The sequence below is a fragment of the Lucilia sericata genome, unplaced genomic scaffold (assembly GCF_015586225.1).
Source record: "Lucilia sericata isolate MDLA Ls3-8-SP2 unplaced genomic scaffold, ASM1558622v1 Contig001770F_arrow, whole genome shotgun sequence".
Taxonomy (NCBI): domain Eukaryota; kingdom Metazoa; phylum Arthropoda; class Insecta; order Diptera; family Calliphoridae; genus Lucilia; species Lucilia sericata.
The window spans coordinates 18,548-90,636 of record NW_023995670.1 but is presented as its reverse complement, the minus strand read 5'-3'; the positions used below and the strand labels follow the sequence as shown (position 1 = coordinate 90,636).

Sequence of the window (72,089 nt, the reverse complement as noted above, 5' to 3'; positions counted from 1 at the left end):
GGATATGAAAACTAGATTCAAAACTATTAAAATTTTACTTAGCTCAACTACTTTTCCAAAAATATATAGAGAATAGATCACATGGGTGACCATGTTGGCGTAGATTGTAAGGTTAATGGTAAAACATTTTAGGTATCTAGCTGTTATAGTTTTCCAGATATTTAGTAATTAATGGGGTGTGTTCTGTCCACTATTGCTGCCCCCCCGGGCATGTTTCCTTGATGTTCAGACCGCATCTTGGTGTATTGCAATCCGGGGGTAGATAGGTGCTACCAATACCTGTAGTCTTCCGGGACTATAAATTGGTGTTGACGATTTACTGCCTGGCCTAGTCCTTGCATAAATCGAAAAGAGGTCTAACCAGAGCACCACATAATCTGGTACTACGGGTGGCCAGTTGCCCGCAGGACTATGTCCTGGCTGGTCAGTTGGTTGAGGTTCCTTCGGGATCCACGTAGTGGCTGTGGTTTAAACCTAAATCGCAGGAAGGGGGTGCTTGGTTAAAAGACTGATACACGGTGAAATATAAATTTTCAAGATACATTTCTGTTATCGTTCCTAGATGCAAGGAGCGGTACAAATTGCAGAGCATGACTGTGGATTAATAAAATGTTGGAATTGAGCTGATAATGCGAAGAATTGGTAAACGAAGATGAACGATGTTTCTGATGTCTACTTTGAATTCTATAAAGAGAATGGAGTGATTGATGGATTTGACGGATGTGTGATAAATGGGTACAGATGTAAGATGAACGATGAATGATGAATGAGAGTTAGACTACGGTCTATCTAGCCAATGGAGTGCGAAGTCGTCACTGCCCTTTCTTTAATTTTGGAGCGATTTTCCAACATGGTTGAGTGTATGCTCAACTTATCACAGTGGGTGTCTGTGACCACTGAAATAAAGTCTTGTCAATTAATATAATCTGTGTTTTTCGGACTACCAATTACGTCCCCTAGGTGCTGTTGCCGAATCAACAGAGCCTTAGTAGTGTGGTTGGGCGACATTATGTCGGGGTAGATTGAGCTTGCTCATGATACCTGTATTTCCTCAACGTGACTACTTTGGCAAGAGATTAGATAGCTCGAGTACTTGAGCAAAGTGCTTGTACATGGACCGGCATATCCATGTACAAAAATTGCGACCTGCGTGTAACAAACACAAAGGGGCAGTGGTGAGTTGTTTATTTGATACTCACCCAGTGGTTGAAAAAGTACCACCGTGGGGTAGGGCTACATAGCCAGGTACTCACGTAAAGCACTTCGACATCTTGTCCACTATTGCTAGTCTACTTTTGTTCTTAATATTTATACTAAAAACCTTCTTACTCCTTAAAAAACTAAGATTATAGCTGTTCTAGTTACCCAGATATTTTAATTTTAATATTTACTTCATATGGGAGGTGCCATGCCCACTGACACTAGTCTTCCAATATTTTCCCTCAATGAATATTAGTTATTTAATTTGATTTCAGTTCATATGGTAGGTGCTACGCCCATTTTTACTTGTAGGTAATTTTATCGCTAAATATTTATATTGATATTAAATATTCTCGTACAAAATTTGTTGACTATAGTTAGTTTTTATAGTTAGATGCCACGCCCATTTTTATCAATTCGTCAATGTGTAATCGGATGCCACAATTATAATTATTAAATTTTTGGGATCATAGCTGTTAAATTTCCTCATATATGTATATGACTTTTAATACTTATTTTATAAGTGGGTGAGTCACATCGCCACGTCCTTCAGATATATAGGAGACTTCAATAAATATACAAACAAAACCACCCATTTATAACAATTTGTATACCCTACACCACTAAAGTGGGAAGTTTAAAACACCCAAAAATATTGGTCCTAAACCCACACTAAAGTATACCAATCAGCTCAGAACCACTTTCTCAGTTAGCAATGTCCATCCACGTAAAGCTTGTGCATACGCAACAGGTCGCATTATGCTTTTGTTTGTGCTTGTTTGTCCTAAACCCACATTATAGTATAGCAATCGGCTCAGAATCACTGTGCGTCAATGTAAATATATTACAGGTGGCAATTATCAAGATAATTTAATGAAATTTGGCACATACCATTCTTTCGACCCAAGGACGCCATTATTTTGCCTAGCCCCTTACCGTACCCCCTGAATAGGACTTTTGAGCTCATAATTATGTTAAATGTTCCAGTATGTCAACAAAATGGACAAAATTTTGTTTTATAGAAGTTTAAATGACTTTGCCGATTTCTGTAATAATCCGGTTTCATTTGACCCTAGGCCCCATACAAACTCCCCTTCGGAAAATGACTTGAAGGTTAAAATTACTTATAAACACTAATAACACCATGAAATATAAATAACTTTGATGTTGACGTAAATTCCTCTACTAAAATGTATAAGGATAGGCACATATTTACCCTCACCCCCATATAAGACCTCTTGTAGAATATTGCTTTTTTTTGTCAACAATAATTAAAAATATTCAAAAATTAAGGTAAAAATCAAATAAAATTTATTATTATTTAAAAAATAAACCAAATTTTTAACATACTCACTGGTGTAGGGTTTCATATGGTCGACCATGCCCGACATTCATACACAGAGGGAAAAGGAAATATAAACGCCTGGTACCAAATTGACACCAAAGAGTTTATAATTTTACGTACGACAACACTATGAAATCTAAATTTTATAACTTTGAAAGCTAATGTACGAGTAATTAGTTAATTCATTCCTTGAAGTTTTCTAAATAAAAATTTTCATAAAAACATCCACTTATGTGCATTTTGTAAAAAAGTCTTCCCATGTCTATTAAATAAATGTTTTAAGTTTTAAAACTTTATCCCTTGTCTCCCTATTAACATATTGCAATTTTCTTTTTTATACTTTAACCAATATAAATATTTCTATAATTTACCACTGTGTTAACCATATAGAAATTTATAGACAAAATTAATCCCAGTTGTAAGATTTTTATATAACCGCCTTCACTAGTCATAAAGTACTTGCATTTATATACATATGTATATATGTACATAAATATAGTATGTATATACATAAGTAAGTATGTTTCAAGTAGTCATCAATCATACAATGTTTTCGGTATAAAATTCAAGTTTTAACTTCAGTTTTTTACAACTTTTCTCAAACAAAATTTGCTTTTAAAAAAGAAGTTTGTAAAATCTTGCGGAATAAAATGTTTATCTAGTTTTTTTATGGACAAAATTTAGTGGAGATATTAAAAAAATAAGTAAAAGTTTTGTGTTAAAATACAGTTTAAGAATATTTGTAGATTTATATAGAAAGTGCAATAAAATATATTGGTTTTTGGGAGTTAAAGTAATAACTAAAATGTAAAGAAATAAGAAAGTAATTGGGATTTAGTTATCAATACTCTCCCAGAGCGACCAAACAAATAAGTCCTTTGTATTGAAGTAGACGTTTGACGGTAACAGAATCCTTATAACTTCGACTGATAAACCAGTACACCAACAACTAATCCATCGGCGCTATAGCTTAGATATTTAACAAAATCTTTTAAACGATTTTTATGTTTTAGTAAAATTTTCTTTTTTTAATTTCCTTCACTGTTAATTAAATATCAGCAAGTGTTTAAATTTTTAACTGTCGCATTCTTTCACTATTTCTATTCAAATACATGTAAATTGTTTCACTTCCATTTTCATTCTTTAATCTAAAAAGAAATAACATTTCATATATTTTTATTCAAGATTCATTCACTCGGTTTCCTTCAACCGAGTTTCTAGGTTTGAGTGCACATTCGTATATTGTCCATATAGTAAACGTAATCTGATATACAATGTTTTTTTCTGTTGGTGTACTTGGAATAAAAGGACATTTCCCTGCACAAATGAACAGCCTGTATATGGAGAAAAAAAAAAATAAACATACAGATACACATGAATACCCCCGCATATGACATTGTATGAATATTAGAAAAAACTACACACAAATAATAGAAAAATGAATATAAAAAGAAAAAACTAAAAAAAAAAAAATATATATATAGAGAAAATTTTGTCGTCATGACCCTGCAGTTCGAGCAGACTGAGCCGAAATTTTCGACCTTCATTTCAGTGACAATCTACAGAATCTGAAATAGGTTATTTTTAAGCTATATGCATGTGATCAGTAAAATAAACTGTATAGATTATTAAGTGAAAATAAAATGACAATAAAACAAATTCAAGTCAAGCTTGATAGATATTTTGGATCCAATATTAACTCCCTGTTAAACTGCTGAAACAAACTAGTGGCCATTGTTAAAGTTGATATTTTTTTTTCTGAATGAATGCAAACAATTTCATTTTTTAAATATTTTTTTTTTCTTTCCTTCTCATGCATAAATGCATGTGTGTGCATTTAAGTATGAAAACATTTGTTGAGCCAAACAATTTGGCGAGGGAGCGGAGGAGGAAGAAACAAATTTATTTGCATTATTTCATCATACCCTAAAGGCTGGGGCGCGGCGAAGCGAACAAGACAATTTAAGACTGGTGGTTTTAAATTTTATGTTCTAAAATATTTTGCCAAAACTTTGTGGAATTTTGTTTAACTTCAAGGATTAATACAAGGCAATTTGTCTTTGCTATTCAGAATTCGAATATAACAATAAATATTTTAAATATTCAAATATTAAATTTTGTGAAAAATTTAAATTATAATTATTAAAATTTTAAAAGCCTTTTTATGATGACATGGTTTATGTAAGATACTGTTGAAAGCTACGTTTCGGAAAAGTTTGGACAAACAGTATAGAAGAGACAAACAATGGAACGACCAAGGCGAACAATTCGGAGTTACAAATATAAAACTACAGGCTCCAGTTGGAAAAAAATATCTTTAAACTATATCAATCTAGTTAGGTAGTTAGTTAGATAGATAGATAGATAGATAGATAGATAGATAGATAGATAGATAGATAGACAGACAGACAGACAGATAGATAGATAGATAGATAGATAGATAGATAGACAGACAGACAGACAGATAATAGATAGATAGATAGATAGATAGATAGATAGATAGATAGATAGATAGATAGATAGATAGATAGATAGATAGATAGATAGATAGATAGATAGATAGATAGATAGATAGATAGCTAGATAGATAGATAGATAGATAGATAGATAGATAGATAGATAGATAGATAGATAGATAGATAGATAGATAGATAGATAGATAGATAGATAGATAGATAGATAGATAGATAGATAGATAGATAGATAGATAGATAGATAGATAGATAGATAGATAGATAGATAGATAGATAGATAGATAGATAGATAGATAGATAGATAGATAGATAGATAGATAGATAGATAGATAGATAGATAGATAGATAGATAGATAGATAGATAGATAGATAGATAGATAGATAGATAGTAGATAGATAGATAGATAGATAGATAGATAGATAGATAGATAGATAGATAGATAGATAGATAGATAGATAGATAGATAGATAGATAGATAGATAGATAGATAGATAGATAGATAGATAGATAGATAGATAGATAGAAGATAGAATAGATAGATAGATAGATAGATAGATAGATAGATAGATAGATAGATAGATAGATAGATAGATCGATAGATAGATAGATAGAATAGATAGATAGAATAGATAGAAGCTAGATAAGATAGATAGATAAGATAGATAGATAGATAGATAGATAGATAGATAGATAGATAGATGATAGATAGCTAGATAGATAGATAGATTAGATAGATAGATAGATAGATAGATAGATAGATAGATAGATAGATAGATAGATAGAACTAGATAGATAGATAGATAGATAGATAAGATAGATAGATAGATAGATAGACTAGATAGGATAGATAGATAGATAGATAGATAGATAGATAGCCGGACAGACGGACAGGACAGACAGACAGACAGACAGACAGACAGACAGGACAGACAGACAGCCAGACAGAAAGACAGACCGGCAGGCAGGCAGGCAGGCAAGGCCAGGCAGGCAGGCAGACAGAATATAAGACAAACAACCAGACAGACAGATAAATACACAAGACAAGAGTGATTTGTAAACTTTCCTTAAGCAGGCCACATACCACAATTGTTAGAAAGCAAAAAATTAAAATAAAATAATTTTAAAATTTTATTTTTTCTACGAATTTTTAGTTTTTTTCTTAAATTAACCTACAACCCACCTCTCACATAAACGCAATAATATTTCAACAATATTTATGAATTTATTTTTATCAACATCATCAACAACAACATGATTGTCATGACAATAGTCATCGTTACTTTTTATTGTCTTTTTGTGTGTGTTTCTGTGTATGCGCGATAGTGTGTGTGTATGTATATTTTCAATTGTATTTTTAATTAAACATCACGGTCGGTGTGATTGTATCTATACCATTGTTGATTTTACAAATTGCATTTAAATTTATTATTTATATAATAAATTATTTAAATAACAACAAAAATTATTTTAATTTTGTAGCATGTTTTTTTCTTGTCTACTACGCAATTTTAGTTATTTAAATTTACACAGTTTGTTTTTGTTAAATTTTGTATTTTATAAATAAATACACATTTATATTTAAGTTTTTTTTTCAGCATATAATATTTCTCTATTTATATTTCATGGAAAAAAATTGTATGAAATTGGTCATTAAGTTGGAAAAAAAATAAATTGCCAGTTTCAATTTTATGATTAACAATATATATTTATTGATAAATATATAAAATTAAAATTTAATTTGAAAGAAATATAAATTTATTCTTCAATAATATATTTAAATTGAAATAAACACTTAAACACAATAAAAAAGAAAAACTGTAATGATACCGAGAGTCAAGTGTGTCCTTTAGAATAATTTTTTTTAATCAAAATAATCCTTAATGAAATATATTGTTTTGGTTATTTATTTTGAATTGTTTCTATTAATATTTTATTAAGTTTAAATAAATTATGAAGCACAAAATTCTGTATTTCATAAACTGTAAACCAGATTTATGTTATATGCTTACAACGAGGTGTAAAACAAATACCTCCAGCCTAAAACTAAAAATTATGACAAATATTTCGTATGAAAGGTGGTGGGGATTAGTTTTCTAAATATGTACGTGAGGGAAAATTATAATAAACAAAAATTATTACCATATTTATTGAATTAAATATATGTTTGACTGTGTGTGTGTTGTTTTTTTCTGTGTGCGGGTGTAAGTGTTTATACATTTTAACTACAATATTTTACATTTTATTGAATTTATTTAATATTGATTTGCATATTTAATTGATGAGAATTGAATTTGATTGCAAAATTGATTTCGTATGATTACTCGTATGCTATTTCTATGTGGAAAAGAGAAAATATACAAAATTAAAAAGAAGATTACAACTAAATTATTCATTTAAATTCGAATTGCTTGAATAAGCAACATTTTGGAAAATATGATAAAGAGGATGAGAATAGAAAGTAATATTAAAATTGTAAAATGGTTTGAGGGAAAAAGTGACATTTTTGGCTTATTTTGTATTTTTGAAAGGCGTATGATTAATTTTTATCAAGTTATTATTTTGTAATACTTATACGTAACGTAAAATTTTTACTATGTGGTTTAAAAGAAAATAACTAACTAACTAACTAACTAACTAACTAACTAACTAACTAACTAACTAACTAACTAACTAACTAACTAACTAACTAACTAACTAACTAACTAACTAACTAACTAACTAACTAACTAACTAACTAACTAACTAACTAACTAACTAACTAACTAACTAACTAACTAACTAACTAACTAACTAACTAACTAACTAACTAACTAACTAACTAACTAACTAACTAACTACTAACTAACTAACTAACTAACTAACTAACTAACTAACTAACTAACTAACTAACTAACTAACTAACTAACTAACTAACTAACTAACTAACTAACTAACTAACTAACTAACTAACTAACTAACTAACTAACTAACTAACTAACTAACTAACTAACTAACTAAATAACTGACTAACTAACTAACTGACTGACTCGCTGATTGACACTCTGACTAATAGCCTGACTGCCTTTCTGAATTTAAATGTACAATATTTCCATTTTTTCATTAAGCTCCAAATAAACCATTAAACAACAAGAGAATCATTAACGTCTCATACCCCCTGCCATATATATTTTTAAACACATTACAAAATTTCATGTTAATCTCAATGTAATTACCTCCTTTAATTATTACAATTGTTTTTTGTTGGCAAACAATTTCATTTAAAAAGTTACTTAAGTTTGTTGCAAGTAAAATTCATCATTAATTTTCATCAAAATCAAAAACAATTAACATAATTTTACAAATAAAATTTGTCAAATGAAATAAACAAAAGTTTGTTACTTAAAAGAAACAAATTCCCTTAGCTAACTTTTGTAAAAGTAAAGCTAATTAATTTTGACTTTTAAAATAATTTTTAAGCAATAAATACTTTTTTAACTAAAAAAGAAAATTCCAGAAATATTTAAGTTTTTAAATTTAAAGAACTTAAATTTAAATTGAAATTATAAATTAATTAACTAATATAAATTCACAAAAAATGGTTTAAAAACATAAAAAGAACTTATTAAATTATTTAATTTAATAACATAAGTATTTATGTAGTTGTATATAATTATTTGTTTTAAACATTATTAATTGTGCAAATACCATTAAAACTAAATAACAAAGTCATTATTTAAATAAAAAAATTTTAATACTTCCACATAATCATACATATATGAAAGCCAATACTTTTATAAAATTTTTTAATAATATGTATTTAAAATGAACAGTTATTTGGAGTTGTTTTTTTTATAAAGTATTAATTATAATATTAAATTTCACTAAAAATATGTATTAATTAATAATTAGAATAAATAGTAAATGCAGCCTAATAACTATATATTTAAATGTTTAGAATTTTTGCAAAAACCTTAAATAATTATAAACAATAAACCACTACGACTACATACATACATACATAAATATTATGTATGTATTTTTACTGCTGCTAATAACTACTTTAAAACATATTTAATGAGTTTGTGTATATGTATTTAATATGTCAACATATGTGTGATTATTTCCTGTTAGTGTTCCAACTATACATTTAGACTTAATTGTAAAGTGTGTTTCACAATTTACGCAATATTTGAAATTGTAGACATTTGAATGTATAAAGTGTTGTTAGCAAAAAGTTGGTTAAATCTAACTATTTAAATATTCCTTAAATTTTGTAACACCCTTTAGTTATGTGTATACCATACATTTTTTTCGGTTAATGCTTCATTTATGCTCTTTTTTATGGCGACCAGAAAAGTAGAGTAAACATTAAAGGCAACGATTAGAAATTTAATGAAGCATACATTTCTTCGGTTTCTTTTAATAGGGTGTGTGTCTTGATATGAACACGTAGGTTAGTTGCTAAATCTTTGTTCTAATATTTAAGGAATACTATTTGAAGTTTGCTGTAAACGATATTTTTAAAGAAGATTTTTTTAGAATTTTCTTTCTAGAAGTTTTCTCGAGAATATTGTTCACAGAAGATTTAACTAAAACTTTTTAAAAAAAAGAGTTAAGTTAAAGAAATATTAATAATTTTTTTGTTTAACTTAAAAATCTGTTAAATTTATTTGGAAGAAATAAACACTATTGAAAGTTTTCTCACTAAAATGTTTCTTTAAACATAGTTTTAAGAAAAAGGACTTGAACTGCTTTTTATTCAAAGAGTTTTGATTGGATTTTTTTAGTGGGGAGGGTATATTGGGTTTGTGCTGATGTTTATAAAGCACAATACTATTGGTCCTATACCCACCTTAAAATACACCAATCTGCTTAAAATCATTTTCTGAGTAGATTTAGCTATGTCCGTACATCCGTCTGTCCATCCGTCCATCAAACTACAGGTCGCAATTTTGAAGATAATTCAATGAAATTTGGTACATGATCTATTGTCCGAGGGACGAAGTCTATTGAAAATGGTTAACATCGGTCCATTATTTCACCTAGACCCCATACAACTGAACACGACGAATAGGGCTTTCAAGTTCATAATTATGTTTAATATAATCGTATTTCGACAAAATCTGCAAAACCAAGTTCTATATTAGCCTTGATGACTATCATGAATTTTATAATTATACAGTCTCATTTGACCATAGCCCTTATACAAAGCCCTCTTCTTAAATGTCCACAATTTTATTTAACAATAAATGGCTTAAGTATATCTGAGACAAGGTACAATTCAACTTAAATGCTTTATTATGAAAACTAAATCATATGGTCGGCCTCGCCCGACCATAATGTCTTACTTGTTATACAAAAAAAAAAAAAAAAAATAGTGTAAATAGTAAAAAACAGTGAAAGTCTTTTTAAATGCTTCTTTTAAAGCTTTGAAAGGCTTTGTAAGCAAACGTTTTGAAAAGCTTTTTTAATCAAAATCTTTTTTATGCAAAAAGCTCTTTAAGCCAATAGCTTTGAAAGACCTTTAATACACTTTATGTCAAAAGCTTTTAAAGGTATTTTATGTAGAAAGCCTTAATAGGTCTTTTTATGTCAAAGGCTTCTTGTGTATGCCAAAAGCTCCTAAAAAATTTATTATGTCAAAAGCTGTGAAACTCTTTTTATGTCAAAAGCGCTTAAAAGCTTGTTATTATAATAAATGGAAAGTCTGTTTTAAGTGAAAGCTTTCTTCTGCAGAAGGCTTTAAAAAATCGTTTATGCGAAGAACATTGGGCAGTTTTTATGCAAGAACGTTTTTAAAAGCTTTAAAATGCTTTTTAAGTTTAGATCATCATTTTCATCATTTTCTCCAAATTGCTTTGAAAGTTATGTTACGCCAATAGCTTTTAAAAGGCTTTTTATGCAACAATCCTAAAAAAATATTTGTGTTGTAAAATCTGACCTGCAACATTATATTTGCTTGTTTAATGAAAAAAGCTTTCTTATACATTACAAACAACCTTCGTGTATTTTAATGTTTTAGTAAGAGTTTTGGGGCTTTTCAATGAAAATCTTTCTTGTCTATTATTAAATTTTAAAAAATAAAAATAAGTTTTGCAAAGAATTTTTGCAAATGTTGCGTGGCTTTCAAAAAAACTTGAAGACGATAAAAAAATAAGTCACATTACTATTTGTTTAGAAAATTAAAATTTTTTTGTGGAAAATTTTCCTAATGAACACCCTAATGTACACATTTACGTACATGTGTGTTTTATATGTGTATATGTATGTTTTTAATCATATTACGTTTGTATTTATGAACATAATGCTATTAAAGAATGATTTCATTATATTTTCATGTACTAGCCAACTTTCCCTCTCTCTCTCTCTCTCTCTTATATACTTTTTTTGCTTATAGGGTCCCAAAACATAGAAACTTGGTGTATGTGTATAACTACATGTATGCAATATATTAATGTTGGTACTAAAACCCAGCAAACATCAAGACAAATATTTAAAAATTTACGTTATTTTAAAGCAAACTTCTTTTACAAAATTTCAAGAAAATGAATTCAATTTTCTATTATTTTTGATTACACATTTGACTTTCATGATGGCTGGGTTATTTGTATGCTAGATATATTTACATTATACATTATGTTTATATACATATTTCATTTTTACCTTGTGATTTCAGTTCATTACATTAAAATTTTGTAATTTACAGTTTTGTCATTTTCATTAGACGTAATGAGCATTAAAGGGAAACAAATTGTATGTTTCCATATGTTTTTCCTACATTTTTGATTTACTAAAGTTAATTTCTATAAATTTATAAATAAATAAACACAACTGAACATGCACATGCATACATAATCAATAAAATTGAAAATAAATTATGATTATTTTTACTTTTTACTTCAAACACACACACAAGAACAAAAAATCCTTGATGACAGACATTTCTTGTATCTATTTTGACAAAAGAAGGTGTTGTCAAGATCAAGATACAATACACATAATTTTCTATTGTTTTTATTTTATTTCAATGCAAGTTAATAAATAATAATTATAAATACTTACATTCATAAATTTTAGTTTTTGATTAAATTTTATTGTAATTTTCTTTTCATTACAATTAATAATAAATTAAGATATTTTATTAGCTGTAATTGAAAAAAAAAAATAGATTTCACAAAAAAAATAACAATCTAAGTAACTTAAATCGGTTAAAAATGTATTTTAGTTACATAAATTATTTAAATCAATTGTGTCAGACTTTCCTTGTTAACCTTATTTTCTTTTAAAAAGGGTTAAAACCACAAAAAAACTTTGTTATAATGCTAATTTTAAATCACAAATAGCATAGAGCCCAAGTAGTTTTGGAAAACTTGATAATAATTATCCTTCTTATTCTCCTACTCTAGCCAAAACTAAAGAATTTAAACTATGACTTCTTTGTCTTCTTGCTAATTATGCGCACAAAATCTGCTTAAAAACTTTAAACTTTGTTAATATCACGCAAAAAAAAAGAACCAAAACTGAGAAACTAAAAGCAACTATTAATCCTGCCACAAATTAGTATGAGTAAGTGTGTGTGAGTTTGTGCTGCTTAAACCTGAAGGAGCTGGATTGTGTTTTTGTTTCACACAACAATCGAAATTTTTATGCCAACAGTTAGCATTAAAAGTCTCTGAAACTGAAACTGTATGATAAGACTAGATAAACTGAATAAACCTTTATGTAAGATTTGCTAGAAACGTTAATTTGTTTGCAAAAATATTTGAAAGGAATTAAATCAAATTTAAAATAATAAAGAGTTTTGAAGATTTGATGGTTTATTTTATGTTATTTTTAATTAGAAAACTAAATTGAAAAGCTTGCTGAAATTGTTTAAATATTAAGGGTCTTATTCATAAACTTTAATCAAAAGTTTATATAACAAATGTTCATATAAAATTTGTTCTATAAACCTTTGATATATGTTCATAAATAAGGCAGTAAATATATACATAAACTAGCAAATGAAAAGCGCCAAATATTGTACTTGTCTCCATAGAGCTTGATTTTGATTTCAAATGATATTAAAAGCTAAACTGCTAAAAGCTTTTCCAACAAAATGCTACAAAATAAAACAAATTATCTAATATGTATTTAAAAATGACTAAATTAACTGTGACAAACATTGTATTTGCTTTTAAAAGCTTTTTTTGAAAAAAACTGTCAAAAGCTTTCTTAACGAAAAGTTAAAAAATAGCCCAAATTCTCTAAATTTGTTTGTTATTTTATCAATATTAAAAAAAAATCGAAAAAAATAACTTCTTTAAAAATATTATAAAAAGCTTTTTTTATAAAACTATATAAGAACTTTTACAAAAAGCTTTCTGGGATTTTTTATAAAAAAGCTTTTTATTTTCTTAAAAAAAAAACAAAAATCTCAATAAAGCCTTTATAGCTGAAAGATATACCAAGCTTTTATAATTAAAGCTTTAAAAAACTTTTATAATTAAAAGCTCAAAAAAAGGTTTTTTAACAAAAAGCTCAAAAGACATTTTAAATATGTTCCCAAAACAATTTTATAAAAGCTTAACCAAGTTTTTTTGTTTTAAAAATTTATACAGAGCTTTTAAAAAGCATTAATTCAACTAAAATCTCCTAAAACATTTCTTTATCATAAAGCTCAAGTAAAGTTTTGTTTTATGTAGAAGCTCTTTAAATATGTTTTAATAAAAACTATAACAAGTTAACAAAAAGCTCTTAAGCCAAAGCTTTTAAAGCTTTTTATAGCAAAAAGTCTTTAAACATTTTTTACAAAATCCAATAACATTTCATATCTTATATCTCTGAAAGTTGTCCTTACAAAAAGCTCTTGAGATCTTTATTAACAAAAGCTGAAATAATTCTTACGAAGTCGAAGCTCTACAAAGTTTTATAAATTCCCTTATTGGCTCCCAAATACTTTTTTAATATAAATCTATACAGATTTTTTTACTCAAATCGATAGAAAGCTTTTTATAAAGCACGTAATTGTTTCTTAAGAAAACTACAGCTCCCATAACTGAAAGCAATACCAAAGACTAGAATCTATACAAATTTTTTACTGAAATCGATAAAAAAGCTTTTTATAAAGCACGCAGTTGTTTCTTAAGAAGACTATAACTCCCATAACTGAAAGCAATACCAAAGACTAGAAATAGTGTTTTATCTAAAAATCTACTTTTCAGTACAATTTTTTATTATTATTCACTGTTTCACCATTATTTAAAACCAAAGTTAATAATCTCACATTTCAGACATTTACAAGCATAATTAATGTCTGCAGCTTTGAAAAAATCTCATGATTAAAAGTTTTAAGTACATAAGTTGTCTCTAATTCACGCATACAAAATAAATTGCATCATTAATGTCAAAGTGAATCAAGTAGTTTAAAATGTTTGTAGGAGAAAAGTTTTCCAAATTTAATAAATGTTATAATAAAACCGCCTATTTTAGATTTTAGCTTTAGACAGCTTAATGTTCGCTAATAAGCTATTAAAATAAATTAAAACTGCACTTATGGGAAAGATAACAACAACAACAAAAATAACTGAATATAAAACTTTTAGGATTTTTATCTAATTAGTCAATTTACTTTTAAAACTTTCTCTAGCTCTTTCTACGGCTTTTCCATTACGCCATAAGATCCTGATATAATATTTCATTTCATTTTGTTAATGCACTCATTGGTGGTATTATAAAAAGTAAAAAAAAAAAAGTTTATTTAAAGTATTTAATACTCATATATGAAAAGTTCAAAGTTTTAAGAACTTTTTTTAAGCAGCTTAGTGCAGCGACCTTTATAATGATTTCAACGTTTGTTTGTCTCTCATTGTCTGCTGAACAAAGATAATGGTGAGAGAGTCTCACGTTTAATAAAAATAACTTATATTGTATTAAAGTATGTATTTATATACAATATATATATATAAACTTATACAAACATGTGTATGTAAGAAAAATACTTGTATATTTTTTGTAGTTCTCCTAGAAAAAGTGTTCTGCATGTATTTAAACATTCATAAAGAGACAGTTAGTGCAGTATCACGCACATATTCAGATTCATATTCATACATTATTAACATTGCAATACAATGTTTCAGCTGCAGCAGTGTCAGCAAGTATTGTTGTCTTTAAACAAAAGATTTAAAAACATAAAAATGAAATACACTTGCTTTGGAAAATCGTCTTTTGTAATAAAGATACAAACAATTGAAACAACTGATGAATGCGTATTTATAACACAAACGTTCTCAAAGACTTGCAAGTTGCAACTTTAATACTATTTTACAAACTATTTACTTTAGCTGCATGTAGAAAAGAAAAACTGAGATATTCTATTGTTTTGTATAGCAATGTAGACAATTGAAGAGTTGAATGTATAAAGAGACCTTTGTCTATAAAACTTTAGATGAAAGCGAAATATTAATTATTTCAAAGACTTTTAACTAAATTATTTATGAAGAGAAAGGTGACAGCATTTGAAAAATTTTATAACAAAAAGTGATAACATTGATTTACATACTCATATCTTTTGTATATTTACATATAAGTAGAGCAAGTACATGCAAAAAGGACCTGTTGTCCTTCGATATTCTTCAAAATCAAAAAATTTATTAATTTCTCCGTCCATAGATATTTGATGGTTTCTAAAAACGTTACATAAATTCGTTTACCCCAAGCTACTTACACTAAACTTATCTTGGCTTAAACAGTGCAGAAAAATAGCTACTTATACTAAAAATTTCAGCTTTTACAAATCTTCATTGCCTCCAATAACTATTGCACTAAAGAGCTTTCAGTTTTTCACTACGAAAACTTACAAGTGTATTGTATTTACAACATGGATTTATTTCCATTGATTTTCCTGTTTATAATGTTAAAAAGTACAAGACATATTTATGGAAAAAATACTGGAAATATGAAATTTAATACTTATTAATAATTACTTGTCTCGTTTATTTACTACCAAGATTTTGTAAGAACATAAAATAGACATAAATCTATAAGTTAATTAACAGTATAATGAACTTTAAAGAAAAATGTTTTTTTCTTTCAAAAACAACAATAACAATGTTGAGATTTAATATTTAGTATAAGGTAATAACAATGTACTATGTAAACCATTCACCTTACGAGTTCTTATAGATATCGGAGACGATTAAAATATGTCTGTCCGTCTGTCTGTCTGTCTGTCTGTCTGTCTGTTTGTCCGTCTGATGTTTGTTGAAATCAATTTTCTGAAGACCCTAAATTTCTTCGGGATCCAAATCTTCAATAATTCTGTCAGACATGCATTCGAGAAGTTTCCTATTTAAAATCAGCATAAAAAGGAGATGTGACCGAGACACAAAATTTAGGTTTTTGGTGCATGCATAAATAATGGAGATGTCTGCAAAAATCCAAGACGAAAATTGAGATTTTTAGTGCATGCTTAGACAAAAATAATAAACAACAACAACACGGTAAATTTTATTCTTGCACTTGATTGCTTAGAAGAAGAACAACACGTTCGAATGAAGCTGTGTGTTGTTATTTGCTAGAAATATGATTTTAGATATTTTTTGGTACTTTTTATACCCTACACCACTATAGTGAGGAGGGTACTATGCGTTTGTTCTGATGTTTTTAACACCCAAAACTATTTGTCCTGCACCAGCCTTATAGTATACCAATCAGCTCAGAATCACTTTCTGATCGATTTAGTCCATGTAAACCTTGTGCGCACTCTACAGGATAATTTGATGAAATTTGGCACATACCCTTCTTTTGACTCAATGATTAAACCTATTGAAAATGGTTATAATCGGTCCATTATTTCGTATAGCCCCCATACAACTGTATCCTCGAATAGGGCTTTTGAGCTCATAAATATGTTAAATGTTCTTGTATCATTTAAAAATTCGGCAAAACTTAGTTTTATATAAGTCTTAATGATACTGCTGATTTTCGTAATGATAGGGCCTCATTTTACCCTATCCCCCATACAAAGTCCCCTTCAGAAAATGACTTGATGGTCAAAATTCATTTACAAACACTAGTATCACGATGATATTCTGCATAAATAACTAATGTAGACGTAAATTCCTTTACCAAAATTTATAAGAATAGGACCAAATTAACCCCCTGCCCCCATTTAACTGCCTCTTTTAGAAAATCCCTCTTTTGTCAACAAATTGTTAAAATATTTCTCAATTAAGGTAAAAATTGTATTAAATATTATTAAAAATAATCAACATTTTTAATATAATCTCATATGGTCGGCTATATTCGACTATAAATTCTTACTTGTTCGTACTTTAAAAGGTACTTTTTGAATTTTCTATTTTCTAGAGCTCGAAGCAAGTAAGAATCAAAAAAGGTGATTTTTCGGTAGTTTTTCGTTCCGAATTCGTCACAGCCGATTATAGAGCTCTTATTTGTTTTTTGTATAACATTTTTTTCAAAGTTTAGTGATAATTTTGAGAATTTTAATATTTTATAACAGCTTTTTTGAGCTTTTTGTTAACATTTTTTTCTGTTATAAAAAATTCTTTGAGCTTTTTGTCGAATATATTCGACATTACAATAGACTCTGTTTTTAAGCATTTTTTGGGTATAATATTTAACTTTAGTTTTAATTTTTTTCTTTTAGATGAAAATGAAGACTTTATTATATTTATAATTGAGATTTTGAAAGATCTTCCGTATTTTAAAAGTATTTAAAAATCAGATTTTAAGAAATTGTCACTTATGACTACTTTTTAAAAAGTGCTTTTTAACAACGTTTAAAAAACAGCTTCATTTAATGGCCAAAAAAATTGTATTTTAGAAGATCGGACTATGCAGATTTAAATTGTATTTTATTGAAAGAAGTTTAAGAAGACATTTTACAAAAACAAATCGTAAAAAATATTGGTGGTACTTTTTGGAGACTGTTTTTCGAATGTCGAATATATTCGACATTTAACTTTGACCTTCTATAACTCACTAGGGAAAACTCAAATTCAAAAAATATTATTTTTCCCGAATTCAGCATACTCAAATTATCTTAAATATAAGTTTTCAAGTTTTTTCTAGACATAAATTATTTTTGACCCTGAAAGGGTTAAAAAAAGCTTTTCAGTACTTTTTTTTTGGAAAAGCCTTTTGACCGAAATTTTAAGAGTTTTTTGTTAATAAGAAAAACTTCTAGAGCTTTTTAGTGCTTGTTGTTAGAAGAAGCTCTTTGAGCTTTATGGAAAAACGCTTTTTTGGACTTTTTATTAAAATATGTTTTTAGAACGTATATTTAAAAGCTTTTAAAGCCCTTCCCTTTAAAGCTGTGTAAAACGTTTAATTAAAAACATTAATTTAAAAAGAGTAGTAGGAAGCTTTTCATTAAAAATGTCTATCAATGTTTTTTTATGTTTTTAAAGAATTTAAAAGCTTTTAGATAAATAGAACATGCAACCTGATTTAAGCTATACATTCTTTAATTCTTATTAATATTATTAATTAGCAAAAGAAATAACAAGTGGGAAGTTTCTCATTTAGCATTAAATAACATTATTATCGCAATAAAGCTTGATTTGCATTATTAAGTAATAAGTAAAAAATAATATACATAAATAAAAACTTTCCTTACCACTAAATATAAAACAAATAAATTTTATTACTTTTTTATACTTTATTTAATAAACATTTAACGACTTTAATTAAAAATATATAAATAAATATTTATTTAATATTAATCCGCTTAAATACAAATATTTAACAATATTCATAAATCATATATTTAATAATCCTCTATTATTTTAGTATAAACATAATTTCCTTTTCTTTTTTCTTTTTGTTGTTGTTTGTGTAAAATTTTAAATAACAGCTTAAATATGGAAACATTATAAAGTTCAACTGCAATTGGATTTAGTTAGTCTATTCAATTTTTCATTCATATATGGAGAATTATTTATATTTATAGAAAAATTTATGGCTGATATTAAATTTATTTAATAAATAAATATATTTTTGGTGCTATAACAAAAAAGTGCTAAATTTTTTGTTATAAAAAGCAAAATAATAAAGTAGAGTTATTTGGAAATATAAAAAAAAAGTTTTAAATTAAAAGTAAACAACAACAATAAAAAAATTGGGGGCAAAATAAATCAATAAACATAAATGTTATGTAAAGCAGTTAAATATTATATGACCTTGTTGACATTTTCACCTACTGCCCTATAGATATATTTCAGAAAATGTTTTTAAAATTCGTTGGTTGAGTAATAATAATCAAATTTTGCAAATAGTATTTAATGAAAATTTTTTTCAGTTTTTCATAAAATTGAGGTTTTTATGAAAATATTAAAATATTTTGAATCATATAGAAACAGCATAATGTATTGCATTCTCTATACATATAAAATTTACTTATTTTTCGATGACTTTTCTTTTCAATACACATGCATTTCACAGCACCTCTCTCAATTGTGTTGAAATATTCCATTTAAAATATATAATAAAAATAAATAAGCATAAAAATATTTTAAATAAATTTTTTGACATACATCAAATAATCTATCGTTTTCAGGCGGAACAAAATTCACGGAATTTCATATTTTTTCGCCATATATTTTGGTATATTCGTAACAAAATTGAAATATACATATTTTTATTCAAAAAGTCTCTTTATCTTGTGTTTTTACTCTTTTAGCATTTTGGGCTTTCAACATTGACGACAATAAGTAACAAGGTACACTGTCATTGTTTGTCCATACATGTGACCTAGGGCAATTTTTTTTTGCAGATATAAATGAGAATTTTACATTTGTTTGTACTTTACATCACATGTAAATGTGAATGTAAATATAGATGGATGTATCACAGCTTTATTTTATCCATCATTTGTAGACTCGTTAGCCTGCGTACGTACTTACATACATACGTAAGTATGTAAGTGTATACGTTTGTGTGCGTCTGATGGTTGCATATAAAATAAGTTTTGTTGTTTCCTTCTTTTTATGCAACACCATGAAATATTTATGGCAGTTTGTTTTATTTTTAAATTTTTTCAGTTCAGAAATAAAATTATAATGATTGTGTTGTTGTATTTTTACATAAAACAAGAGCCAAATTGTTGTGCTGTTAAGCTTTAAAGAATTTCATGGAAATTTTTTATTTAAATATAAGATTTTTTATACAAAATTTATTTAAAAAAGTGGATTACATGAATATTTTATTAAGAATTAAATAAATGTTTTAAATTTTGGCAAATTTGTTTTAAAGATTTTAACAAACTGAGCAATAATGTTTACATAAAAAATTATATTATAAAAAACGGAATTATGTTTTCGCGTTAACTCAAATCACTTTATCTCAAAATTCAGCAAGAATTTTAAATGAAAATTTACTTGCCTCCAGTTTTAAATGTTAAAATTTATTTTGTCCATGCATTTTCTTTATAAAGTTAACTATCATTTTCGTTGTATATTGGAAAATCTGTCCAAATATTTTCTGTTACTACATTCATGAAATATTTCTTAAACCAATTTTACTATTGAAATTCCTTCTTACTCAATTATTGTGCTACTGATGAAGTTGTCCTTGCTGTCATTTACAAAATAAAGTATCATCGTTTTTTTGTAAATAAATAAAAAATGAATCGGAAATACATGCATGTCTTCAAAGAATCTTAAACACACATCATATAGTAATGTAAACATTTTGCAAAAAAATTTTATGAAAAATACTTTATTTATTTCGTATTTTATTTATCTTTCGCCATATTGATAGAATTCATGAAGTCGAAGTATGTAGTTCCCTTATCATATGTAAATCGGTCCAGATTCAATAAAATTAAAACTTTTTCGTTACGAATTTCTATATCAGTTTAGTTCAGTTCTAGTTCAGTTCTAGTCAGTTCTAGTTCAGTGCTAGTTTCAGTTCTAGTTCAGTTCTAGTTCAGTTCTAGTTTAAGTTCTAGTTCAGTTTCTAGTTCAGTTCTAGTTCAGTTCTAGTTCATTTAGTTCAGTTCTAGTTCAGTTCTAGTTCAGTTCTAGTTCAGTTCTAGTCAGTTCTAGTTCAGTTCTAGTTCAGTTCAGTTCTAGTTCAGTTCTAGTTCAGTTCTAGTTCAGTTCTAGTTCAGTTCTAGTTCAGTTCTAGTTCAGTTCTAGTTCAGTTCTAGTTCAGTTCTAGTTCAGTTCTAGTTCAGTTCTAGTTCAGTTCTAGTTCAGTTCTAGTTCAGTTCTAGTTCAGTTCTAGTTCAGTTCTAGTTCAGTTCTAGTTCAGTTCTAGTTCAGTTCTAGTTCAGTTCTAGTTCAGTTCTAGTTCAGTTCTAGTTCAGTTCTAGTTCAGTTCTAGTTCAGTTCTAGTTCAGTTCTAGTTCAGTTCTAGTTCAGTTCTAGTTCAGTTCTAGTTCAGTTCTAGTTCAGTTCTAGTTCAGTTCTAGTTCTAGTTCAGTTCTAGTTCAGTTCTAGTTCAGTTCTAGTTCAGTTCTAGTTCAGTTCTAGTTCAGTTCTAGTTCAGTTCAGTTCTAGTTCAGTTCTAGTTCAGTTCTAGTTCAGTTCTAGTTCAGTTCTAGTTCAGTTCTAGTTCAGTTCTAGTTCAGTTTCTAGTTCAGTTCTAGTTTCAGTTCTAGTTCAGTTCTAGTTCAGTTCTAGTTCAGTTCTAGTTCAGTTCTAGTTTCAGTTCTAGTTCAGTTAATCTAGTTTCAGTTCTAGTTCATTCTAGTTCAGTTCTAGTTCAGTTCTAGTTCAGTTCTAGTTCAGTTCTAGTTCAGTTCTAGTTCAGTTCTAGTTCAGTTCTAGTTCAGTTCTAGTTCAGTTCTAGTTCAGTTCTAGTTTAGTTCTAGTTCAGTTCTAGTTCAGTTCTAGTTCAGTTCTAGTTCAGTTCTAGTTCAGTTCTAGTTCAGTTCTAGTTCAGTTCTAGTTCAGTTCTAGTTCAGTTCTAGTTCAGTTCTAGTTCAGTTCTAGTTCAGTTCTAGTTCAGTTCTAGTTCAGTTCTAGTTCAGTTCTAGTTCAGTTCTAGTTTAGTTCTAGTTTAGTTCTAGTTTAGTTCTAGTTCAGTTCTAGTTCACTTCAATCTTATTTATCGCACCACTTCTAACTTATTTGCTATGTAATTTTAATTCAATCGAAAGTTCAAAGTTCAATGAAAAACACTATGGATCATTAGTACCTTATAAATTTAAGAGCTAAATGAATGCTGAACAATATTTTTTCATATACGAATATTTAATAGGTTTAACAGCACCAGTATGGATATAAAAATGCATAGTGATCGACATACTTAACATTCATATTAAAGGGTATACAACTTCCAATATCATGCCAGTTTTTGCACCAAAGGCCATTTTTTCTTCTTAACTGCAGGTTTTGCCCTGCAGCAACAAACTATTTGACTAAGTAAGGGTAGAGCTTCAACTGATAGATTGCACGTGTGTAAGTTGTTTTTTTTTTTTATTTGAGAAGGATTTTTACATACCGGAAACACGTATTGTAAGAATAAAAAACTGAAATTGGGTTAACACACACTCATACACACACAATATTTACTTAAGTGTTTCTGTGGATATGAAAATGACATACGGACAAAGACTGAGGAGACAGACAGACAGATAGATAGACCGACAAAAATGGCACGTTAGACAGTTTTTCATACAGTGATGTGTCAATGTGTATATGAAAAATGTACGTATAAACAAAACAAATGAACACATTTTGACTTTCGTTTACTTATTTCGATCTTTTCTCTTTTATTTTCTTTTTGAGAGTTCCTTTTACTTCTTGTCATTTATTTTCCATTTATTCCCTTTTTCAACTTGATAAACAAGCCTGTTTACATACTTAACCTATTTTTTATAATGTTTTTATTTATTTTTCTTGAACGTATGTATATGGTTTTTTCGAATATATTTTTATGAATTTTAACAAAATAAAGAAAAGATAGGGAAATTATTAGATTTCCTGAGGATATTTGTTATACACATGACAGCATGTCTTCAACAAAAATTATATTGGAATCTGACAAAAAAGTGAAGGAGAAAAAATTGTACATGTTAAAATAATAAGAAATTAAAAAAAAAAAAGAAATTGTAAACAAAAACATAAACAAACTTATGTAGCTAAAGCTATATTCAGTTATATGCAAATCGTGCAGCTTTGGGGGTAATTGTCACGATTTTATTTTTAGGTTATTAAAAGATACAAATGACTATATATTTGCATTTGAGAATTTCAGTCTAATAAAGAACATATTTAGACAAAATATTTAATCTAAAATTGATACATTGATACTCTACAAATCTGCAGGATAAAATAAAAGAAAACAGAAAGTATCTAATTTCGTCTCTACAGCTGCTTGACTAAGATACCCAGATTATATAATTTATGAATATTAGAATAATTTTTGTATATTATTTTCATTTTTTTTTTGCAAGAATTAAAAAAAAATCTCTTAAATTTACAAGTGGTCTGGGTAAATTGCAGTAATAACATGATATTAATAAAAACATAGGAAAACACAGAAATACTAGAAAAACACAATTATCTTTACAAATACAACAAGTACTTACTTTACAATTCACTGTATATTTACATACATATTTTAATTCTTTTATTTATTTTAACATCATATTTGCGGTTTAGTCTAGTTTTATATTTGTCTAATTTACTTTCCAGTAGTTTTGAGTGTTCGGCTATTTGAACTCCTAACTAGTGCCACCACTACAACTCTATTGGGAATGTAGGTCTACAACTCATTGCACCTTGTTTTTTTCATTCTTTCTTTTTTTAGATTTCTAGGATCATTGTGTTATGTGTCAGGCAAAATGTAAAGAAAAAAAAAAAAAAACTACAAAAAAACCTTTTCCAAACGGTCTTTGTTCTACATTTGTTATGGTTTTTCTATTTGTTGTCGTTATTTTTTGTTGTTATTATTGTTATTATTATTTACACAATAGTTACTAAAAGTATTATTCAGTGTAATTTTATTGTTTCCATTTCTGTTCTATTCTATTGTTTACATTTATAGTTGTTTACCAACCGTACTTTATAATTTTATTTTCAAAAAATACAAAAAAATAGAAGTATTATATAATGAATACAAGTATTACAACATCAACAATTATTATGACCCATTTCTAACCCTTTTTTACTTTTTAACAAATAAATAAACAAACCATCATAGTCACCACCACCAACTACGATTACATGTACACACTACCGCCATCACCTGTCCTGCAGTTGGACTTTAAAAAGAGTTGAAGGATTTCTATGAATTTTATAAAGATTATAATTTTTTAATTTAATTTTTTTTTAAATATGTTTTTTTATCAAATTATGTAAATTATGTTGGTTATCAACAGACATTTTTTAATAGAACAACATTTTCAAATATGTATTTCCAAAAAAAAAAATGGGAATACACCAGCGCTCCTTTGTGTATCTCACACGCCGGTTTCAATTTTTGTACTTGGTTCTGCCTGTCCATGTACAAGCACTGAAGTACTCGAGCTATCTATGCTTAATTTCCGAGATGAAAAAACATCACTTCCGTTTACAACCACGCAACTGGGCAAGACATAATCAGTAGAGCGAAATACGAATCCATCAAATAAGCCGATGACTTGTTCTTAATCACAGAGAACACATTGTGGTGAATATGATATGAACAGAGTAAACCCTGAACATATTTGGAAAGGAAAGGAAGTTCAATGGTATCATTTATATAATATCTTATATCTTACATCCAACACCGTGCAACACAGCGCACTTCTTATTCATAGTTAGTTAGTTAGTTAGTTAGTAGTAGTTAGTTAGTTAGTTAGTTAGTTAGTTAGTTAGTTAGTTAGTAGTTAGTTAGTTAGTTAGTTAGTTAGTTAGTTAGTTAGTTAGTTAGTTAGTAGTAGTTAGTAGTTAGTTAGTTAGTTAGTTAGTAGTTAGTTAGTTAGTTAGTTAGTTAGTTAGTTAGTTAGTTAGTAGTTAGTTAGTTAGTTAGTTAGTTAGTTAGTTAGTTAGTTAGTAGTTAGTTAGTTAGTTAGTTAGTTAGTTAGTTAGTTAGTTAGTTAGTTAGTTAGTTAGTTAGTTAGTTAGTTAGTTAGTAGTTAGTTAGTTAGTTAGTAGTTAGTTAGTTAGTTAGTTAGTTAGTTAGTTAGTTAGTTAGTTAGTAGTTAGTTAGTTAGTTAGTTAGTTAGTTAGTTAGTTCAAATTCTAAAGAATTTTTACTAAGACTTTTTTGGAAAAGCTTTTCCAGATAGATCGATTTAAAAAATATTTATAAAATATTACAAAAGGCATTTCCTACATTAATTCAATGAAAGTATTTTATTTGCCTTAACACTTCTATCCCATAAAAATAACAAAATATTCATATAATATTAACAAGGTATTTATTTAATTTAATAAAACCAAAATATAAGCATAAACAAAATGGCGCATTTTCTTAAAACACTATCAATGGCCTGCCATTGAAAACCTTAAACAGGATTAACATTTCAAAGTATAAAATAACACAAGAAAATCCCAACAATTTAAAACAAAGTTGTTGTGATCTTAAATAGCAATAAAAGTAAAATCGACATACTGGTGCTGCGCTCAAAAATTGTAAGACTTAATATGTAGGTTACAAATAACGCCTTTTTATCCTTACAGCTTCCTTTTAAAGCCCTTATTACACTTTTTTTATAACGCTTAAAAAAAAGCGAAAACTTTTTGCAACAAATACAAGTTTAAGAAAAGATATATACAATAAAATGAGGTTAGTAGCATTAAGTTTAGTATACAGATACTTGAAACAAATTATAGCTTTAAAAAGGATTTGCAAGAAGAAGAAGAAGAAAATGAATGAAAATCGTACTCGTAAACATTAAGTAAAGTCAACTATTTCGACAGTTACATTAAGGGGCAAAGCAAAAAAATACACAGAAAAAGTATAAAAAAGAAAAGTAATAATACAGGTGGTTAAAAGTGAAAGAGAGAGAGAGAGAAGAAAAACTACGTGCTGTTATAATCTTCAAAAGGATGATGGTAAAATGTTTCAGCAGAGGGAAAGCAACTGAAGAAATTATCAGGCACATTAAAGAAAACAGCATGACATTTAAATGAAAATAAGAAAATGTTTTCTTCATTTTTTAGCAATAGTAAAAATACGTAAGGAAAGACAGCCAAATGTAATGTGTTCAAAAGGAAAATTGTAAAAATTTAATTTTTATTTTACAAAATCGAGTTTTGACACAGACAATGACTTCCCTGGTAGTTTTTCTTATTTTTTTGCTTAATAATGTGAGCATAACAATAGTAGTTGTTGCTGTCATGTTAAAACATCAGTGATGACAAGGATATTGCAAATACATGTACATGCACATACTTTCACTTATGTGTGTGTGTGTGTATGTTGCATATAAATAGTTATAACAATAGCAACTTTACGTAAATACTTAAATTTAATTGCATTGTTGCACTTGAAGTTAAAATAAAATGCAAATAAACATTTATTTAAATGTTTACCATGCAATTTGCTGCAGTTTTTTATCTGTAAAAATAATAATGGAAATTCAATATTCTTTTAGACTTACAAAACACCAAAAATCTTGTTGCACACATGTTCAGTTATAAGTGATCTAGTTATTATTATCGGTCTTAGTCCTTACAGTCAAAAGTAGAAACACTGTATTAAATAATTTGGTTTTGACAATTTGTTATTTTTCCTTAACCTTAAATTTTCACTTAACTTACAAAGTTTATAAAATTTTAAAATATAAAATTATGGTATATTTAACAATATTTGTACGATTTGTTATTGTTACTAAAATCACTGTCAATATATTTTTATAAGTTTACAAATATTATTGACATTTCAATTGTAAAAATATATAAATTTTTATTTTCTCTTACATTCTTGTGTCACTTGGTTGGTAGAAAATATTTTATTGACACAAAAACTTGCTTGAGATTTTCTTTATGTTGTGGTGGGAAAAAAACAGGAAAACTTACAATGAAAATAACATTTTTAAAAGCATGAAACCATTTTTTAAAATAAGTACTTTTACCATAGGTTTTATGCGAATATACTTATGTAGGAGACTTAGAAATCCTTTTTAAAGTGACATCAATTTTTTCACTGAAAATATAAACTTTTGGTAACAATTGTTTTACATTTCTAGTGAAATTTAAAATTTTTAGTGTAACTTTAAATTTTCAGTAAAATTTCAGTAAAGTTTTTTATAGAAAATTTTAAAAGAATGCTTATGCATTAGAAGGACTTAACAGATTTTCTAAAAAAAAGTCCTTTTCAAAAAAGCATTATGTAAAAAAAATATTTTGAAAGAAATAAATATAATATTTTTCAACAGAAAAGCTTTTGAAAAATTTTTGTAGCTAGAGCTTTTCAAAAATGTTAAAAAAAAAATTATTCAAAAAAATTTTAAGAGTTCTTTTGAAAACTGAAATTCTATAAAATTTTTTTAAATGCATTTCTTGCAAAACACGATTTTAAACATCTTAAAAAAACTTTTTTGAAAAGCTCATCCTACAAAACTCTTTTTTAAAGCACTTCTGATGTAAACATTTTTTTTAAATTTTTTGCAACAAGTTTTTCCAGCATGCCTTTTTAAAAGCATTATTTAGAGTTTTAGGCCTTCTTAGGAATAAAAAGCTTTCTTTTAAACTTTTCTATTGAAAGCTTCCTTCTAAGCTTTTCCATAAAAAGCATTATTTTAACGTTTCTATTAAAACCTTTCTATAAAAAGTTTTCTTTGAAGTTTATGTATACACATTTTTATTTTTTTAACTTTTCTATAAAAAGCTTTCTATCAATTATAATATCTAAAGATTTCTAATAAAATGTTTAAACTTTTTAAAATACTTTTCTTGCAAAAATCGATTTTAAAAATCGTCCTTAAAAACATTTTTGAAAAGCGCTTCTAAAGCTTTTCTGATGAAAAATATATATTTTTTATTTTATAACACAAAGTTTTTCTTACAGAATGCTTTGCTGAAAAACATTCTCCCAGCATAAAAAGCTTTATTTAAAGCTTTTCTATTAAAACTTTTTTTTACCTTTATGTTGAAAGCTTTCTTTTAAACCTTTCTATAAAAAGTTTTCTCTAAAGCTTTTCTCGATCATTTTATAAAAGTTTTTCTGTTAAAAGTTAAACATTTTTATTTTAAGCTTTTCCATAAAAAACTTTCTATCAATTATAATATCTAAAGATTTCTAACAAAAATTTTGAACTTTTTAAAATACTTTTCTTGCAAAGCGCTTCTAAAGCTTTTCTGATGAAAAATATATATTTTTAATTTTCTTACACAAAGTTTTTCTCACAGAATGCTTTGCGTTAAAACATTATCTTTAAGCTTTCTAATGAATAAAAAGCTTTCTTTAAAGCTTTTCTATTAAAAGATTTTTTAATCTTGTATATAGCTTTATTTTAAACCTTTCTATAAAAAGCTTTCTGTAAAGCTTTTCGGTCAAAAGATTTCTCGATCATTCTATAAAAAACTTTTTTCAAGATGTTTTAAAAAGCTTTCAAAGTTTTCAATAAAATGTTTTAAAGCTATTATATTAAAATTTTTTTAAGCATTTCTATAAAATTTTCTTTTAAGCTTTTTGATAAAACAATTTTAAAGCTTTTATATAAAAAGTTGTCTAGGTTTTATACAAATAGCTTTTGTTTGCTTTTATTAAAAAGCTTTTTTAAGTTTCTCTTTAAAATTGCTTTTAAGCTTTATAAAATAATGTTTATGTATTTTTATACAAAGCTTTTATATATAAAGTATTTTTTTAAGCTTTTCTATAAAACCCTTTTAAATTATTTCTTTGAATTTTTGATGTGATTTACAATTTTTAGTGAAAAAATTACAAACGAGCTAATCATGTTCAAAAATTAAGTTTTGTTTGAAAACTAAAATAAAATGAAACACTTTGCATATTGTTACACATCTTTTACACTTTAAATTAAAGCATCATTCAGTTTGGATTTTATTTTAGTGGTCCCCACAAAAAAAAAAAAAAAAAGGTTTTCTTCTTCACTTTTTCACTTAATGGCCTTTGAATTTACTGTCAATAGCACACGGTGTCATTATGTTACACAAAATAATTTTCCAAATACAAAATATTGCTTTAATGTTGAAAACAAACATTTATGTTGGCAAAATAAAAAAAAGGACTCTGCAAAAGGAGAAAAAAGTTACCGAAAAAAACCTCATAAATTTTAGAGTCAATGAACCAAAGCTCACAATATACTAACCATTTTTTTCGTATTTTAACCATGATGTTCTTTTAACCAACAATGCAAGAATTGAATAAAATATAAAGGGAATAAAAAACCTTTTTTCACTATTTTTTTCTTAAATTTAGCTTAAAAGGGTAAGGGAAGGAATCGACCAAAATAAATTGAACAAAATAAGTATAAAAATAAACGACAGGTTTTGGCAAGTATAATAATGCACTTATTTCAAGTGTGATTTTTTAGATACAGTGTTGACTTTATTTCTTTGTTTTTTCCTACTGTTCAACCTTATTTTGGCTTTTATTTTCGAATCTTATTTGCTGTCGTTATTATTATTTTCCTTCTTAATTTTTGTTTGTTTTTTTCTTCACATTTTTATAAAAACAGAAGTTTATCAACCAACATTTACGTTATTTTTTTGTTGGTCATTGTGAGCTGAATAATATAAAGCAGTTTTTAGAAGGAAGAAAAAAACAGTATTGAAATCTAAAGTCTGGTCGAGTTTTTGTGTGTTATAATGTTGATGGCGGCTATTTGTATATTCGCCTTTTTTTTGTTCAAGCTGACTGCTGCCATTATTGTTCAAAACATCTTTTCCAAACTGTAAAAAAATAAACTTAAATGTTAAAATAATATGCCACTTGGCAGGGCATGTTTTGAATTTGAGTAGCAGTGATTTGTTAAAAAAAACCTCAATGTTTGTTATCAAAGAAAATTACCTCAAAGGACAAGAAACAACAACTTATAGAGAAAAATAAAATTTAAAAATTAACAGAAAAAATGGCTAAAAATTATTTATTTTCTTTTTTTTTAGTAATTTTATTATTTTTCCCCTTTATTTGTTTTTAAATTATACACAATTTTTTTCAAATCTCTAGGAATTTATATTAAAAATACACAAATTAGTTTTGTTGTAGCATTTAGAGATTTAACTTAAAACAAAAAAAAAATTCACTCAACACTGTGTCGTTGTTTTAAAATACAAATCACAGAAAAAACATTAAAAACTTTTACAAGTATTTGTTTATATAATCAATGTTGTTGTTATTGTACTTTTTCATATTTATTTTAGAACAAAAAAATATTGTGTATAAAAATAGAAAATCTAAAAATAAATAAACAAAAAAAAAAAAAAAATTGAAAAAAGTAAGGGAAAAAAGCGAACTGATTTTGAAACACTGAAATTCATTATCATGCATGAGTTGTGTTTTGCGACAGGATATAAATAAATGTAGATTGTTTGTTGTTGTCACACTGCTGTTTCAACGCCACAGCACTATGGATGGGAAAGCTTTTTGCAAGCGTTTCCAGATGGACTATTCTAAAAATAACAAATACTATTCTACAAATAACAAATAAAAAAAAAAAACAACTTTGGAGTAGCCTTTCTCAATCTGCTTTTGGAAAGTTTTTTTATAAAACACTTTTTTAAGAACTTTACTTTCTTTTGTAGGTTTTTGTAATAAACATATTTTTTTCTTTAAACGCTTATTTAACCAATTCTTTAAATAGAATTTTCTATTAAAAAGTTTTTTTTTCAAAAGCTTTTTTGAAAAACTTTTCTTATAAAAAGCTTTTTTTTTAAAAACTTTTCTTATAAAAAGATTTTTTGAAAAACTTTTCTTATTAATAACTTTTTTATTAGCAATATATTCTAATGAGGAACTTTTCGTTGAAAAGCTTTTGTTATAAACAGCTTTTGTAATTTAAAAGCTTTTCTGAAAAGAATCTTTCTTTAAAAGCGTTTTAATACAAAACACATTTCTTTGAACAGTTCCTGAAAAGTTTTTCTTTTATGAAACTCTTTAAAATCATTTTTAATGAGCTTTCATAAAAAACTTCTTCTTTTAATGTTTTGCTTTTAATATTTTGTATGAAAAAAATCATTTATAAAGAGCTTTTTCAAAAGAGCATTTCTTACCAAAAGCGGTTTTTTGAAGAGCTTATCTTATAAAAAGCTGTTTATTGAAAATATATTCTTATAAGCAACATTTCTCCGAAAAGCTTTTGTTATAAACAGACTTTATTATGGAAAGATATTTTGAGAAATTTTTTTTTTTTCAGCATCTTTTCTATAAAAGAGCTTTTCTTATAAACGGAATATTTTTCGGAAAGAAATAGCTTTTTGTGAATCAGTTTTTATAAGAAAAGCTCTTTAAAAAAAGTTTAAAGAGCTTTTTTAGCTTTTCGTTAAAAAGTTTTTTTTATAAACAACTTTTGTAATTTAAAAGATTTTCTAAAAAGAATCCTTCTTTAAAAGCGTTTTATTACAAAACACATTTCCTTGAACTGTTCACATTTCCTTAAACTGAAAAAGGTTTTTCTTTTATGAAGCTTCTTAAAACATTTTTATTGAGCTTTTACAAAAAACTTTTTCTTTGTATGAAAAATTTTAATATTTTGTATGAAAAAATCATTTATAAAGAGCTTTTGCAAAAGAGCATTTCTAACCAAAAGCGTTTTTTGAAGAGCTTTTCTTATAAAAAGCTTTTTACTGAAAATATATTCTTATATGGAACAATTCTCCGAAAAGCTTTTAGAAACAGGTTCTCCAAAAAACAATTTCTTTCGGGAAAGTATTCTGTTATAAAAGGCGATTTTAAGAAAAGCTTTCGTTAGAAGCGATTTCGAGAAAAGGCTTCTAAACACGAATTTGCGTTTTCCAAAAGCCTTATAGAAAATAAATCTAACAAAAGTATGATTAATATCAGCAAAAGTGCAAAATAATATTAATCATACGCCCCTAACATTTTGATAAATTCGTTAAATTTTAAACTTATCAGTTCGCTTTGGGAAATTATCTCTCTTTTTCCTTAAAGCTTTTGTTCTATGAACCCATAGTGCGATATTTCTAAAATGACTACAAATATTTTAAGCTAGTGCTATTGCTACTGTTCCTGTGTTTGCAGTCTATGGGTACTTAGTAATCGTACAAGAGGAAATAGTAGCGGTAACAATAGTGAGATATAAAAAACGTACTATATTTTTATAATAAAACATCTAGGGACATGCAACCAAAAATCATAAAGTATAATATTTGTATCATACATTTATATACAGAAACTGAATGCAAAATGTAGTGAAAATGGAAAAAAATCACTAAAACAAAAATCACCTTAAAATACTGAAAACACATACAATCGCGTTCATAGATACATATGTATGTAGTATATTGTATGTAAACCCCAGAGATACTGAGTTGTAGACTAAAAAATCGTTGCTGCTGCATCCTTGGCGTTTCTGTTGCCGGTGGCATACAAAGTTTAAAAGACACAAAACCCACAAATCTGGAATATAAAAACTAGTTTTGTTGTTGTTTGTTTTTGCAGCTCTATATAAAGCATACAGTTTATAGCTTTAGCTAAAGCTATAGCAGCAACAAAAAAAAGCAACATTAACTATTTCTGAAATTTACAAGAAGTATAAGGAGATTTTTTAAAGGTAGCACAAACTACAATGAAAATAAAATTTTGCCTCTGCAGCAGCAAAAAGAACAAAAGGCAAAATTGTATATAAAAAAAACTTAACCAAATAGTTTTGTTGCTGGGTTTCATAAGATTTCTGTAACAAAAATTGCAAGGATTTATTTAAAAATTAAACTACAAAGTGGCTGTTAAAAGGATTTCAACGAAAAATTCATATACTAGTAAATATACATATAAAATTAACAAAAAAACTACATTTTTTATTTATAAAACAAAATTACTATAATACAAAAAAAGGAGGAAAAAAACTTGTCACTACAAACACTTGTGAAAAATAAACGCTGCTATAAAAGCAAAACATGTCAACTCATTTAAAAATCTCTTTTTTTCGTTTAGTCCTTGTTGACGACCATCAAAGTAGGTTTCATTTTTTGTTTGCGACCATTTTTTTGTTGTTGTTGTTTTGATGTCCAGGAGCAGCTTAAAATACTAAAATCCAGGATATTAAAGTATACAGGATTTAAAATACTAACAAACAAAAAAATCCATAGAGATTTAATAGTCAAATTGTTTATAGTCTTCTTTTATGTGTGTATGTGTTGTACATTTGTAAAAAAATTTTAATCTTTGTGGGGGTATTAAAGGGGTTTTTTGTGTGTTTGTTGATTATAAAGAAAAATTTAAAACTAATTTTTGTTTTGTGTATAAGAATTATATAAATTTTAATAATATTCTTCTTATTTCTCTTTACAGGATGTTGATCATTATGTAAGCTGATTACTTTGGTAATTATTTTTTTATTAAAAATATACATGTTAATAATACTGCAATATTCAATTAATTTATAATTTTTTTTTAATTGAAAAAAATTGCACATCACTAAGTATGATTATTAATTGGAAAGCTAATACAAATATTCATCATACGCCAACAGTATGTTATTAGTCAATGTAAACAACGTTTATTTTAAAAAGTGTTTTTTTTTTATATTTTTCATACAAAAAGTTATATCTTTTCTCAAAAAGTTTTTTTTATAAAAGGAACTCGTTTTCCTTTACATTTAAAAAGCTTTTCTTTGAAACATCTTTTAAAAGTTTTTCGTTTAAAAAGCTTATAAATAACATTTAAAACGCTTCTAAAAAATTTTATTTTAAAAAGTTTTTTCTTTAAAAAGCTTACAAAAGCTTTTCTTTAAAAGAGCTTACAAAAGCTTTTTATTCAAAGAGGTTACAAAAGCTTTTCTTTTTAAAAACTTACAAAAGCTTTTCTTTAAAAAAATTATAAAAGCTTTTTTTTAAACTTACAAAAGCTTTTTTTAAAACTTACAAAAGCTATTTAAAAAAAAAACTTAAAAAAGCTTTTCTTTTAAAAAACTTACAAAAGCCTTTCTTTAAAAAGCTTACAAAAGCTTTTTTTAACTTACAAAAGCTTTTCTTTAAAAAGCTTACAAAAGCTTTTTTTAAAACTTACAAAAGCGATTTAAAAAAAACTTACAGAAGATTTTCTTTTAAAAAACTTACAAAAGTTTTCTTTTAAAAAACTTACAAAAGCCTTTCTTTAAAAAAAGCTTACAAAAGCTTTTCTTTTAAAAAACTTAATTTTTTTTTAACTTACAAAAGCTATTTTATAAAAAAACTTACAGAAGCTTTTCTTTTAAAAACTTACAGAAGCTTTTCTTTTAAAAACTTACAAAAGCTTTTCTTTTAAAACACTTACAAAAGATTTTTTAAACGTATAAAAGCTTTTTCTTTTGAAAGGTTACAAAAAATAATCTTTAAAAAAGTTTCTAAAAAATCTTTTAAGGAGCTTATAAAATTTTGGCTTTTATGAAGATTTTATATTTTAAAATGTTTAAAAGCTTAAGAAGCTCTTATGAAGTATTTTGTTTTAAAAAAATATATTAAGTATTTTATTTAATTGTCTTTTGGGAAAGCTTTTTAAAGCATTTCTTATAAAATGCTTTTGTGAAAAGCTTATTTTGTAAAACAGTGCACTGTTTTAGAAAGATTTTCTTATAAAACTTTTAGGAATCTTATAGAAAATTAGGGATCAAAAAAGTTAATTTGCAAGAGTGTGTGGTTATATTATGGTGGCAACTTTAAGCAAATTAAAACAAAACTGTTCGACTAGTCAAAAACACACCTATTATTTATCTGTTTAATTATTATAACTAAACTCCTAAAGCTTTCAAAACTGTTCGTCAAGTCGAAAATACACCTATTATTTATCTGTTTAATTATTATAACTAAACTCCTAAAGCTTTCATTGCCTTTCCTTCAAGTTTTCAACATTTGATCTATTTAGTATTAATGTTTAATTGTAAATCTAATCAATAGTTATTAATAAAAACATGATTAATGAATTGACTTGCATAACCATAAGAAAATTTCGTATAATTATATATTTTATACAACATTGTCTATGAAGATTATTTGAATCTTATTTTTAATGACAGGTTAACTAAAGTCGTTTTAGGCCTGCACCTGTGCAGTGCAATTTCATATTTAGTATTCCTTTAGCAACATATTTCCTTAGGGGAAATAATGCATCATACATATTATAAATATATAATACAGTGCAGGCATGCAAGGACATGCCACACATACATATATAATTATAAATGTACTTGGTCTGATACAATACCTGTCTGTATTCCTTGAATATTTTGGCATAAAGTAAATGCAAAATACCGTTGTTGTTATTATTGTTGCTGTTGTTTTGTTGTTAAGCTAAAATACTAGACAGACAACTTAAGTCAGTTCATATTGTTAACGTTGTTATTGTTGCTGATGCCGTTGTTATTGCTGTTGCTGGCACTACTATATCAGCTACTGTTCCTGCAATTGTTGTTATTATTTTTGCTGTGATAACAACACATGTAAAACATTTTATATGTATGAAAAAATCTCTCAAGGAAAACAAAATAAAATAAACTTTTCATAAGCTATTACTTGTGTTTTTCTTAACAATGTCTTAAGTCTGTCTGTCTGCCAGTGGAAACCTATAACACAGCTCACATACTTGCAACGTGTATGAGTATATGTATACGTATTTGTATGTTTATTTTAAATGTCTGCTTTTTTTGTGGTATAGTATGCATCCACTTTGTATATGTATTTACTTGTATGTAGTAAAATGTTGTTGTTCGTATATTTCTTGCCAAGAGGTTTAAACTGCAAAAATAAAATCACTCATACTTTTATGTACATAAATAAATGCAAGGTGGTTGGCTTTAACGTTTATAAAACAAAATGCAAAAACACCAACAGAAACAACAAAAACATCGTTTACTACTGCAGACATTTATATGAACCTAGTCCTCAACTGTAAGCCGAAAGTAAGAAAGTGTATAAAATTTAATTTAAAATGATTTATATTGCATTTGGAAATAAAATAAGTAAATAAATGAAATGAAATGAAATGAAATACAAAATAAACTTTAAAAAGTCTCTAAAGCCCTTTTGATCATAAAAACGAAACTTGTTCTTCCACATACAGCAAGGACTGGATGATGATGATGATTTGTAAGTGCAGAGCAATAATATACAAGGAAAAGTTGTTTTTAATTGAATTGAAGAAAGTTTTTTGTTTTCGTTTTATAACGTACTATAAAACAGGATAAGGAAACATATACGTTTGTCATTTAATTTGTAACTTCTTAAATTTACATTTGTGACTACTTTAAATAAGGAATGATAGGGTAAATGCATACTCTCAAACATCGGCCTATAAATGGATCAACACAAATAAAAACACTTCTTAAATAAATTATCCTTTTAAGTTCCTGGTTATACAGTTTAAAGTTTTTGATTTGTGTATATTGCTCTCAGGGTAGATTTGTAATTTAGTAGTTAGTAAGCTAGTAAGTAAGTATGTTAGTAAGTTAGTAAATTAGTAAATTAGTAAGTTGGTAAGTTAGGAAGTTAGGAAGTTAGTAAGTTAGTAAGTTAGTAAGTTAGTAAGTTAGTAAGTTAGTAAGTTAGTAAGTTACTAAGTTAGTAAGTTAGTAAGTTAGTAAGTTACTAAGTAGTAAGTTAGTAAGTTAGTAAGTTAGTAAGTTAGTAAGTTGTAAGTTAGTAAGTTAGTAAGTAAGTAAGTAGTAAGTTAGTAAGTTAGTAAGTTAGTAAGTTAGTAAGTTAGTAAGTTAGTAGTTAGTAAGTTAGTAAGTTAGTAAGTTAGTAAGTTAGTAAGTTAGTAAGTTAGTAAGTTAGTAAGTTAGTAAGTAGTAAGTTAGTAAGTTAGTAAGTGTAAGTTTGTAGTTTGTAAGTTAGTAAGTTAGTAAGTTAGTAAGTTAGTAAGTTAGAAGGTTAGTAAGTTAGTCAGTTAGTAAGTTGGTAAGTTAGTAAGTTAGTAAGTTAGAAAGTTAGTAAGTTAGTCAGTTAGTAAGTTGGTAAGTTAGTAAGTTAGTAAGTTAGTATGTAGTAAGTTAGTAAGTTAGTAAGTTAGTAAGTAGTAAGTTAGTAAGTTAGTAAGTTAGTAAGTTAGTAAGTTAGTAAGTTAGTAGTTAGTAAGTTAGTAAGTTAGTAAGTAGTAAGTTAGTAAGTTAGTAAGTTAGTAAGTTAGTAAGTTAGTAAGTTAGTAAGTTAGTAAGTTAGTAAGTTAGTAAGTGTACGTAAGTTAGTAAGTAAGTTAGTAAGTAAACAAGGTTATAAGCTAGTTGGGTAGTAAGTTAAAAAATTTGTAAGTTAGTTAATATGAATCGTATTATCATCCGTTTTTTAAATCAACCAAAATTTATGTCATCAAGAGGATCTGTAGATTATTGCGCCAGTTTCATGTGGATCAGCTTGGTGTAGTGAGGAATGTAGTGAAATAATTTTATATCATATGCGAGTTAGTGCAATGGGTTTTTGAATAACTTAAATTACTTTTGATTGAATTAAAATGTCTGGAAAAATGTCCATTATTATTTAACAAGTACAAATGTTATAAAATATAGAAGACACATTCATGATGGCTAAATTATTCTAATGGAAATCTAATCTATAAATGTTTTTCAAAATCCTAATTTAATTTAATTTTTTTTTTTTTTTTTTTTTTATTTAAAAAGGTATAAATTGACATATACAATTTTTCTTAAAATACTGCGACTAGTCAAAATAGACTAACTAGCAGTTTGAGGCTAATTATTTAAACATATAATTTAGTATTAACAGCAATTCAAATATTTTATAAAACATTATGCTGGTTGAAACGCCTGATGAGGTCATGAGGTTGGCATCTGTTTAGTCGTCTTACTACATTTGTGGTTCTTAATAAGGACGCTATTTCTTCATTTGGGTGGAGTATAAGTTTACGCCTATGTTGTTCTGCTTTCATAATAATTTCCTCTGTTACTGTGTTCATGTTGAGATCTCTATGGATATCAGAGTTTCTAACGTACCATGGGGCATTCAGGATGGTCCTTAGGATTTTGTTTTGAAATCTTTGTATAATTTTAATAACATCGTTTTTAGCGCATCCCCATATCTGGATGCCATAGCTCCATACTGGCTTTAGAATTTGTTTATAGACAATTAGCTTATTATGGACTGAAAGGTTAGATTTTCTCCCAATTAGCCAATCCATTTTTCTAAACTTTAACTCTAGCTCATCCTTTTTCTTCTTAACATGCGCTTTCCAACGAAGCTTTGCGTCTAGGGTCATTCCCAAGTATTTAGCGGTGTTCTCGTGTGGAATCTCAATTTCATCGATAAAGACTGGTTTGTGGTTGACGTTTTTATTTGTAAAATTTACATGAATCGATTTTGAGCTATTTAGTTAAATGAAATATTTGTAATCTCTTATCATTTAAGGTTTATATATTTTCGAATAATTCCATGATTGATTTTATTTGTTCTTTTCTCTTGATTATACTTTAATATATTAAAATATTTGTGGAGGACTTTGTTTTGTTTAACGACCTTAAAATCTTTTCCAAAAAATATGTTCATTAATCATAATCTAAGGAATTTGTCTGTGTGTATGTGGTTGTGTACTTTTTTAGCAACTAAAGTATGCTTAAGGACATTGTTTTGACATATTTAACAAAAAATGGGAAAAGAAAGCGTACAATGTGTTTCAAGGTCAACAAACATTTACTAGAGATTTTGACTGGATAAATAGAAATGTGTGTAAATATTCTTGACATTTTTAAAAATAATTTTAACAAGCTAGTAAGAAATTCTTGTGTTAAAACAAGGTTTTCTTTAAATATTTCTTACAATGTGTTTATGTATGTATGTGTTTGTGTATGTATGTGTTTATGTGCATATTTAAATTGGATAAATGAGCAATACCAAGAAATTTGTGTACAGTTTAATGACCTATTTGTGTCCTTCAAGAAATGTTACATTAAATCGAGAGCGAATGACCTTACCTGCTTTTTATATAAATTAATTGATTAATTTTGCTCTTAGCTCTTATAGAGTCTGACCTAAAGCTTTTTAACTTTTCTTAAATCAATCCAAAATTGGTATACATAGTCATACAAATTTTAAAATAGTTGTAATAACTAAATTTCATAAATAAATAACAAAATTCATATAATAACATTGTATTATTTATAAAATATTAAAGATTTCTTAGCATAAAATAAGAAAAATACTAAAAAAAAATTTGTATTGATAAACTTTTATACAAAAAAGCAAAACCATGAACAACAAATTAAACGATTTTTTTTTTTAAATTAAGTTTGCCTTATAAAACATCTACAATTTGTTACGATGCCCCTATTGGTATAATTTTTTTTTTTGACATATTTTTACGAAAAGTTATATAAAAACAAAATATATGAAAAGATGAATGATATTGGTGAATGCTGGTGAAGTGGAAACTAGAAGATTACAAAAGTATGACTTTTTTTCTGAGTTTGTTGCCGCTTTCTTGCCTATAATAAACAACAAACAAAATATTGTAAATGTTGATACTTATAGATGAGATTTTTTTTTTCTGTAACCAAACCAAGGTTTTCAATTTGTTTTGTTCTGGTTTGACTTTTGCTGTTTATATGAAAAATGTGGCAAAAAAAAAAATTTAAATGAAAAATGTTTAATACAACAGCTTTTATATAAACATTTACCACACACCAACATTATACATACAAATATTCATATTCATTGTTCGAAGGTTAAGTGATGACTTGAGATTGGAAGGAATGAAAAAAATAGTATAACAAACGTTTGATTGAACAAAGAAATGTGTATTTTTTATTTTAAACCCACAAAAAGATTGAAAACCATATTTTTTTATATTTTAAGGCCTTTTGTTTGTTTATATATTTAGTTTTCTAGGGAGAAAAATAAAATATTATTTTTTTATTTACTATGTTTTGTTACAAATCTTTTAAGTTAACCTTACTTGGTTTGTTACAGTCCCATATATTTTTACGCATTTTTATAAATAACAAATAGAGATTGAAAACTTTCTTAAAATCAAGTGTTTTTTTCATAACAAATGACCTAATACTTTAAACTGTATTCAACAGTAATAAAGCATGCCAAATAAAGTAATATTTTGGCAAAAAGTTACTTAAATGTTAAAATATTGCTTTTACAAAAAAAAAAAAAAATATATAGGGGAGATTACATTTAAAAAATATTATTATGTATATAAAGAAAATATTATAAATAAAGTTTGAAAATACTTTACAATGGCAACTGACTTACAGTGGTTTTGAACACCCACATTGCTTCAAAAATGTTTTTTTAGAGAGTAAAATTATAACTTTAACAGCTGAAAACAAGATTTGTTATAGTTGACAACTAAAATCAGGGATGGAAACAATTCATGAATAAAAAATTCAAATTTTTTGGGAACACTTAAAGAAGAAATGAATTAAATAAAAAACAAGTAAGAAGTTATTGTCGGGCGAGGCCGACCATATAATACCCTACACCTGTATACGAATAAAATGTAATTCAGTTTTCATAATAAAGCATTTGTTGAATTGTACCTTGCCTCAGATATACATAAGCCATTTATTGTTTAATAAAACTGTGGATATTTAAGTAAAATTTTGATGGGGGCTTTTTATAGGGGCTAGGGTCAAATGAGACCCTATAATTATAAAGTTCATCAAGGCTAGTATAGAACTTGCTTTTGCAGCTTTTTGTCGAGATACGAGTATATTAAACATAATTATGAACTTAAAAGCCCTACTTGGCGGGTTCAGCTGTATGGGGCCTAGGTGAAATAATGGACCGATGTTAACTATTTTCAATAGGCTTCGTCTACAGTACCATAAAAGATCATGTGCCAAATTTTATTGAATTATCTCCAAAATTGCGACCTGTAGTTTGATTACAATATTTACAAGCCCTATTCGGGGGTACAGTTGTATGGGGGCCAGGTGAAATAATAGACCGATCTTAACCATTTTCAATAGGCTTCGTCCCTGGGGCAATAGAATATCATGTACCAAATTTCATTGAATTATCTTCAAAATTGCGACCTGTAGTCTGATTACAAGGTTTACATGGACGGACGGACAGACGGACGGACATAGCTAAATCGATTTGCCGACTTTGAGGTGGGTATAGGACAAATATTATTGTGCGTTACAAACATCAGCACAAACCCAATATATATGGTGTAGGGTATAACAAAAGTTCTGTATTCGGCTATGCCAAATCTTATATACCCATCACAATACTGTGTTTAATAAAAAACAGTTAGTACGTATTTTATTATAAGAAATAAAAAATACCAGTTGAAAAACGAAAATGTATAAGAAAGTCCCATTTTTTTGAAAATTTAATTTTATATTTCTAGGTTCAATATTAAAAAAAAGTACCTTTTGAAGAACGAAAAAGTACCAAAGAGTCCCCTTTTATAGGTTCTCATTTACTCCTAGCTCTACATACTAAATTTTGTGGTTCTAGATTCAATAGTATAGCAAATTTAAAAAAAGTACCAGTTGAAGAACGAAAAAGTACCAAAAAGTAGTCCTTGGTACCAGTGCTACAATTTTCCCTTCTCACGAAGCTGAAGAGTATGATAAGTAAGAGTGTTTTATTCAGCTATGCCAAATATTATCGATATTATTATCGCCTTTATTGAGGGCCGAGATCTTCCGAATTGTTAGGTTCTATTATGTATAGATCCTCATAAAATTTAGTAGAGAAAGTTTGATGGGTACGACATAACGGGGGTTGGATCAATTATGAACGGATCTTCATACAAAACTTGTTTATGTCAAAATTCATGTTGAAACTGTTTTCCATGACTTTCGGGTTTGGGCTATGCGGAAACATGAACCGATATTGCCCACTTTCAATATCTTACCTATATATTTGTGGAAAATTTGCTCGTTCTGTTTGAACCTTGTCGTGTTTTTAACATGGACATGGCTAGATCGCCTAAGAACCCCGAAAATATATACTTTTGTAGGTCTATATTTGGATATGTTACAAACGGAATAACAAAATTAATATACTCCATCTTTTTTGATGGTGGGTATAATAATTTAATAAAATTTACATTAAAAAATTTAAAATGTTTAAAAAATATTTTTTTAACGATAAATTCAAATTTGGAAAAGTTTAAAGAGTGGTTCCGTATTCATATACTGCTTCGATGGAAACTAGAATCAGATTAATATAATTGCAATTGAACCTAAATTTCAACCAATTCGATCTTAGTTTGATTCCTCGTATACAGTTAAGACCTGTTAATAACCAATTCCTTATTTTAAAAAGATCTATTTGAAAAAATTACATTTTCATTCTGTTAAAATATGTATGAGTTTTTTCTTACTATAAGACTAGCCATAGGGACTAGATAAAACAGCTTTCACAATTGAATCTTGACACTCACAAATTATTATTTATCTACACTTCAAGTCACCTTCTATAACGCCTTAATACGTTTCAGTTTATTCTACATTTTACAAATTACTTCTCTTTCATTTCCTTTTTAAAAAACAAACATACACAATCTAAATATATCACTTCAACCTTTTACCTTAGTTAGTTTGTTACACTTAGATCCCTAAGATAAAATACCTTATCAATTCCCTTAGCACAAAAACCACAGAAAATCATAAATTTTCTTCTAGTTTTACAAAATGCTAAAATATGATTGTGTGTAAAAATGTATTTGTACATTGTGCTAAAAAAAAACACAATAATAAAATGCTCAATTTAGTGTTTCTGAAGTTACGGGTAAAACACCGCAATCTGCATTTTGATGTTCATTCGTATTTGCATAACAGCAAACAGACAAACAGTGCCAACAACCTTTAGTCCGCAACAATTTTTCCTTTAAAATACATATTTTTCATCTTTAACTCTACTCTAAACAACCACAAACAACTGTATTTATGCAGCGGTTCTAGTTGCTTTTGCAACTGTCTTTTTTCATTTCATATTTGGTTTAATGCAATGCTAGGAAACTTTGCCCAACAACCTTCTAATCCTATTTATATTAGTTATTTTTTCACTCACTCTTTATTTGCATACTTTGTTAAGGTCAATATATTTTTTTTTATCTTTTCATATATATTTTTTTCTATTTACTCTAATATTATCACAACAAATAAATTTACTACTCTTTTCTGAATTATTGTTTGTGGCTTAGCTTTGCAGCATGTATAAATGTGTGTTTCTGTATTGCATTGCTTAGTCTTCATATTATTTCTATTGTTGCGTTGTTAGTGTTTAGTATTTGAATAAAAAATCATAAAGTTATGAACCAAGTCCTCTATTTTCCTCGACACTCTTTCATTTCCCTATTTATCTATGATTCTGCATGCTTGTTGTTATTTGTTGTGCTGTGTGGCATTAAAGCGCTTTAGTGGCAGTAGACTAACAACGCCAAAACAACAAAACAAACAACTATAGAAAATGAAACGTTATATTGGTTTTGATTGTGTTGCTTTGCTATGATGTATACAGTAAAGTGTAGTAGAGTTCCACTTTGTTTGTGTGTTGTGTAACTTAAGCTTGGAAAAATAAGTTGATTTCTTTATTAAGTTGGAAAAAATTATTTAAGATTGTTACGAACGAAAGGGATTTGTATCGCTTTGTGTTTTAGCGAAGTGCATTTATTTTAGTAAAAATGTAAATACTCTTCCCGTTATGTCTTTTGAGCTTTAGCCAATTTGTTACGCGTTGGTTTTTGGTTAAATAAATATTGCAAAATTGTAATATATAAAATGTTTTTCAATTTATTTGCATGAAGAATTTAAGAAGAACTAGAGAACTGAACTAGAACTGAACTAGAACTGAACTAGAACTGAACTAGAACTGAACTAGAACTGAACTAGAACTGAACTAGAACTGAACTAGAACTGAACTAGAACTGAACTAGAACTGAACTAGAACTGAACTAGAACTGAACTAGACTGAACTAGAACTGAACTAGAACTGAACTAGAACTGAACTAGAACTGAACTAGAACTGAACTAGAACTGAACTAGAACTGAACTAGAACTGAACTAGAACTGAACTAGAACTGAACTAGAACTGAACTAGAACTGAACTAGAACTGAACTAGACTGAACTAGAACTGAACTAGAACTAACTAGACTGAACTAGAACTGAACTAGACTGAACTAGAACTGAACTAGAACTGAACTAGAACTGAACTAGAACTGAACTAGAACTGAACTAGAACTGAACTAGAACTGAACTAGAACTGAACTAGAACTGAACTAGAACTGAACTAGAACTGAACTAGAACTGAACTAGAACTGAACTAGAACTGAACTAGAACTGAACTAGAACTGAACTAGAACTGAACTAGAACTGAACTAGAACTGAACTAGAACTGAACTAGAACTGAACTAGAACTGAACTAGAACTGAACTAGAACTGAACTAGAACTGAACTAGAACTGAACTAGAACTGAACTAGAACTGAACTAGAACTGAACTAGAACTGAACTAGAACTGAACTAGAACTGAACTAGAACTGAACTAGAACTGAACTAGAACTGAACTAGAACTGAACTAGAACTGAACTAGAACTGAACTAGAAACTGAACTAGAACTGAACTAGAACTGAACTAGAACTGAACTAGAACTGAACTAGAACTGAACTAGAAGAACTATAACTGAACTAGAACTGAACTAGAACTGAACTAGAACTGAACTAGAACTGAACTAGAACTGAACTAGAACTGAACTAGAACTAGAACTGAACTAGAACTGAACTAGAACTGAACTAGAACTGACTAGAACTGAACTAGAAACTGAACTAGAACTGAACTAGACTGAACTAGAACTGACTAGAACTGAACTAGAACTGAAACTAGAACTGAACTAGAACTGAACTAGAACTGAACTAGAACTGAACTAGAACTGAACTAGAACTGAACTAGAACTGAACTAGAACTGAACTAGAACTGAAATAGAAACTGAACTAGAACTGAACTAGAACTGAACTAGAACTGAACTAGAACTGAACTAGAACTGAACTAGAACTGAACTAGAACTGAACTAGAACTGACTAGAACTGAACTAGAACTGAACTAACTGAACTAGAACTGAACTAAGAACTGAACTAGAACTGAACTAGAACTGAACTAGAACTGAACTAGACTGAACTAGAACTGAACTAGAACTGAACTAGAACTGAACTAGAATCTGAACTAGAACTGAACTAGAACTGAACTAGAACTGAACTAGAACTGAACTAGAACTGAACTAGAACTGAACTAGAACTGAACTAGAACTGAACTAGAACTGAACTAGAACTACTGAAACTAGAACTGAACTAGAACTGAACTAGAACTGAACTAGAACTGAACTAGAACTGAACTAGAACTGAACTAGAACTGAAATAGAACTGAACTAGAACTGAACTAGAACTGAACTAGAACTGAACTAGAACTGAACTAGAACTGAACTAGAACTGAACTAGAACTGAACTAGAACTGAACTAGAACTGAACTAGAACTGAACTAGAACTGAACTAGAACTGAACTAGAACTGAACTAGAACTGAACTAGAACTGAACTAGAAACTGAACTAGAACTGAACTAGAACTGAACTAGAACTGAACTAGAACTGAACTAGAACTGAACTAGAACTGAACTAGAAATGAACTAGAACTGAACTACTAACTGAACTAGAACTGAACTAGAACTGAACTAGAACTGAACTAGAACTGAACTAGAACTGAACTAGAACTGAACTAGAACTAGAACTAACTAAACTGAACTAGAACTGAACTAGAACTGAACTAGAACTGAACTAGAACTGAACTAGAACTGAACTAGAACTGAACTAGAAACTGAACTAGAACTGAACTAGAACTGAACTAGAACTGAACTAGAACTGAACTAGAACTGAACTAGAACTGAACTAGAACGCACTAGAACTGAACTCTACTGAACTAGAACTGCACTAGAACTGAACTAGAACTGAACTAGAACTGAACTAGAACTGAACTAGAACTGAACTAGAACTGAACTAGAACTGAACTAGAACTGAACTAGAACTGAACTAGAACTGAACTAGAACTGAACTAGAACTGAACTAGAACTGAACTAGAACTGAACTAGAACTGAACTAGAACTGAACTAGAACTGAACTAGAACTGAACTAGAACTGAACTAGAACTGAACTAGAACTGAACTAGAACTGAACTAGAACTGAACTAGAACTGAACTAGAACTGAACTAGAACTGAACTAGAACTGAACTAGAACTAGAACTGAACTAGAACTGAACTAGAACTGAACTGAACTAGAACTGAACTAACTAGAACTGAACTAGAACTGAACTAGAACTGAACTAGAACTGAACTAGAACTGAACTAGAACAGAACCTTGTAGTTCCCATCCACTACAAGGCAAAAGAGGGCATTGCGGACTTTCGAACTCATTTTAATTTATCTCATTAGTTACCATCCAGAACATGCTCTTCGAGCAAAAAATACTTATTAGGTATTTATAATGCCTTCAATTATAAACTCAGACAACAAATTTATAAGGACATTCCTTTAATGTCAACAGTATCGTGTACTGGCTATGACTTAAATTTCCTTTTTACAATTGTAAACTCTATGAATAATTTAAACAAATTACAAAACATTAATAAGTAATTATAAATGCATGTAGAGTATCAACTAAATAATATTTAATCTTTTCTTTTAAATTTAAAATATTTTTTTTCATTTCTGTTGTTTTCTTTAACAAATATTTATTAGTAAACATTACGAGTACTCATTATTACAACCTGTCATATTTAACATAATTTAAATACTACTGCAATAATAAATTGTAAATATTAGCCACCACTGCAAACAAACAAATGCATGAACAGAGCTATAAGTATTGCAAAAGGAAATGAATTAAGGCCTTTAGCTTATAAACTATACTTGCCACCAAATACAACAGTAGCTGAGTGAAAAAATAAATGAATACATTTCAAGCAAATAAAATACTAACTTAACTGGAAATGAAAAATAAAAAAAAATAAAACATAAAAAGAATAGGAAACAAAGCTAAATACTTATTTGCCACAATACTACAACATGTTAAATACATTTCTAGCTTAACTAAGTTTTTTTCTGTTATTGTGGCATTTTCCGTTAGAAAAGCCAATTTAAAACATCTGAATTGTTTGTACCATTGCATGACTAAATAGTAGTCGTAGTATGAATGTCACCAGTAAATTCCATTTCTGTTCTTGCTAATTCCAATGTTTACGTATTGTCCTTTTCTTCCTCTTGTTTTTCGTAATACACATTATATCAAGTTGTAGCTGCTGCCTGCAGTTTGTCATGATGATGATGACAATGATGGCCACTAAATACAGCCAACAATGTAACCAACAACAGTACAGTCGAAGCAGGGGCAGCAGAAACAAATACAAATTTTAAATATGATATTTAGATTTGTTTTCATTTTGTTTTTTGCCTGTAGCTGCAAAAACAACTACAAGGACATGACATCTCTCATGTCTAAAGTGCATTGCTGTTGTATTTAGTAGTAGTTGCATGGTTTTTGTAAATAGTGTTGGGACACAGTATGAGTGCAACACATACATACACACACACAATATGTTGTTTAGTAATAGAAATTCAAAAATTACAAAAAGAAATGAAAATCATAATGTATTTTAATAACAACAACCAGCTGCAAATTATGTTCTTTTTTTTCTTCTCCTAATGCTTTTTTGCGAATTTTTTTCACCCAAATCATTTATATGTAAAATTTCAAGCCTGAGTTTTATAACTCCAAGTTGTTAGTCAATGTATGTATGTATATTTTGTTTGTGTATTAGTTTGTCGGTAAGTGTATTAGTCGTTGTTAGTTTTTAGCTTAACTTTTCTCGAGTTTGTTGCTGTTGTCGTTTTATGGTGCTTGTAATATTTATGCAGTTATTAGCTTCATTGTATGGTGTTGCATGTCTGTAAATGTATAACGGTGTCTATCTGTATCTCTGTATGGTTAGTTAGCATGTGTGTGTTTTGTAGTGTGTTTATATCGGTGTGGCATTCGCTATGGTTATGATAATGGCCAAGAACATACAACAAATATTACTACAACTATTTGGTTAAATCCACTATGGGAATTTCAGTAACGTTTTTCCAATAGAGCGAAAAATACAAATTAAAATTTCAGTTCTAGTTCAGTTCTAGTTCAGTTATAGTTCAGTTCTAGTTCAGTTCTAGTTCAGTTCTAGTTCAGTTCTAGTTCAGTTCTAGTTCAGTTCTAGTTCAGTTCTAGTTCAGTTCTAGTTCAGTTCTAGTTCAGTTCTAGTTCAGTTCTAGTTCTAGTTCAGTTCTAGTTCAGTTCTAGTTCAGTTCTAGTTCAGTTCAGTTCAGTTCCAGTTCAGTTCTAGTTAAGTTCTAGTTCAGTTCTAGTTCAGTTCTAGTTCAGTTCTAGTTCAGTTCAGTTCAGTTCTAGTTCAGTTCTAGTTCAGTTCTAGTTCAGTTCTAGTTCAGTTCTAGTTCAGTTCTAGTTCAGTTCTAGTTCATTCTAGTTCAGTTCTAGTTCAGTTCTAGTTCAGTTCTAGTTCAGTTCTAGTTCAGTTCTAGTTCAGTTCTAGTTCAGTTCTAGTCAGTTCTAGTTCAGTTCTAGTTCAGTTCTAGTTCAGTTCTAGTTCAGTTCTAGTTCAGTTCTAGTTCAGTTCTAGTTCAGTTCTAGTTCAGTTCTAGTTCAGTTCTAGTTCAGTTTAGTTCAGTTCTAGTTCAGTTCTAGTTCAGTTCTAGTTCAGTTCTAGTTCAGTTCTAGTTCAGTTCTAGTTCAGTTTTAGTTCAGTTCTAGTTCAGTGGTAGTTTCAGTTCTAGTTCAGTTCTAGTTCAGTTCTAGTTCAGTTCTAGTTCAGTTCTAGTTCAGGTTCTAGTTCCAGTTCTAGTTCAGTTTCTAGTTCAGTCTAGTCTCAGTCTAGTTCAGTTCTTTCGTTCAGCTTCTAGTTCAGTTTTTTCTAGTTCAGTTTCTAGTTCAGTTCTAGTTCAGTTCTTAAGTTCAGTTCTAGTTCAGTTCTAGTTCAGTTCTAGTTCAGTTCTAGTTCAGTTCTAGTTCAGTTCTAGTTCAGTTCTAGTTCAGTTCTAGTTCAGTTCTAGTTCAGTTCTAGTTCAGTTCTAGGTCAGTTCTAGTTCAGTTCTAGTTTCAGTTCTAGTTCAGTCTAGTTCAGTTCTAGTTCAGTTCTAGTTCAGTTCTGTTCAGTTCTAGTTCAGTTCTAGTTCAGTTCTAGTTCAGTTCTAGTTCAGTTCTAGTTCAGTTCTAGTTCAGTTTCTAGTTCAGTTCTAGTTCAGTTCTGCAGTTCTAGTTCAGTTCTCGTCAGTTTCTAGTTCAGTTCTAGTTCAGTTAGTTCAGTTCTAGTTCAGTTCTAGTTTCAGTTCTAGTTCAGTTCTAGTTCAGTTCTAGTTCAGTTCTAGTTCAGTTCTAGTTCAGTTCTAGTTCAGTTCTAGTTCAGTTCTAGTTCAGTTCTAGTTCAGTTCTAGTTCAGTACTAGTTCAGTTCTAGTTTAGTTCTAGTTCAGTTCTAGATCAGTAATTTAAAATAATTCTTCTTTATCTATTTCCCTTCCATAGTGTAAAATATTTAGTTTGTTGTTATTCGACTACTGCTACACAACTCCAGCAACAATATTTTGCTAAATTAAAATGCATGCAATAAGGCGTATGCTTAACCTTTTTTCTCATCTATTTCCGTGTTAATGGTTTATGCCCAGTAATTTCTGCACATGTATGTAATGCTGTATTTCGGCTGTTTTGCTATTTTATTCATTTCATGCCATAGTCTGTCGCATGCATATACACATCCAGAATACAATAGAGATTATATGGAAAAAAATGTCTGTTATAGTTTTTAGTGGATATGCTCGTTAATAACCAATATCAGAAAATGGCATTAAACGAACTTGGTTTTGTTGGTTGTTTTGATGTGGTTTGATGATGTGTATGTGTACTAACTGGCTGTGCATAATTTTGCTGTTAAAACAAATTTGCATTTCCATTTGGAAACTGATGACTGTCGTTATTGTTGTACATTATGCTTATTATTATTTTTTCTTATAATCTTAAATAATATACTGATGTCTTGTATTAATGTTTTTTTATATTTCTCGCAGTCTTTTTCTAAGTTAATAATAAGCAGCTAATTCAATTATTTACTAAACTGAATTTAATATACCAGCATTTTATTGTTGCTTAATAAACATTTGTTTATATAAATTGCTTAAATATTTCTTAGGTTTTGTATTATGTATTTGACTTTATTTAGTTTTTCTTTTCATCTGTACCTATAAGAATATATTATGAAAATAATATTTTCATATTAGTTTTCTCTCATATATATATATTTATACAACATGCTGAGTTTTTCACTCTTTGTATGATTTTAATTAAATATTAAGTATTGCGTTAAGACCAACAGTAGTTTTTTGCAAAACAAAAAAAAAAAAAAAAACTAAGTTTTTAGTGAAAAGCTAAGTATTTAGTGAAATACTGAGTTTTTAGTGATAAACTGAAATTTTAGTGGAAAACAGATTTTTATGTGAAAAACTGAGTTTTATTTGAAAAACTGAGTTTTTAGTGAAAAACTGAGTTTTTAGTGAAAAACTGAGTTTTTAGTGAAAAACTGAGTTTTTAGTGAAAAACTGAGTTCTTAGTGAAAAACTGAGTTTATAGTGAAAATCTTAAATTTTAATGAAAAACTGAGTTTTTAGTGAAAATCTGAGTTTTTAGTGAAAAACTTGGTTTTTAGTGAAAGCGCAGTTTATAGTTAAAAAGGGATGAACATTTGGGGATCAGTTGGGGACTTTAAGATCTGATGTTTAATTGAAAATAAAAGATGTTGATATTTTTAATAGAAACCCTTGGAACTCGGAATTACTTAAAATTCGGTATGGTAAAACCAATTTGTATTTCCTACTGTCACACAAACTATAATCAAAGAACTGAAACAAAACTTTTGCTGGGTTTAGCAATATATACCAAATACAATTTTGCTATAGTATTTTAATACCTACAAAAATATAATTTATAATTTTCTACACATAAACTCACATACACACACACTAGCACTTAGTTATATTCTTATATAAATTTGTTGTAATAAATATGTGTAAAACTAAATGTAAGTAATATCAGCATGGAAAAAATCTAAATGAAAATTTATTACTCAGTATTTAAGTCGGGACTGCTGCTAATATGTTTTTACTACCATTAGCAATGGTAGACATACTAATATTTCAAGTTTTAGTATATAAAACAAAATAGATGTATGTATGTAACTACAGCAACAAACATCTATACATCTATTTTGGTTATATGGAGAGAAAAACTATAAAAGTAGTGAAAAAGAATTAAAAAACAAAAAAAAAAAAAAAAAAAAAACGAAACTTTAAAAGAATTTCCAACATGAGAACGACCATTTAACATGAGATATGAATTATGTTTGTGCTATACAACAACTATAACTATAATTTTCATATGTGTTTGTGTAATTTGATATATACTATTAATACAGGCCAACAGGGCTTTAATGAATGGTTTTAGTATAAAAATCAAAAACTAACAACTTATATAGAGAAAATGGATTTGTCGTGAAGTACTTAAGGCAAAGTTTTATAAAATCTATTTTAGCTTTAAGAACATTTTGGTTTTATTTGTGTTCCACTGTTTAGAAAATATTTTCCGCAAAGGAGAGAACACACAAAAAAATGCTTTCATATTTCTATATATAAATATGTTCAGTATTAAATTTGAATATTAAGCAAAAATGGAGAGAAAACTAAATTCAACACTCGGTAGATGATAAAGTTAAAAGACCTAGATTTTTTGATTAAAATCAAGCAAAAAAAAAAAAACAGCTCAAATGATTTATTTGCTTTTATGGCCTAGTTTCGAAATTTTTGGCTGTTCCCTTTTAGTTTCACACATACATACGTACATACATATACATATAGAGTGCAAAGGATAAAAGTGAAAATGTTTCTATGACCTCAAAAGTACACAAGTATTGTATATTAGTTTTAGGAAAAAATGATTTTGACAAATATTTCAAATTAATAATAATGATTTTATGTAAAAATTCTTATAGCGTGAACTATTTTAATTAGTTTTAATGTGAAGTTAACCTTGACAGGATAAAGCAAAAAGTGTTAAATTTATTTTAAAATACAGAGATTGGACTTTCAGATGAGATGGGAAAGTTTATAAATATAGGTGTCTTCGCGGGGTTTCCTGACACGATAACTAGAAAACCTGATGCAATGGATAAATTTTGAATTCTTAAAAAAGTATACCTTGGATAAAAACTGGACTAAAAACTTGCTGCCCTGTGTAATTAAACAACACATAATATTAAACAAAATTAGTTTTTAGCGAAGAATATCATAACCATTCCCTTCATTATCTTGAACATTTTACTCTGTTACTATTATCAGTCTCAAATGTCTCCATATTAATGAATTTTCAATGAATTACATAAATAAAGAAAAAATGCCATTAGTAAACTATATCACATAAATTATAATTTTTTATATAACTTTCTCCACGAATTGCCTTAATAACTCAAAAAAGCCCTTTTCATTAACCATTGCATTTATCTAGCTAATCGTAATAAAAACAAGAATTTCCCATTAATTAAAACTAAAATGATTGAAAATTGTTTGCAATTAGTAACTGTGTGAGAGATTTTCTTTCGCAATGATTATAATCACTTAAAATTGCACAGAGTTATTATCATTCTGCCGGTTTTATTGTGTTTTACTAAACAAAACAAAACACTATTTCTGTTTATAGTTTATATATAGATGAAATATGTATAATTTCACTTTTTTCTGATTTTCTCCAACTCTTTTCATTTTCAGATTTTTACAACAATAATTTCTAAATCATAACAACACTGATTGAAGAAGGAAGCCATTGTGTTCACATGCCATAACTGGAAAACGATCAGCCAGCCAACCGATTGCATCATGCAAATGCAAACTTATAAACAAAACAATAAAAATTCCAATGGGAAGTATATCCTGTATGATGATTAAAATTGGCAAAAACCATAATAGTGAATCAATGAGTTTAAAGTAAATTTCTGAACAAAACAACAACAACAGCAAATACAAAAATCCACTATAACACTAATAATAACAAAGGCATCATAATCGAAAAATATATGAATGAAAGAAGGAAACAAAAAAATAAAAACTGAACGTTGTAACATTGGCTCATTCATGCATTGAGGGCCAAATACAATAGGCTTTTGCTGGGTACTTCAACTGAAACACATAATCATATACCTTTACGAAAAATCATAATACACATACACTTACGTATACAAATGTGGATTATGCACTTACATACACATTTACTAACTACACAGATATACAACAATAGCCTGATATGCCATGGCCCGAAACAAACTTATCAAAATAATAAAAACCAACATAGCAGCAGAAGCAGCAGCAACAGCAACAGAGTCACTAGCACCAGCAGTGGCTATAGTTACAACAGCAGCATTAACAACTACAACAACCCAATCATCTATGAAAGTGAATGCTTTGCAGCAACAACAACAACAAGACGAATACTCGCCCACACGATTACATCAAAATTGCAACAATTTTCATCAACAGCACGAACATCATCATCACCACCACTATCGTCCAACATCTCATCAAGAGCCAGAATACGAACACGAACAATGCATACACGGCAACTGCTATCAAAACTTTCTAGAGACTCCTACCGTGTACTGTCTACGTGCCGATAATACTGCCCAGAGTATAACGCTCTCCTTTAAGGTGAGAAGAAAATCAAAGCATTTCACCAATACTCCACGAACTTCTCTTAATTTACCTCTGTTTGACACCCTGAAACGATTTCGCAGCATACCTCTGATACAGTTGCTGTGGCTGCTGTGCTGTCTCAGCAATATATTTCACAAATCGATGGCCGAGTGCCCTAGTGTTTGTGAGTGCAAGTGGAAGAGTGGCAAAGAGTCTGTTTTGTGCCTTAACGCTAATTTAACACATATCCCAGCTCCGTTGGATGCTGGTACCCAAGCTTTGGATCTGACCGGTAACGAAATTGCCACCATACCCGATGACACCTTTGCCGAAGTGAATTTATTGAATTTGCAAAAGGTATATTTGGCCAAATGTCGACTGCGGCTAATAGAGCGTTACGCGTTTCGTGGTCTTATCAATCTAGTAGAGTTGGATCTAAGCTATAATGCTTTGGCTCATATACCTTCCGATGCTTTGGAGAGTGTTACGGAACTGAGAGAATTGAAAATGAATGGTAATCCTATAATGATAGTAGGCAATGATGCCTTTAAGAAAATGCAGCATTTGGTAAGACTGGAACTGAGTGATTGTCGTGTGGAGAGAGTAGAGGTAAAGGCTTTTGCTGGTCTAGAGTCTAGTCTGGAATATTTAAAGTTAGATGGCAATAAATTGTCTGAAGTGAGATCGGGTACTATAACGTCACTAACAAATCTGCATGGCATTACTCTGTCCCGCAATCAGTGGAATTGTTCCTGTGCTTTAAGACCTTTAAGATCTTGGATGTTAAGAGAGAATATACCCTGTGGTATACCGCCAGTATGTCAAAATCCTCCCCGTTTAGCGGGCAAGTCATGGGACAAAATAGATTTAGACGATTTTGCCTGTGTGCCACAAATTATAGCCACTGATACGACAGCTCATGGAGTAGAAGGTAGAAATGTAACCATGAGCTGTTATGTGGAAGGAGTACCAGAGCCTTCCGTTAAATGGATGGTGAAAAATCGTGTAATTGCCAATCTAACCGCCACCAATGGGGATAGTCCTTCAAACAGCCCCAGAACAGCGGCTGCTATACAAGGCAGAAAAACATATGTGGTAAATATGTTACGAAATGCCTCCAATCTCACCATACTCACGGCTGATATGCAAGATGCTGGCATTTATACTTGTGCAGCTGAAAATAAAGCCGGAAAGGTGGAAGCATCCGTTACGCTGGCTGTATCTAGACGACCGCCAGAGGCTCCTTTAGGATTCAAAGTTATTTTACTCTGCATATTCATTGCTCTACTCTTTGTCGCCGGCTCATCATTTGCTGCCATATGTTTCTGTTCATTGCGCCGCAAAAGGAAAATGCGTTTGTGGAATACTATGCCGCAGGGTCGTACAGAAAGTTATGAAAAAATCGAAATGACTTCACGTATTACGGGTGGTGGTGGCATTGGTGGAGCTGGCAATAATGGCGGACCTACCAACAAACCGGATTTGGGTGGCAAAACTGGTATGCAGGAAACAAGCAAAAACGGCAGCACACAGGGACAAATTTTTCATGACAATGAAAACGGCTATTTGTGCTCTGCCACTACCCCACTCAATTGTGGCTCTGATGACGGGGGTGATACGGGTGGTGCAATCATTAATCCCAGCGGTGGCAGTTCCAAACGTAATGGTGATTATCGTAACATACCCACGCATTGCGATGATGATGATAACGATCACATGCAGCATCAACAGCAACATCATCAGGGCTTTGGTGGCGGTAGTCACAAAACCTACCAACGCAGTCTATTGTTGGCATCTACCACAACACACAATGGTACACTGACAACAACAACAACCTCTTTAACAGCGCCGAGGTGGAAAACGGGTTCAGCATTTCAATCATCTACACCTCAGGACACAGTAATGCATTTGGATGGCGGCGTTAGTGGCACACAAACGAGTGGCTTAAAAGACGACACAGATTTGCATATACCACGTCTTATTGATATTGGGTAGGTATGATTTTAGTTTGTAAAATGTAGTATTTTTTTAAAGTTTTAAATCCTTTTCTATCCTTACACCTTAACCCTTCCAACTAACCAACGAACCAGCCCTGTTACTTATTAACCAATCACTTTAAGTGGCAGGCAGCAAGTGGTACAGTGGTACATTGCTACAAATGTATGTAATTCCTCGATTTACGTCATCAATATTTTTGGTTCACTAGAACTTCTTATTGTATCTTCATTCCATTTAATTAAGGTGATATCAGGCTCTTAGTAAGACTACTTTGAAACTTAATTTCAATTGTCTTTCGAGGTATTACTGTAGTAACATATAGAGTTGTATACAGTTTTGTAAATCATTTCATTTGGCAATTTGCAAACTGATTTTTTTGTCGTTGTTAACGCTGCTATTATGAAAACAAGCCTCTAGCCATTTGTGTTGGCTGAGAATAAGCAATATACATATGTATATATATTGTTTGTAAAGTTCAGAGTATTTATGTTTGTATATTTATTTGCCCTACTTGAAAATTCAATAATCCTTTGACTTGGTTGTAAGCAATTGAAAGTTAAATTTAAAGGAAGTTTAAAATTTTTATTTATGGAAATTGTGGTTGAGTTTTTGGTAACCTTCAAATTGTGAATTGTAAAAGTGTTATGTTGAGATTTATTTACTAAGCAGACTCTAATATCTAAATTTTACAGACTGTGGACTCTATATTTTAGAGACTACAGTCTCTAGATTCTATATATTCCACTCACTATATACAATAGTCTCTTGACTATTAAGACTGGACTATTGAGACAATAGAAAATATAGGTTGGCTGTTTACAGTGACTATAGAGATTATAGCCCGTTGACTATAAAAAATGCAGTACGTTGACTATATAGAGAATACAGTCCGTTTACAATGGAGTGTACTGCCCGCTGACTGTAAAAACTATAGATTGGAGATTATATAGGCTAAGTCTATTAAATATAGAAACTACCGTCTCTGAAAGGTATAGTCCTTTTACAGAACTAAGCCCTTTGATATATAAACTACAGAGGCTATAGTCTATTAACTTTAGAATTTGTAGTTCCTTGAATATAGTGACTATAGTCTGTTGACTAAAAACATTATAGTGCATTAGTTATGGTCGTAGTCAGCTTAATGAATACTAAGACTGCAATCCACACTGCATCGACTATAGAGGCTATAGTTCGTTGACTATGAAGATAGAGGATCTAGCCCTTTGACTTAAGAGAATATATAGATTCAACGCGCTTGACTATGGAAGAAATAGTTAATTTACTGAAGAGAGTAGAGTTCGTAGATTATAGCCTACTTATTACTGATATATGTATAAACTACAGTTCCTTGTATAGAGACTATATTACATTGAGATTATAGTTCCTTTAAAACATAGGGCCTATAGTCTTCTGACTATAGAGAGTGTTGGTCATTGACCATGGAGAGTGCAACCAATTGACTGTAGAGAGTAGTCTCCAGACTACAGGTTACTAAGTGACTATAGAAACAACAATCCGCTGACTACATACACTATAGATAGTTGAACTAGAGACTATAGCCTATTGACTATAGAAAGTAAAATCCTTTAACTATAGGGAGTATATTCCGTGAAATATAACCATATACTGATAACATAAAAGACCAAACAAAAAGACTCGTGTCTCCCAGTTTTTCCCAAAATGCCTCGATACCATTATTGCAAGCACATATCTTGCTTGATTTACTCTCTGAGGCAAAGTTGTAGCACTTGTCATAGAGAACAATAATAGCGAACTTGTAAAATCAAAAAAAAAAACTTCATTTTTTCATTTCAAGTGAAAAGTCTTAGATTGTGAAATTACACTGCTCATATTAACGCCACCTGTACGTATACGTGTTAGTTATTTACTGATATTACAAATATTAAGTATACGGCTAGTTTAGAGAATAACTTGAAATATCTTGGAGTTTTTTTGATTTTATATGTTCACAATTTTTGTTCTTATGACAAGAGCTAAACGGTTTGCGATATATGAACCTTAAAAATAATTACTCTTTTGCAAAAATGACACCGAGGCGCTAAATCTTTGGAGGCTCATAGTTTTTGGTCTTTAATGAGGTAGTGGTATCCGTATATGGTTATATTTTTTCGTGTTGCACTGTGTAATCATTCAATTTTAATGATAATATATAAAATAACCGGTAAAAAAGACTTTCTTAAGATTCGGTGATGGTTTCCGACTTAAGAATACTTAATATGAGTATATCTTAAAATTTTCAATCTGTGCTTTAATCATTTATTGGTACTACGGTTGGTATGACCAATGTTTGTATAAATAGTAATGTTGGTGCAAATCTAAACTTTACTGGAACATCCAAAAAAACATTAATATTTCCCTTCTTTTACAGTACTCCTCATAAACGTATACAACTCTTATCTAACTTCTTTTTTCTTCCAATTCGTACCACTGTTCTTCCTTACATTAGTTTTATTGCACATTGTTGTTTTTGTTCCTTGTTTTTTTGTTAGTTTTTCTTTTCACATTATTTTTTGTGTTTTTGTAGATTACTCGAAAAATCATGGTACTACTAATCACTATCACAATCACTAAATCCAAGGGGTATGTGTCAAGTCTGTCACACACTGTTCTAATCGAAAGAAAGAAACAATAAAAAAAAAGAAATAAAAAACTAAACATTCAGTTTGTTTTTTGTTCATACGTACGTTCGTTCGTTCATTCCTTCGTTCATGTAGAGAGGCACATACAGTGAGAGTGTCTTTCATAAGAAAGAAGAAGAACAACATGAGAAAAAAAAAAAGAATTTAAAAAGAAGAGTCGTATGTAAGTTGCCTTTTTGTTGTGTTTCTTCTAAATCTTCAGTTTTTTTTTTTGGTTTTTTCATTCAATTTATTGCTTTGCTAAATGTGTATATGTTTTCACTAAAATGTATGTATGTGTGTCTGTGTGCGTGTTTATATTTGTCTGTGTTTATTACTCTCTAGCTAGGAGAGTGTGTGTGTGTATGTTATTTTATTTTATTTCCAGTAACAACAATAGCCGCAACATCACCCTCTCTTTTCACTGTGTATATATTATAAACACACTACTAATAACTGTTGTTGTGTCTATATAACTGTTAACTTATGTATGTATGTTTGTGTGTGTATGTGAAGATGTGTGAAATTGAGTGTAGCTGTCTGTCTGTATCCTGGTGTTTGAGAGAGTGAGTGAGTTTGTGTAATAATGCATGCGATTCTTCTTTGTTTTAATGTCTGATTGTTGTCATCTCTTACACATCACTTGTATTAGCAATAGCAAAGCAACACAACACAACAGTAGCAACAATAACAACAAACAACACCATAAATACTTGTTGTATAGTTTTTTGCCCTTGTTGAGATTATTATGGCTTATACTTGACACTTTTTTTTCGTTTTTGTTTTCGTTATGTTTGAGTATACGAGTATACAAGTGTTTCTTTACCTTCCGTTTCCGCCAGTCGCACCTCCTTTATCACGTTTCTATTTTGCAATATTTCTTATGTAGCAACAACTCTTGTTGTTTTAAGACACAACTACACATACATATTTCAAGTGTATATTCTATAGTTTTGTAGTGGCACCAGTAAAAACAAATAATCACGAAACGGCCCCAGTGTAAGAAGGGGTTAAATTTAAACTATGAATACCAATGCAAAACACACTGCTAATGATGTGCAAAATACTAGAATAAGTTTCTCTAGTTCTGTTAGTCCGTCTTCTTCATAATTCAAGGGTTTTTGTTAATAAAAACTATATTTATAAGAGTGGCATGTTTCAAGGATTTTAGATTTATTTCCCTCTTTTTATTATGATTTTTTTCTTGCCTTTTCTTAAATAGACATCATGAGTTTTTGAAGAATTTAGCCATAGCTACTTAACGTATAAGTTTTTGCTTACTAATTCATACAAATATTTATAACATTCATCTTACTAAGCATTTCATCCAGCCATCCATCGTTTGAAGTCATTTTTTCCTTTTCCTTCATTCTTTCAACTATCATAAGTCTTGAGTTTTAGTTTTAATTTTTTTCTTGTTGGTACGAGTTGACTATTTTGGTTTTGTCCTGTGTCGTCTTCAGTTTAGTTTCTAGCATTCATTTCCATTTTATGTATTTAGTTTTTTTTTAGAATCTTTGCCGAAACAATTCATTTTAAAGGATTTTCTTAATGTTGTTTTCTACTTTTTTTGGTTTTTTGTTTTCTTTTCTTGTTTTTGTTGTTGTGCGTGTTGTATTAACATCTCGTAAGTAGATGAATGTATGTGTCCCATTGTATCTGGCTGGAGTGTGGTAAAAATACGAAACTTTGCTAATTTGTTTAATCCATTTAATTTATGTGTTCTAGTTTTTATTTTATACGTGCGTGTGTGTGTGTTTTTGTCAGATAATGCTTATTTTATTTTTCATACTTATTCTTAAGATTTTTTAGCTGGAAATGAAGAGATGAGTCTCTTTTATATACAAGTTGATAATTTGACACTATCATGCTTTATAAATTTTTCGCAGATAAGGAGTTTCTTTAGTTTTTGTATTTAGCATAATTTCCGTTTAGGTGAGAGGAGTTTTTAAGTAAGTTTTCTGGGAAATAAAGTGTCATAAATGGAAGAGGTGGGAAGTAAGACTTTTTTACCATGGCGGAAATTTAAGTTGTTTTTAGTTTTCTAAGGTTTAAATTTAAAGATTTTACTTAATATTTTTAAGTTAAAGCAGATAATTTTTATTTAAAGATCTATAAATAAAGTTCCATGGTGCCTGTGGGACATTTGCTCAATCTTATATAGTGACAAATATTTCATTCATTCAAAATACTACAATTAATTCTGAATTATTAATAAGTTAATAGCTAAATACTTTAAACCATTAATCCACGTTGAGACTTTTGCAACTAAAAAAAATTATTTAGACACTTCTGACACATAGCTTAATGCATAAATTCATGGCATTTTATCTTAAATTTTTAATTTCTCTTCTGTTCTTAATCTAATTTTTAAGCAATACCATGATTTTTTTCACTGCACTTTATAGTATCAAATTTAGCTATTAAATGTTTGCATGCAAAATTCAAACTAAACAGCAAAACACTAAACTTTCTCATCTCTCTCTCCTACTACTATTTTAGGTCTACTCCCGATTCTGCCTCAGCCTCTATATCTAGTAAAGTTGATGCTGCTTCAAGGCAAAGTTCGGCCTACAATCATGTTGCCAATTGGGTAACCACCTCTATAGCAACAACGAAAATAACATCACCCCACAGTAATCTTAATAACAATCATACAACAGTGGACTATTATAGTCCCAAAGAAGAGGCCAATTCATCAATATTTAGTGGCAAAGACTCATCAGATAATGATCTCTTCGATAGCAACTATCCGGATCTGTTAGATATAGCTAAATATGCGGTAGCTCAGGCTACAAGTACAAATCAAACTAATGGGGCTTTATGTACTCTGCCCAGAAAATTAAAGAATACCGGTAAATATTTTAAAAATTCCTCGGATAGTCAATCACCTTTGCTGGCGGATAATTCGAGTAAGTATGGCAGCAGTACTTTAGGAGATGCTAGTTATCTTAATGAAATCGCTTTGGGTAGAAGATTCTCGGCGGAATCTTCATACTCCACCTATGGCAGTACAGTCACTTATACCAAGGGACAAAGATCGAATAGTTTTTTGAATCTGGTGCATAGTTCAAGTAAAAATACTTTAGCTTCTTCTAATAATAATAATAAAACAACAGTAACGAGTAGTAGCACGGCTGCGCGCAGAAATCCCTCATTACCCTCTTCACCGGTGCATGAGTATCAGCAGCATCAAAGATCATTTAGTTCGGCTGCTACTCCTCTACTGGACTTTAGCTCTCTAACCAATAGATCTACGGCCACTACCGGCTCGGCCGTTACACCCAGTGGCTTAAGTACTTCAATGCATTGCAGTAGCACTAGTACCACCACACCCGTAACGGCCTATGACTATCATGCAGCCCAGCTAGAACGTTTTCTCGAAGAGTATCGCAATCTACAAGATCAATTGTGTAAAATGAAAGAGACTTGTGAGACCATACGCAAAAAAGAAGTACCCCTTAGAGTGGGTATGGGTCATTCGGCCCATGCCGCTGATCCTGTGATGTATAATGCTGCTTTGGCTGCGGCCAGCAGTCCTACTAGTAATCCAAAAATGACTTTAAAATCGAAAACTACACTACCGGGACAACCACCAGATCCTCCGCCATATTGGCTGCATCGCAATGCAATGCTAAAGCGTTTAAATGAACCCCAGAATGATATATTCAAAAGCTAATGAACCTGTGTACAGTTGCAAATACAATTAAGTCAATTTAATTTACGATCTCAAAAAAGTTGTTGGTTTTAAGTTAAGCGAAAAAAATGTAATGTAAAGAAACAAAATGGAAATTTATTTAATTAGGTAACTTTTTGCTAAGTGTATTTAATAATGAAGGGGTAATAATTGAAGAGGGAGGAATTATAAATTTTCTTATGTTTCGATCAAAGCAAGTACTTATATGGAAAGTTCTTTTATGAAAAGTTTATTTCATCGAAACAGGTTCCTACAAAAAGTTTGTTTCGATAGAATAAAATCCTTCTGTTAATATAATTTTAGTTTCGATCAAAACAAGATTATCTACGAAATGTTTACTTAAAAATTCTTCTATGAAAAGTCCTTCCACGAATAGTTTGTGTCGATCTAAACAAGATCATCTACGAAATTTTTGTTTCAAAGTTCTTCTATGAAAAGTCTTTCCAAGAATAGTTTGTGTCAGTCTAAACAAGATCAATTGTGTCAATCTAAACAAGATCGAAATGTTTGTCTCAAAGATCTTCAGTGTATGTTTGTTTCGGTCAAAACAAGTCCTTCTATGGAATGTTTGTTTCAAAGCTCTTCTATGAAAAGTCCTTCCACGATTAGTTTGTGTCAATCTAGACAAGATCTTCTACGAAATGTTTGTTTCAAAGTTTTTCTATGAAAAGTCCTTCCACGAATAGTTTGTGTCAATCTTAACAAGATCTTTTGTGTCAATATAAACAAGATCGAAATGTTTGTTTCAAAGTTCATCAATGTAAGTTTGTTTCGGTCAAAACCAGTCATTCTATGAAAAGTTTGTGTAGATCAAAAGAAGTTTTTCTAGGAAAAGCTAAAAAAAGTTTTTGTATGAAAATTCGTTCCGATTGAAAGTTCTACAATTAAAATTTGTTTGGATCAAAACAAGTCCAAGAAAGTTTGTTACATTCTTAACAAGATCTTGTACAAAAATTTAGAATTTTAATTGCATAATTATTTAAGGTCCAATTACAATGGATATTTTTAAATAGCTCTGCTATTTAGTAAAATTTTTCCACCATCTGCTCTCTTACAAAACCCCTTCTTCTAAAATTAAAATGAATAATAAATAAAAAAATTATAAATATATTTTTTCATAAAATCTTAGTTCCTTTATCCAAAGAAATTAAAACAAATTATATAAATAAAAAATAACATTTAAAGAAAAATCGAAAAAATAACAACTAGTAAAGACATAAAACTTATGTTTGAGCAAAAGAAAAGAAGAGATATTTTGTATTCAATATGAAAAAAAAACTCGCATTTATACAGCTAAGCTTCAAAACATATAACACACAGATACAAACGAATACATACATATAAACAAACAACATATCAAATACTTACATAAACATACAAAATTATACAGGACAACAACTAACTACATAATCATACATTTATTCCAAAAAAATTAACAAAAAAAGTAAAGAAAATAAATCTTAAACAAACTGTAACATAGCTACAAAAATAAATGAAAACCCCAAAAATTTTCTCTTTAACATTTAAATAAACAAAAGAAAAAAATATCAATAGAATACAACCAAAAAAATATATAAAAAAATTTTTCTTCTCTCTTTTTAGTAAAATATTACCAAAAAAATATATATTAAATATTTAAGCTAAATTTTAAGCAGGTCTATTGTCTATATATATAGAAATATATAAATGTATATTTACTTAAATTGAACAAAATCAAACAATTCAAGAAATTATAGATTTCCGTTTTATTGTTTTTTTTTCTGTTATTATTTTTGCAAAATGAATACAAATATAAAAACAAGCAAATAAAAACAAAAATGAAACAAAAAGTAAATATTTCGTATTGTATTTTTGTAGTTTAAACATATCGTCGTATAAATTTATATTGTTTATTATTTATTTATATTTATTTATATACATACTTCAACATATAACAATAATACACTAATACATACGAACAAATATATAGAAATATAAACAAAAAAGAAAAAAAATAAACTGTTCTATGTAAATTCATAATAATATTAAAATTTTGTATTTACTTAAAACACATACACACACACACTCACACACACTCACACAAACATGTAAGATTTTTACTTCCTGGTTTTGTTTTTCTAATACTCAAGCTCTATATCTACTCTTTTTGTAAGAAGTACATACTTATACATACATATAAATCAAAAATATACACAGAAACAAGTAAGAAATTATAGTCGGGCGAGGCCGACCATATAATACCCTACACCAGTTACAAAAATAAAATGTGATTTAGTTTTCATAATAAGGTATTTACTTTGAATTGTACCTTGTCTCAGATATACTTAAGCCATTTATTGTTGAATAAAATTGTGGATATTTAAGTCAAATTTTGAAGTGGGCTTGTATAAGGGCTATGGTCAAATGAGACTCTATAATTATAAAATTCATGAGAGTCATCAAGGCTAGTATAGAACTTGGTTTTGTAGCTTTTTGTCGAGATACGATTATATTAAACATAATTATAAACTTGAAATCCCTCTTCGTCGGGTTCAGTTGTATGGGCGCTAGGTAAAATAATGGATGTTAACCATTTTCAATAGGCTTCGTCCCTGGGACAATAGAAGATTATGTACCAAATTTCATTGAATTGTCTTCAAAATTGTGACCTGTAGTTTGATTACAAGGTTTACAAGCCCTATCCAGGGGCTTAGTTGTATGGGGACTAGGTGAAATAATGAACCGATCTTAACCATTTTCAATAGGCTTCGTCCCTGGGACAATAGAAGATCATGTACCAAATTTCATTGAATTATCTTCAAAATTGTTTGATTACAAAATTTACATGGACAGACGGACGGGCATAGCTAAATCGACTTAGAAAATGATTATAAGCTGATTGGTATGCTTTAAGGTGGGTATAGAACCAATATTATTGTGCGTTACAAACATCAGCACAAACCCAATATACCCTTCCCACTTAAGTGGTGTAGGGTATAAAAACACTTATACACTTATAAAAACTAAACTTTATTACTATTTAAACTCTTGGGCAAGCATTAGGCAAATATTTGAGCAAATAAATGTAACCACAACAATCTTACAAATATTTTCTTGAAACACCAAACCAAGTTTTCTAACTAAACATTTCTTTATACAAATATAAATATTTTTATTTGTTCTAATATTTGTCTAATGCCATAATATTTTTTTATAACTAATCTGGTTACTTTATTATTTTTTTTATACTTGTTAAATTTTTTTATATTTTTTTATCCTTTTTTTGGTAGTTGTATAGTCTAGCCCTTAATTAGTTTTATTTTAGTGTATTTACAAGAAAAACCCCAAACTTAATATTAAAATTAAATTTAATTAATTAAATAGTTTTAATATTAATGAAAAAAAAAAAAAAAAAAAAACAAAGACGATGATGATATTTCTCAACTACAATTGAAAATGTATTTGTATTTATATATATTTAGGCATAATAATTATTTAAGCTAATATTGTAAACATCAAATAAAAAAAAAAATAAATAAATAAAATTTAACAAAAAAAAGTACGAATTCAATTATTGAATCTAAATAATAATAAAAAAATTGACAAAACAAAACATATTAAAAAAACAATTGAATTGAAATAAAAATTAGTTAAAAAAACTCAACTGTCTAATATTATTGAACAAGTATAAAACCAATAAATTACTTAAAAGTAAGTACAATCAGAAATGTTTTAAAGTACAATGAACTAAGTTAGTCGCAAAATGTTCCCTTTTTGTCATGATGCTTGAGTATACTTGTTGTGGTTTATACATATTAATCATACGTACCTATGTCCACATAGTAACAGTGGTTTACAAAGTTTTATTTTATTAAATAGTTGGGTATCTTTGGAACTATTGGTTATAACGCAATAAAATTTCACATGTTTAGAGCTGAGCTATTGTCGAATTGATTGACAGTTGTAGGTGATCGTAGGCGGACTGCGGGCCAGTGGGTAGCCCCTTAAAGTTGATCACCTTGGGTATTAAGTTTTTATTTAAAATCGTCAAAAAACCCTTTATTATATGAATGAGCTGACATCTACAATATTACTACTCCTGGAGAAGATCTAAAATTTTTAAATTTGGGGTGAAAACAATGGGTATAACAAGTTTTTAAATATATCCTCTTCTAAATAATATGACATAAAAGGAATGCTCCCCTAATATCATGATCACTCATTAAATTAACTGACCGTTTCTCATAAAATTTTTTAGACCGATTTTGGTTCATATAAGGATGTTTACATCGAATAGCATCGCTGTACTCCTATTTTTATGTCAGTAATTAGCGCAAAAGTTATTTTCTGGAGGCAGGCTTATATGGGCGGTTAGAGTATATTAAACACGTATTTTTAAGCCAGAAATGATCATTAAAGTAATTTTCTGAAGGGGACCTTATATGGGGGGTTGGGTCAATTGACCGATCCGCACTAAATTTGGTAGTATCGAATTTCATCGCTTTACTCGTATTTTTAGGCCAATAATGAACTTTAATGTCATTTTCTGTAGGGGAGCTTATATGGGGATCATTCATATGCCTATTTCCTTAAAAGTCAGTAGAGAGGTTTTGGCTCATAAGAAACTTACTTATGTCGAATTTCATCTTAATGCTCTCTTTTAAGCCAGTAATGTGCATTAGAGTAATTTTCTGAAAGGGACCTTATAGGGGGTAGGGTAAATTATAGACCGATCCACATAAAATTTGGCGAAGAGATTTTGACTCGCAATGAATTTACTTCACTCGAATTTCATCGGTATACATGTATCTTGAATCCATTAATGAGCGTTACAGGCATTTTCTGACTGTAAAATATGGTAGAGAGATTTTTGATAGTAAGACTTATGTCAAATTTCATCGCTATAGTCGTATTTTTAAAGTCATGGGCGTTAAAGTAATTTTCTAAAGGGGACTTATAAGGCTGTTTTTCGGGGGTCCACTATCCGAAAACGGGGACTGATATGACCCATTTTCAATACCAAATAAACCTTACCTATAAAGAATATTTCTGGAAAACCTCTAGCTCGTTCCGTTCGGACTCTATCGTGTTTTTAATAGACAGACAGACGGACGGACATAGCTAGATCGTCTTAGAATTTAATAAGGACCCAGAATATATATACTTTTTTGGGTCTATGACGAATATTTCGATGTGTTACAAACAGAATGTCAAAATCAATATACCCCCCATCTTTTTTTATCTACATTCAGCAAATGAGCACAGTCTTTGTTTTGACAACGCTTTATACATATATAATTCATATAAAAATTCACAAATCTTTCAAGATTATCATACCATGCAGGTAAAATCCTTTGACTTGTATAAATTCGGTTATATATTCAGTATATTCTTCTTTAAAGTGTCGAAAACCATACATTTCGTTATTAAAAAAAAATCAAAATATCGATTAAAAATTTACAGTACCCTCATCAAAAAATGCCTTAAATTTTGCTAAAACTTCTAATAAAAAATCCTTTAACTACCTGCTTAACACTTCACTTTCAATTTGACATTATTGTTGCAGAACCAACTATGAATGGTTATAAAACCGAGACATAAAACTTGTAGACCATCATGCTGCATTCGACAAAAAAAACATGAATAAAAAAAGCTTTTCATACAACCAAACTTAGACATATACTGATACAGCATCTGACTATGCAATTGAAAGTTTTTAAATAGACTCTGAATGAATGAATGCATTTGAGTGTAAGTACGTGCAATTGTTGTTGCAACTACAAAACGAAGTATTATTACCATTATACATGAAGTTTGAAAGAGATTTTTCAACTCATTCTTTGTAATGAAATGGGTGTTGCAGGCAGAATTATTAAACAAGTAAGAATTTATAGTCGGGCATGGCCGACCACATGATACCCTACATCAGTGATTATGTTCAAAATTTTGGTTATTTTATTTACAATAAAATATCAATGTGATATTAGTGTTTATAATTGAATTTTGACCATGAAGTCATTTTCTGAAGGGGACTTTGTATGAGGGATAGGGTTAAATAAGGCCTGATCATTACCAACATCAGCAGTATCCTTTAAAATTTTATAAAACTAAATTTTGCAGATTTTTGAAGTGATAGAAGAACATTTAACATTTACCACTCGGGGGTACGGTTGTATAAAAATGGACCGATTTTAACTATTACTAATAGGCTTCGTCCTTAGGTCAAAAGAAGAGTATGTGCCAATTTTCATCAAATTATCTTGAAAATTGCGACCTGTACAGTCCGTCAAGTTTTACATGGACACACAGACGGAAGGACGGACAGACTGACTCAGAAAGTGATTCTGAGCCGATTGGTATACTTTAACGTATGTGTATGACCAATATTTTTGGGTGTTACAAACATCAGCACAAACGCATAATACCCTCCCCACTATAGTGGTGTAGGGTATAAAAAGTATAAAAATTTAAGAAAGGATATTATCAAATACATAGAGGTAGAGAAATGTATACCTTGTCTTGGACATATACATATCTACTTTACGTTATCAGAATATAAACCAGCAGCCATACAAGAACAATAATACTCTTATAATGACATTGAGAGGCATTAAAACAAGATGGACAAAAAATGTATAAAATTTTTTAGAATTTGATTTTCTTTTAAATAAATGTGCCATATGAAAACTATATAAATAGAGAATTGTCGATCAATTCATTTATATTAATAGAAAACTGTCGATCAAATTTCTAGAAAATTATTTTATCTACAGAAATTTGTTTATCAGTCTACTTTTTAATAGTTTATTAGTTAGTTTTAATTAGTGTTCTATTTAAAGAAAATTGGCAATCAGTTTTCATTATATAGGGAAAATTGTACATTAGTTCTTTGTGTGGAGAACATTATCGATCGATTTTCAGTCTTTAGTAATCTGCAGATCATTGCTTCATTCTTCATAAAGAAAAAAATGCTGATCAATTCACCATCTAGAGCAAAATTATCATTGTGGATCGAGCGCTAGTTGTCGATAAATTTTCAGACTAGAACAAATTAACGATCAATTTTAGTGATAACCGGTCGTAATGCAGTTTTCAGTCTTTAAGAAATGGTTGAGCAGTTCTCATTTGGAGAAAATTGCTGATCAGTTCTCTATTTATAGAAAATTATCGATCAATTCTTTGTGTATTGAAATTTTAGTTATTTTTTCCATTAATAGATAATTGACGTTATCAATTTCCGATCTTTGGAAATCATTTGTCTATTAATAGGGAATTTTAATTCAATTTTCTATTTATAATTTTAACATATTTTATAAAAAACATGAACCACTTCCTTTCTTTCACTGTAATATCTGTTCAAGGACATTCAAATGAACAGCAACAAACAACTGCTATTAAAGCACGTTATAGATTACACAATAAACATATTTGTTAAACACAAACACACAAGATGAACAGAAGATTGTAAGATTATATGACAGTAATGATGATGTTGCATATTTGTTTTTATTGCAATGTAAATGCAACAATTCTAATAACGCTATGCAAAGAAACTAACATAGAAACTTTTAGAAAATCAAACATCTGCTTAAAAATCATACAAGCCACGACACGACTGCAGTATGTAAATACATGCAATTTCTTTTGTATTTATTTATTTGTAGTCATTCACTTGCACTGAATGTATTTATTTATGACAAGTAAAAGTAAAATATTTATAATGTCAGTTTGGCTGAATATAAGAGACGCACATTATTAAAGTTACAGTTACAAAAACTAGAACGTGTGTGTTTGTTGTGTTGTGCAACAAAGAAAATATCGATTTTCCGCTTTAGGTTAGTGGGAATAACAAATCAAAGGCAGCAGTAGCAGCAGCAACTGTAAACCCAAACATAATGTAAGTATTACAAACATGTACTCGTTTGCCGGAAAAATAGGCCAATAACACTACTATTTAACCGCTAGCATTAGCGACAAGAAGAGAAGAGTAAAAATGTTAAATTTATACAAAGAAAAAAATATATATACATATAACGTATACAACACAAGGATGATGACGACGTGCATTGAATAAATTGTTGCCATTAATGCAACACACACAACACATCCAGCATAAAAACAATGGCTTAAATGCCATCGACATCAATATCAAAATAGGATATACTGTTCTCTTTCTAACACATGAACACTTAGTTATTCACTAAAAACTGTGCTCGTAAATATTGAATAAATTTATTTTATTTATATAATTTTTTTCTGTTGTTATTTTTTTTTTTTTTTTTTTTTTTGTGGATGCTAAAACTTTAACACAAAATAATAAAAATAATTTTATATCAAATGTACAACCTCAAACATTTAAACATGCAACAGCTGCTCAATTTATTTATTCATACATAAAATGAACAGAAATAAACATACTTAGTTAAATCAAATTATCCCAGCATACAATAGAATATTCCACGAATTAGTGATAATTTTTTTTAAATAAATAGTTTTCTATTTACTTTTGCTGTTCTATTTTCCAAATCCGTCTATTTGACTATATTTTACAATTCTACTTGAAAAGCAGTTTTGCAATTTGTCATTGGTGCTATATTTTGTGAGAGTTCTTATACTGCTTTACTATCTATCTTAAATAACTTTACGTATTGTGTTTTTGTATTCATATTTTTGCATTAACAATTATGTTTGCTGGACTTTCGAAATTCCATAGTAAGTGATTGTAATATCATTTGGGTTAATTGAGAATTTATTCAAATGAATTTGTCATAAACTTGAAATAGTATTAAGCAAAGCTTAATGAAGGTAAAATATTTGGAAACAGGAAGTTGAAAATTTTTAGAGTCTTTAGTGATAAAATGAGTTTTTTGTGAAAAACTGAGTTTTTTGTGAAAAACTGAGTTTTTAATGGAAAACTGAGTTTTTAATGGAAAACTGAGTTTTTAATGGAAAACTGAGTTTTTTAGCGAAATACCGAGTTTACGTGAAAATCATAGTTTTTAGTGAAAGTGAGTTTTTAGTGAAAAACTGAGATTTTAAGTGAAAAACTAAACTTTTTGTGAAAATCTTAAATTTTAATGGAAAACTGAGTTTTTAGTGAAATTTAGAGCTTTTCGTGAAAAACTAATTTTTTAGTGAAACACTGAGTTTTTAGTGATAAACTGAGTTTTATGCGAAAAACTGAGGTTTATATAAAAAAACTGAACTTTTAGTGAAAAACTGAGTTTTATGTGAAAAACTGAGGTTTAAATGAAAAACTGAGTTTTTAGTGAAAACCTCAGTTTTTAGTGAAAATCTCAGTTTTTAGTGAAAAACTGAGTTGTTAGTGAAAAACTGATTTTTTTAGTGAAAAACTGAGTTTTTAGTGAAAACTGAGTTTTTAGTGAAAGACTGATTTATTAGTGAAAAACTGACTTTTTAGTGAAAAACTGAGTTTTTAGTAAAAAATTGAGGTTTTAGTGAAAAACTGAGGTTTTAGTGAAAAACTGACTTTTTAGTGAAAAACTGACTTTTTAGTGAAAAACTGACTTTTTAGTGAATAACTGAGGTTTTACTGAAAAACTGAGTTTTTACTGAAAAACTGAGTTTTTAGTGAAACACTGAGTTTTTAGTAAAATACTGAGTTTTTAGTGAAAAACTGAGTTTTTAGTGAAACACTGAGTTTTTATTGAAAAACTGAGTTTTTAGTGAAAAACAGAGTTTTTAGTGAAAAACTGAGGTTTTAGTGAAATTCTGAGTTTTTAGTGAAAAACTGAGGTTTTACTGAAACACTGAGTTTTAAGTGAAAAACTGTAATTTTAATAAAAAACTGGTTTTTTAATGGAAAACTGAGTTTAGGTAAGTAAAAATCAGAGTTTTTAGTGAAAAACTGAGATTTAAGTAAACTTGAACTTTTAGTGAAAAACTGAGTTTTTAGTGAAACTACTAAGTTTTAATGAAAGCTGAGTTTGTTCGTCTGTCTACCTGTCTGTAATGGAAATTTTAGTAA

At 28.8% G+C, this 72,089-nt stretch overlaps 1 protein-coding gene across 1 annotated transcript; it reads left to right on the top strand.

The window, feature by feature from the left end:
- Window positions 1-33,372: 33,372 nt before the first annotated feature.
- On the top strand, window positions 33,373-63,907 carry LOC119612625. The gene is made up of 3 exons (XM_037968452.1): window positions 33,373-33,405; window positions 52,871-55,779; window positions 60,928-63,907. The coding sequence occupies exons 2-3, from the start codon at window positions 53,408-53,410 to the stop codon at window positions 62,102-62,104; spliced, it is 3,549 nt and encodes a 1,182-aa protein (XP_037824380.1). The 5' UTR covers window positions 33,373-33,405; window positions 52,871-53,407; the 3' UTR covers window positions 62,105-63,907.
- The last annotated feature ends 8,182 nt before the right edge of the window (window positions 63,908-72,089 follow it).

Bases quoted from the DNA above. Each gene is read 5' to 3' on its own strand.
- LOC119612625 (XM_037968452.1), top strand. From the start codon at position 53,408: ATGGCCCGAAACAAACTTATCAAAATAATAAAAACCAACATAGCAGCA. The intron at 55,780-60,927 runs GTAGGTATGATT...CTACTATTTTAG, and splicing joins CCACGTCTTATTGATATTGG to GTCTACTCCCGATTCTGCCT.